This window comes from Monodelphis domestica, chromosome 2, assembly GCF_027887165.1.
Source record: "Monodelphis domestica isolate mMonDom1 chromosome 2, mMonDom1.pri, whole genome shotgun sequence".
NCBI lineage: Eukaryota > Metazoa > Chordata > Mammalia > Didelphimorphia > Didelphidae > Monodelphis > Monodelphis domestica.
The window spans coordinates 204,352,400-204,424,336 of record NC_077228.1 but is presented as its reverse complement, the minus strand read 5'-3'; the positions used below and the strand labels follow the sequence as shown (position 1 = coordinate 204,424,336).

Here is a 71,937-nt window from a genome sequence, read left to right as displayed (position 1 = left end):
CTCGGAAAGAGGAGTCTTCCTGAGTTCAAGGGAGGCTCTCTATCCACCGTGTCAACTAGGTACCCAACAATCAGTAGACTGTTGCAGTAGACCAAATGAGAGGTGATGGGGACTTGAAGTAGGATAAAGGAGCTAATGTTGAGAAGGGAGGGGTTATGAGACAGAACTTGTAAGTCGCAAACCTGAGATTTTGAACCCAGTTTCTTCCTCCAAATCTAGTCTTCTTCCCATTATATTGCCATATCTTTTAAGGAGTGGACTAGGACTCAAACTCGGCTCTAATACTCCAGTCCAGGGCTGTGTCTCCTGTATCACACCATGACCTGCCCTCGTTCCCTGCTTTTAAGAGAAGGGCTAAGTCCCTGTTACTAGTGCACACATTCACCGTGATTAAAGTAGAAAAAGAAAAAAAAAACACTTTCCTAGGGTACAAAGGCTCATCTGTGCCAGGCCATCATCTAACAAGCTGATTGTCATAGTAGCTTTCAATATACCCCTGGATAATGATGCTGAAACTTGGAGAAAAATGACTGGGTCCCCTGGGACCAGCAATATCAGCAACTGGGGCTTCCTCCAAGCACTGGCTTGTAATCACTAACGCTATCTCTTTCTCTTGCCAAATGAGAAAGCAGTCATGGGTATCCTTGGGTCTAAGAAGCAATATCTTAATAATGACATCATCATTATGCAACCAGACCTTGAAGCAATATCTGTCACTTCTCCACTGGATAACCTTGGGCAAGTCCTAGGCAAACCCTAGGTCTCAGTTTCCACCTCTGTCAAATGAGAGGGTTTTTATGTGGCACAAGGGATAGTGAGCCAGGCTGGCCTTGGGAGGACCTGGGTTCAAATTTGGCCTCAGACACCTCTGGGAAAATCACTTAACCCTGACCTGTTTGCCTAGTTCTTGCCCTTCTGTCTTTTTTTTTTCCCACCCCTTTCCTTCTGTCTTAGAATTAACACCAAGTATTGGTTCCAAGGCAGAAGAACAATAAGGGAGAGGCAATTGGAGTTAAATGACTTGCCCAGGGTCACACAGCTAGGAAGAGTCTGAGACCAGGTTTGAAGCTAGAACTTTCTGTCTCCAGGTCTGGCTGGAGTCCACCAAGTCACCTAGCTGTCCTTTCTCTATCAAAGAATGTTACTAAGACAGAAAATAAGGGTTTAAAATAAAGTAAAATAAAATGAGCGGGTTGGACCAGATTCTCTTTAAAGGTCCCTCCTGGCTCTGGCATTTTATTTTATTTTATTTTTTTAACTTTACCTTCCTTCTTAGAATCAATGCTATGCGTTTCGGAAGAGCAGCAAGAGCTAGGCAAAGGGGGTTAAGTGACTTACCCTTATCTTCCATCTTAGAATTAATACTATGTATTGGTTCCAAGGCAGAAGAGTGGTAAGAGCCAGGCAATGGGAATTAAATGACTTGCCCAAGGTCACAAAGCATTCTGAGACTAAATTTGAACCCAGGACCTCCCATCTCTAATCCTGGCTCTCAATCCATTGAGCTACCCAACTGACCCCTAATATTAAAAAATTGTTTTGAGTTCCATATTCTCTTCCTCTTTCTTTCCCTTCCCCCTTCCTTGAGAAGTCAATTTGATATAGATTATACATGTGCCCCAGATAACTTTCTAAAACTATTAATCTGTTCTCCATTGATGGGGAGAACTCCATTTCCAGCTCATTTTACAGGTGAGAAAACTGAGGCCAACAGAGTGAAATGACTTATCCAGTGTCACATAGCTAGTAATTATTTAAAGCCAAATTTGAACTTGGGAAGATGAGACTTCCTGACTCCAGGCTCGGCAAGAGATCCACTATGCCACCTAACTACCCTTCAAAAGGAATTTTGTTGTTTCGTTGTCAAGGTCATGTCTGACTCTTCATGACCCCTTTTGGGATTTTCTTGGCAAAGATATTGGAGTGATTGGACGTTTCCTTCTCTAGCTCATTTTTCAGAAACTGGGGGTGACAAAGATTAAGTGACTTGCCCAGGGTTATAGAGGCTAGATTGGAACTCAAGTCTTTCTGACTCTAGGTCTTGTATTCTATCCATTGCACTTCCAAACTGCCCAGTGTAATCACTGGTCTGAATAACAACAAAAAATTCACTACCACCCAAAAGCATTCACCACCATTTGAAAATTGAGGTCTCTTCTAACTAATTTTGGCAGCCAGGAGAAATTCACCAACTCTCCATACCAGGACCTGCCATTCGCACAACTATGAAATTAGTCCTGTTCCCCTTAATTTTCATTTCTCCCCTTTCCTGAAAACTGTCCCTCCCCTCTAAATGTCTGGATAGCTTCCTGCTGCCCCATGTCTGTTCCATCAAAAAAAAAGAATGCTCTAAAGTCATCCTGTGGGTAAATATGCCTATTCAGCTGCTGAGGGAAACTGACACAGAACCAATTGATCAGGAAGGAATCTCAAACCTAATGTGTTCTGGGTTTTTGTTTGTTTCTTTTAACTCCAAGTTCTTTTCAAGATACTATACTCCCTCCCAAAGTATTTGTATCTTTAGAGAAGGCTACAGGGAGAGGCCAGTGCATGAAGCTCTAGTGATATCATTTCAGGCACTGTGATACCCATATGGATTCAATCAATCAGTAAGCACTTATTAAGCACCTACTCTTTGTCAGACCCTGTACTAGGTTCTGGGAATAAAAAGAAAGCAAAAGATAGTCCTTTCCCTTAAGGTTACAATTTAATGGCGGAGACATCATATAAATATATACAGAGCATACTATGCACAAGATAAATAGAAAATTAATAGAGGGAAGGCACTGGAATTAAGAGGAGTTAGGGAGGGCTTCTGATACAAGGAAGGAATTTTATCTTTTTTTCCTTTTTTTATTTAGAATATTTTTTCATGGTTCCATGATTCATTATTCCCACCCTTTCCCCTTTTACCCAGCTTCCCCCAGATGACAAGCAGTTCCACTGGGTTTTACATGTATCATTGTTCAAAACCTGTTTTCATGTTATTCATATCTACATTAGAGTGATCTTTTCACATTAAAACCCCAATCACATGAGTCCCTCAGAATTATCCTTGATCATTGCATTGCTGCTAGTAGAGAAGTCCATTACGTTCTCTTGTACCACAGTGTATCAGTCTCTGTGTATGTTTTCCTGGTTCTGCTTCTCTCACTCTGCATCACTTCCTGGAGGTTGTTCCAGTTCACATGGAATTCCTCCAGTTCATTATTCCTTTGACCACAATAGTATTCCATCACCAACAGATACCACAATTTGTTCAGCCATTCCCCAATTGAAGGGCATCCCCTCATTTTTCAATTTTTTGCCACCAGAAAGAACAGGGCTACAAATATTTTTTAAATGCCACATTTGTTTTTATTTTATTTTTCTTTTATTTGCCTGAGTTCAAATCTAATTTAATTAATTAATTTAGAATATTTTTCCATGGTTACATGATTTATATTCTTTCCCTCCCCTTCTCCCTCCCCCCTCCCATAATGGCTATGAATATTTTTGTACACTTTTTTCCCCTTATTATCTCTTTGGGGTACAAACCCAGCAATGCTATGGCTGGGTCAAAGGGCAGACAGTCTTTTATCGCCCTTTGGGCATAGCTCCAAATTGCCCTCCAGAATGGATGGATCAATTCACAACTTCACCAGCAGTATATTGGTGTCCCAATTTTAACACATCCCCTCCAGCATTCATTACTTTCCTTTGCCTCCATATTGGCCAGTTTTTGTTGAGTCAGGGAGGTCAGTGGTCAGAACAGAGGAGGGACAATGTTCCGGGCATGAGGGACAGCCAAAGAGAGTGCCTGAATCTTCAAGATGAAGTATCTTGTTCAAGGAACAGTCAGGAGACCAATATCATTGGATCAAAAAGTTTATACTAGAGAATAAGGTGTAAGAAGGCTGGAAAGGTGGGAGCAGCAAGATGGCTCAGTGGATAGAGAGCCAGGCCCAGAGATGAGAGGTCTTAGGTTCAAATATGAACTCAGATACTTCCTAGATAAATGACCTTGGGACCTTGGGAAAGTCACTTAACCCATTTGCCTAGCCCTTGCCCTTACCCTTCTGTCTTAGACTTATTAATAAGACAGCAGAGTGGGCAGTATTACTTTAAACGTTTGTCTTAGAATTAATATTGGTTCTAAGGCAGAAAAGGGCGTAAGGACTAAGGCAATAAGGATTAAGTGACGTGTCCAGGGTCACACAGCTAAGAAGTGTCTGAGACCATATTCTAACCCAGGACCTCTCATCTCTAGGCCTGGCTCTCAGTTCACTGAGCCATCTTGCTGCCTCCAAGAATGGGCTATAATTGAGTGCCCAGTACAGTGCCTGGCAGGAGTAGGAGCTAAGTTATCCTTATTTCCACTAATGAAGAGAGCTCTATGCAAATGTTCCAGGCTGGAAACCTTGTTTATTGATTGATTGACCTGCTTGACCCAACTTCCATCATCTCTGGAATGCAATATTGCTGCTTGCAATAATAGCAGCCTACTCTGATTGGTTTCTAGATAGTCATGCCCAAGGGCCTGGAACAGTGTGCCTCTGGAATCTGGGGAAAGAGTACATTTGCAGACATCTGGGAAACTTTTCTAGCTCAACAGGGTGTGAGCAACATCACAAGCCCTGTGGGAGAGCCATCCAGGAATGGCCATATGCAGATGACTGTGTCCTCCAAGTGTGCATGACAGCTAGCAATCAGTCCTGAGAGGCTTTGGGCATCAATAAAGAACATACAGGGAGACTGAGGGAGGCTCTGTACTGGGCTGTCCTAGGGAGAAACTGCTCAGACTGACGTTTTCTTGGGTAACACTGGCCTGAAAGTTGTCAGACAGCAGAGCAACACCCACTGGCCAATGGAATGCTGACTGAGAAGGGAGGGAGGGAAAGAGGAAAGAAGAAAGAAAAGGAGGCAGGGTGGGGGAAAGAAAGGAAAGATTTATTATTATGTGGGGCAGCTAGGTAGCACAATGGCTAGAGCACCAGGCCTGGAGACAAGAGGTCCTAGAATAAAATCCAACCTCAGAAACTTTCTAGCTGTGTGACCTTGGGCAAGTCACTTAACTCCATTTGCTTAGCCCTTGGCCTTTTGTCTTAGAGTGGCTACTAGGACAAAAAGTAAGAGGTTTTTTTAAGGGTGTATTATGTACCAGAAACTATGCTAAGCACTTTACAGGTATTATCTTGTTTGATCCTCTCATCAACCCTGACCAATAGAATTATTATTATCACCATTTTGCAGTTGAGGAAACTGAGGCAGTCAGAGGTCAAGTGACTTGCCCAGGGTCACATAGTTATTAAGTGTCTGAAGCTGGCCCTGGCAAATAAAAGTTACTATTATCTCCATTTTCAGTTGAGGAACCTGAAACTCTCAGTGTTCAAGTGACTTGCCCAGGGTCACATATCCAGTACTTACTGCATATCCCCACTTTACAGTTAAGTAAACTGAGGCAATCAGCAGTTAAGTGACTCACCCAGGGTTCTGCAGCTACTCAATGTCTGACAGGACTCACTCTGCCTAACTGCCTCTTAATAGAATGGCAAAACAGAATGGAGCTGAGGAGACTGATAAACAGAATGTGGGAGCAATATGTTGTTAAGTCCTAGATCAAATGAAAAGCCTCAAAATAAACTCACAATGGGTTTATCTGATGCATGGGGAAAGAGCGATGAAATCAGACTCAGAAGTCCTGGATTCACCCCTTCCTGCTGTACACTAGCTGGGTCCCTGAGCACCCTACTTAATCTCAGTGTCATCATCCACTGAATGAAGGGGGCAGTATCAGTGCTTCCCTTCTGAGCCTCACAGGATAGGGTGGTACTGCAAGATTATTACTATCCACTTTTTACAGAGGAGGAAACTGAGACTTGACCATTGTCACGAAGCTACTGAATGCCAGGGACAAGATTGGAACTGGGGTCTCTCTGATTCCAGCTCCAGCACTCTGTCTCTGATCAATAACAAACAGGAGCCTGTTACAGCAGAGATAATGAAACCTCCCATGAAGCTTTCAACCAGATTCTTGAGCATTCCCATCAATATCTCCTATGATCCCTAAAAATTATAGACTAGGGGGCATCTACATGCCAGCTCTGGAGATGGGAGGACCTGGGTTCAAATCGTGCTTCAGATACATCCTAACTGTGTTGTCCTGAGAAAGTGGCTTAATCCCAATTGCCTAACCCTTACTGGTCTTCTATCTTAAAACTGATGCTAAGAGAGGCAGCTAGGTGGCTCAGTGGATAGAGATCCAGGTATAGAGATGAGAGGTCCTGGGTTCAAATTTGGTCTTGGACACTTCCTAGCTCTTTGACCCTGGGCAAGTCACTTAGCCTGCCACTGCCTAATCCTTACTGGTCTTCTGTCTTGAAACTGATACTAAGAAAGGCATCTGGGTGGCTCAGTGGATAGAGATCCAGGCATAAAGATGGGAGGCCTGGGTTCAAATTTGGTCTTGGACACTTCCTAGCTCTTTGTTTGACCCTGCGCAAGTCACTTAACCCCAATTGCCTAGCCCTTGCTGCTCTTCTGTCTTAGAATTGATACTAGGGCAGGAAGTAGGGATTGAAGAAAAAAAAAAAGATTATGCTCTAGGTTCATAAGGCAAATTCCAAGGGTCAAAGAAGGAATTTTGCTCTGGAGACCATTTCCCCCAGCATTTAACAACTGTTGTTCTCTAAATGAATAATTAGGTGATCACCTTTACCCCTACACCACCTGGCATCTATCCAAATCATATCATATAGGGTGTCCCAAAAGTCTAGTACTTTTTAAAAACCCTTACCTTCCATCTTAGAATCAACACTGTGTAGTGGTTCCAAGGGAGAAGAAGGAAAGGGATAGGCCATGGGGGTTACATGACTTGCCCAGGGTCATACAGCTAGGAAGTGTCTGAGGGCACATTTGAACCCAGGACCTCCTGTCTTTAGATCTGGCTCTCAATCTCCTAAGCCATCTGGCTGCCTCTGTCTTAGTACATTTTTGAGCTTTGATAGCTTAATGATAGTGTGATTTTAAGCTCTACTAGCATAATACTCCACTAAAACTTTTGGGACATCCTATATTAAGGTGAAATTTATTAAACAAACATGAGTTATCTCAGCGATGAATTATAGCTGGAAAGGCCTCAGATGGACAGTGAGAGATGAGTGTATGAGATGCTTTGGACCCCTCAGGTACTGCCTCTTGAGGGCCTGTAAAGTATCTCCTGATGTAGCACCAGCCTTCTTCACAGGAATATGTTGTTGTTGTTCAGTTCTTTCAATCATATACAGATCTTCATGAATTCATTTGAGAATTTCTCAGCAAAGATATTGGAGAGGTTTGCCATTTCCTTCTCCAGATCAGGAAACTGAGGCCAATGGGATTAAGGGACTTGCCCAGGGTTACACACTTAATAATGTCTGAGACTAGATCTGAACTTACAAAGATGAGCTTTCCTGACTTCAAGCCTGGCACTCTATCCACGATGCCACCTCACTGCCCAGAAATAATATCTGAGGTCACATTTGAACTCTGGTCTTTATGGCTCCATGCTCAGGAATCTAAGCACTGTGCCACCTGTGTTGCTGTTCAGTTGTTTTAGTTGTGACTAATTCTTTGTGACCCCATTTGTGGTTTCTTGGCAAAGATACTGGAATAGAGGGGCAACTAAGTGGCTCAGTGACAAGACAGCTAGGCCTAGAGATGGGAGAGCTTGGGTTCAAATTTGACCTGGATATCTGACCCTGAACAAGTCATCTAACTCCAGTTGCTTAGCTCTTACCATTTTTCTGTACTGGATCATTACTTAGTATTGATTCTAAGATAGAAGCTAAGTGTTTAAAAAAGATATGGGAGTGTTTTGGCATTTTCTTCTCCAGTTCATTTTATTGATGAGGAAACTGAGGCAAACTGGGTTAAATGATTTGCCCAGGGTCATACAGCTAGTAAGTGTCTGAAGTCAGCTTTGAACTCCAGAAGATGTCTTCCTTACTCCAGTCCTGGAGCTCTAGCCACTGTGTCACCTAGATGCCCCTCATTGTGCTACTCAGCTAAATCTAATCTGCATTATTTACATTTATTCCTTCACTTTCTTAAGTCTAGACAATCAGCAAAACAATTGATTAAACCCTGAGTTGTAGTATTTGCAGATTTCTGAGGTGTAAATGAGTACATTGACAACTTAACAACTGGCTCTGGAAAGCCTGTTGGAATTGACTCCAGAATATTATGGGCAGAACAATCAAAATAAGGCACTCTCTGATGAAAAGAAAGGCCTCCCAGGACAGACCTTCCCTTCCCTCAACAAGTCAAGATCACCCACAACAAAATCTTCTTATGTCCTGAGCATACCAGCATTAATCAGGAGGGTCTGGGTTCTAATCCTGCCTCTTCCACTAACTCAGTGTGTATAGCCTTAGGCAATAGGTTTAATTCTTTAGGTTTAATTTTCCCTTCTCTGGAAAATGAGGAAGTTGAACTCTAAAGTGCTTTCCAGCTCTGACATTCTGTGATCTCCACATCTCATGAACTACATGGAATATGGAGTATTAAAAACAGTATGATGGGGGATAAGGGGGAGAAATCTGGGTGGATTGAGAGCCAAATCTAGAGACGGGAAGTCCTGGGTTCAAATCTGACCTCAGATACTTTCTAGTTGTGTGGCCCTGGGCAAGTCATTTAACCTCTATTGCCTAGCCCTTACCAGTCTTCTGCCTTAGAACCAATATATAGTATTGATTCTAAGATGGAAGGTGAGGGTTTAAAAAACAAAACAAAACAAAACAATATGGTGGAATGAAAAGAACAGTCAATTTGGAGTCTGAGGATCTGTGTTAGAATCCCAGTTCTATTGCCAACTTCCATGTCTGCTGGGAGCCATCAGGCCACAATGCCTTGACAGAGTCACACATGGTAGCTAAGGAGGCCACAGAGTGGCCCTTAACAAGATGTGATTGCCCACTCAGTCCCCCTTGCACGACCTCTCTCATCAATGTCCCTTACCTGTGGAATTGGCATGATTACTATTCCCCCTAGTCTCAGAAGGAGTAATGCAAGAGCAAAATACCTATACCCTAATTCTCTAAAACATCACCAAAAGATCAGACCCTCAAACCCTATCCCAAAAGACTATCATGGGTTAACTTTTACTTATATACATAATCCCCAGTAAAACCGCAGCTAGAGGCCAAGCCCAGAACTTTCCCACTTACAGAAACTTATTCTCATGAAAACAGCACACAAATCAGTCATAAAGGCCCATACAAAATGTACAGGTACACTAAGCTTCAACATGCCTCAGTGACTCGACTTCACATACCAGTAACTCACCAGTGGGAAACTCCCTAGTAAACCCTGAAAAATGATCAGTCTAATATTAAATCTGAGTTGTGTTCCCAGTACCCCTCAGCCTCAATGATATGATTGTTGAATTGTCTTTTAAGAACTTCTGATTAATTATTCCTTTTCATTAAAAGTAATAAGTAATTTTCCTTGATTGTTTGTAAGCTCAAAACTTCTCACAGGGTAATGAGAAAATTAAGCCACCTGTGATGAAATCATTTATCTTGTGTGAAACCTTTATGTTGTCAAGAATCTGTAATCTTATTTACAAGAATATAGCATGCTAATCAAGTGATTTGTTAAAAGTTAATGTATCACTTTTCCAATTATCTCCATTTAGACATGTATGTTGGGTAATGTATCTGTATGCCAAGAAAATGGGTATAAAAATAAACACCAGGCCTGTGGATGGCGGAGCAGCTATCAGATGCAAAGCATGCCCATGGCCATAAAGATACAGCTGTCTTCCATTTGTTATTTTCTTGACTGATAGTTCACCACCTGTCAGGAATCTCTGGAGTCTTGAGTGAAGCTGGACCTTGCCCATGGCACATGTCTGGGCTTCCCTTTCCTCCTCCCTAAATGGCTGGACTAGATGGTCTCAAAGGCCCTTCTCTAGCCAGCTCTGCCGATCTGCTTTTGTGGATAACTACAACATAATATAGTTGACTGAGTACATGTAAAGGATGGATAGCTTCTGAATGCTCAAACTGTTGGTATACAGCAAACCAATGTGGTCACTGTTAGCAGAAAAACAGATGTTCTTTAAGAAGTCACTGGCTCAAATTTAGCAATGCAGAGGGCCTAAGACCCAAGAGTAATGGATGGAACAGCCTGGATTGCAGTCCTAAGCTTTGTTCTGAGTATAGTTCCTAAACGGATTCCTACTCCCCAGCTCTCCAAGTTGACTAGTCCCCAGGCAACAGTCCCCAGAGGTTCAAAGAGCTCAAGGGCTCCAGATCCCTAAAATCATCATTCAGAAGTCCCTACCAATGAATTTAGCTTTACTAGTTAGCCAAAATACATAATTAGTTCAAAACAAAAAGGTATTTAATAGAATGGTGTTAGTAAAAAAAAATAGCAACAAGATATTCCCCCCATTTTCCTAGATTAAGCTCTTCTACAATTACATGCAGCATAAGTGAGAGAAATGGACACAGGTAGGGAACACGTGCAACACCCACGTGTAGGAAGCATTTGTGAATAGAATACACACACACACACACACACACACACAACCCCATTTACCTAACCCCTGCCCTTCTGTCACAGGTATTACTAAGGCAGAGAGTAAGGGCTTTTAAAAAGTATATAATAAATTTTATGCATTACTTTTTAAATTGTCTTGCTTGTTTATATTTCCTTCCAAACTTCCATCTGTTCTCTTCTGTGCATTTTTTAAAATGTCACAATATTCCATGATTGTTGCTATCACTATTGCTAAGCATCTCTCCTCTGTCCCCTCAACTCCAATTAAAAACAAGGAAAGGAAAGGGAGGAAAAAACCTGAGAAATCAGTCCAGTCAAGCAAGATAGATCCACAAAGTGCCAATGGACACGAAGTTTCTGATGCTCCATTGGACATGGGTTTCCATCAGACAATCTCTGCTCTGGGGAATGCTTCCCTGCTTCCAGTGTCTGGCTCAGCTGAAATCCTTGACTAGCTCTTCCTCTAGGAAAGAGCAGATGCAACCAGGATCGGTCAGCTTAAAGCCAGAGGATTCCCCCTACCCAGATCTCCCCCCAATCCTATCCCCAACATTCCCCACCCCTCATCCCTTCTCTTAGAAAAGGCAGAAAATTCGTGCCCTAAGACTGCACAAAGTATTCCCTGGTGTGCTCCCTGAGAGTGTTGGCTACTAAGGGCCTTCACATCTGAGTAAGATTCTTAGCCCCCACTCTCACTTGCCAAGTTCTTTAAAATAAAGTGCAGGGTCACTCCTGTCTTAGTTTTGTTCAGTCATTCATTCATGTCTGACTCTTCATGACTCTATTTGGGGTTTTCTTGGCAAAGATTCTGAAACAGTTAGCTATTTTTTCTCCAGTTCATGTTCCAAATGAGGAAACCGAGGCAAGCAGGACTAAGTGATTTGCCTAGGGTCACACAGCTAGGAAGTATCTAAATTCAGATTTAAACTCAGGAAGATGAGTTTCCGATTCCAGGCCCATTGCCTTGCCTACTGTGCCATTTAGCTGCCTCTTTCCCATCTAAGTAATGCTTTTCATATTATTCTTTTTTTTTTTATTTCCATTCCTGGTTCAGAGCTATGGGACCCTGTCTCAAAGACCTTATCCCAACTTATGGTGAGTATTTCACAGACCTTCCAATTTCCAGTCTCTGAAGATAATCAGCCTGGTAATGATTACTTATTTAATAACTACTGAACAGGGGGAAACTGGGTAGTTCAGTAGATTGAGAGCCAGACCTAGAGATGGGAGGTCCTGGGTTCAAATGTGGCCTCAGACACTTCCTAGCTGTGTGACCCTGGGCAAGTCACTTAACCCCCATTGCCCAGTCCTTACCACTCTTCTGCCTTGCACCAATACATAGTATTGATTCTAAGGTGGAAGGTAAGAGTTTAAAAAAAAAAACAACTACTGAACAACTTTGGGGGATATCATTCCTGTTTTTAAACTCTAAGTCTAAGAAATTGAGGAGATGCTCATCAATTGGAGAATGTGATTATGATTGGAATACTATTTTGCCATAAGAAATAGTAAGCAGGTTAATTTTAGGGAAAAGATGGAAAAAATTTCCTATCGGTGAGATCCTGGGCAAGTCTTTAACTCCAGTTGCCCAGTCCTTACCACTCTTCTTCCTTGGAACCAATAATTCATATTGATTCTAAAATGGAAAGTAAGGATTTAAGAAAAGGAAAAACATGGAAATACCTATAAGAAATTATGAAGAGTGAAGCTAGCAGAACCAAGAGAACATAAGTCACAGAAAAGTGACTTGTGCACATTCACCACCAGAAAAAGAACTGATACATAGCAACAAGCAAGACACAGTTTCTATATATTTCTTTATGTCACATGATGCCTTTTCTAGTGCAAGGAGGGGAAGAAGGGTGGGAGCTACAGATGCCTGGGAATTTTAATGTAACCAACTGATCCACCATTCTGGAGGGCAATTTGGAACTATACTCAAAGGGCTATAAAATTGAGCAGACCCTTTGATCCTGTGATACCACTATTGGGTTTGTATTCCAAAGAAATCATAAAAAAAGTGGGAAAGGACCTACTTGTACACAAATATTTATAGCAGCTCCTTTTGTGGTAGCAAATAATTGGAAAATGGGGGGGGGGGAGGGAGGTGTCCAAACCAAACACATTGTGGTACATTTTGGTGATGGAATACTATTTCGTTGTAAGAAATGATAAGCAGATGGATTTCAGAAAAAGGTGGAAAGACCTACATGAACTGATACGGAGTGAAATAATCAGAAACAGAACATTATACACAGAAATAGCAATATTGTACCATGATCAACTATGAGAACTTGAATACTCTCAGCAATGCAATGATCTGGGACAATCCTGAAAGACTTATGATGGGGAAAACTATCCAGCTCCAGAGAAAGAACTGTTGGAGTCATCATTCACATCAGTGTATCTTTGGTTTTATTTTGAGCTTTTGGTTATATATGAGTTTGCTCTTACAACAATGACTAATATGGAAGTGTGTTTTGCATGACAATAAAATAAAATGTAATATTAAAAAAATAACTCCAGGTCTCTTTTATTTTCCAATGTAAATTCTTCTTATTACTTTATCTCCCCTCCCTCTCCTCCTTCCCCCCATCACATACTCTGCAAACCAGTGACACTGGCCTCCTTACTATTCCTCAAACATGATATTCAATCTCTCCACTCTAGGTATTTTTCATTATCTGTCCCCAAAGCCTAGAATGCTCTCCCTCCTCATCCCTTTAAGTCCTTTTGGCTTCCTTTAAGTCCCAGCTAAAAGGCCACCTTCTACAAAAAAGCTTTCCTTTCCTGATCCTTCTTTATTACTTTTTTAAACCCTTACCTTCTATCTTAGCATCAATTCCAAGAGCAATAAGAGCCAGGCAATTGGGGTTAAGTGACTTACCCAGGGTCACACAACTAGAAAGTGACAGAGGCTAGATTTGAACTTAGAACCTCCCAACTCCAGGCCTGGCTCTCTCTTTGCTCAGTCACCTAGCTTCCCCTCCCAATTTGTCTCAATTTGAACACCTTCCTTCTGTTGATTACTTCCAATTTGCCCCTCAAATTAAAGTATAAGCTCCTAGAGGGCAAGGACTATCTTTTATTTTTCTTCGTTTCTTCAGTCCTAAACATGGTGCTTGGCACATAATAGGCACTTTAATAAATATCTTTTAATTGGCTGTCTGAAACAGGTACAGAAATGAGCTAAGCTTTCCCAGAGGTGGACAAGGTTGTTGTTTCTGTTACCAGCCTGATTCTGTTCTAGCCCTTTCATATACAGATGTGAAAGGGGATCAGAAAGGGACTCAATGCACCCTTTATATCAACAATAGCTAAACTTCTTCTTGGGTCTGGGAGCCAGTCTTATGATAACAGGTGCCTGGGAGGCGCCAAGGTGAGACTTTACATATATTGCACATAGAATAGGCTGCTAGTCCTAAAATTGACCTTTATAGATAAACTGTTCTTTTCCATTTGAATATTGTGATAAGGAAAGGACTGTTGATGTTTTAGTTGCTTTTCAGTCATGTCCAACAATTCATGATCCCATTTGGGGTTTTCTTGGCAAAAATACTAGAGTGGTTTGCCATTTCCTTCTCCAGCTCATTTTACAGATGAGGAAACTGAAGTGAACAGGCTGAAGTGACTTGTTCAAGGTCACATAGCGAGTAAGGCTTTGAGGTTGGATTTGAACTCAGGTGTTCCTAACTCCAGGCCCAGCACTTTATACATTGTATCACCCAGTTGCCCCTAAGGAATGGATAAGCAGGTGGAATGTAAGGAACCCTAAATTGAGAATCTCAAGAGTCAGGAAGCCTAAGGTTCAGTCACCACTGTCACAAAACCATTATATGACCTTGAAAGAAAGAATTACCTCATTCTTTGTAAAGCACTTAGTAGGTACTTAATAAAAATTTTTGTTGATTGTTCTTCATTTGGAAAATAAAATAATAAGAACTAGAGCTCTCAGGTCCATTCTACGTCTAAAATGATATAACTTAAGACAGTGCTACTGTGCTAAAGGGAAAAGTCCTCATCCCTCTGGCGCAGTATTGAATTTAGAATCAAAAGACCCACATTTGAATTTTAGCTCTGTCATTAGCTGCGTCTGATGCCAGAATCTAAGGGGTATTCGGGAAGGACTAGTACTTCTGCTATGAGGGTTTTCAGAGCACTTCTCAGAGCCACTCATCCACTGTTAATGTCCATTTCTCACCCAGCTCTCACGGGTGGCACCAAGAAGCTGTAGCATTGCAGTGGTTGTGTTGATAAGACCTCTGTAGATGGGCTAAACCAGGTTGAGAGTAATTGACAGGCCTCAAACCTGTCAGTGAGTTAGAGGGTATGTCAACTCCAGGCATATGAAGACTTCCCCTGGTTGAATAGGATTTTTTTTTTTTTAGTGAGACTTTTAAAATGGGGGAGGGAGGTTGGGAGTTGCAGACTTGGCATATCTACTGCTTCTACTGATAATAAAGCTCCAGGTTCATTCTGTCATGGATCTCAGTTACCTAGGGGAAAATGAACCTTGAAGATTGTGTAACATTTCTCCAGGACAATCTTGTTTCAATGGACGCCTGTTTGAGCTACAATTAGTTTCTTCAGATCTTCTACTGTGTCATCTGTGTTGCACTTCACACAGATCTTTTGAATGAGAACAATTTGTTCCAACAACCTGTGGAGGCAGCTGAAGCTCTGTGGAGCTCATAGAGCTTGGTCAGTCATCAGAGATGCCAAGGCCATCTACTGAATCCTAGGCCATCACAAGTCATCCTGACTTGTCTTGCCGCCAGACTTGGGTGACTCTGGAAGAGAGAAAGAGGTTAATGACTTTGTGTACCTCTGCCCCGCCCCACCCTGATTATCTCTAATGATGATAATTTTAGGCCAAGCATAAGACTGGGAAGGCAACAACTCAAGATATTTGTGGGCAGAGAACTGGGGGGGGGGGGGGAATGCCACAACTGACACACTCCCTTTCTCTTCTGATGAACCCCTAGTCTGCTGAGAGTCTTGACTCATATAGAGGGATTGAGAATGTGGGACATAGAATCTAAATTCTATGACCTTGAGATAATCCACTCACAGGTAATTCAGAGCAGTGTTGGCCTCTAGGAATCACTGCTGGTAGACCATAATTGCTACTGATAAGGAGTTGAACCCTTTAAATTTATAATAGTCAAAGACCAGTTTCCTAGTATCCCTTCTATGTCTATTCGCCATACCGAAATGATTTCCTAAATATGCAACAATTTTCTCTTTTAAAAAATTGCTTCACCATTCCCCAATTGATAAATGGGCAAGGGGCATGAATAGGCAATTTTCAGATAAAGAAATCAAAACTATCAATAAACATATTAAAAAGTATTGAGGGTTTTTTTTGTGGTTTCAAAAAAGTGTTCTAAATCTCTTATAATCAGAGAAATGCAAATCAAAACAACTCTGAGGTACCACTTCACACTGAGCAGATTGGCTAACATGACAGCAAAGGAAAGTAATAAATGTTGGAGGGAATGTGGCAAAGTTGGGACACTAATACATTGTTGATGGAGTTGTGGATTAGTCCAACCATTCTGGATGGCAACTTAGAATTATGCCCAAAGGGCTTTAAAAGATTATCTGCCCTTTGAACCAACCATAGCACTGCTGGATTTGTACCCCAAAGAAATAATAGGGAAAAAGACTTGTACAAAAATATTCATAGTTGTGCTCTTTCTGGTGGCAAAAAATTGGAAAATGAGGGGATGCCCTTCAATTGGGGAAATGGCTGAACAAATTATGGTATATGTTGGTGATGGAATACTCTTGTGCCCAAAGGAATAATAAACTAGAGGAATTCCATGTGAACTGGAACAACTTCCAGGAATTGATGCAGAGTGAAAGGAGCAGAACCAGGAGAACATTATACAGAGAGACTGATACACTGTGGTATAATGGAATGGAATGACTTCTCCATTAGTGACAATGCAATGATCCTGAACAACTTGGAGGGATCTATGAGGAAGAAGCTATCCACATTCAGAGGGAAAACTGTGGGAGTAAAAACACAGAAGAAAAAATACTGCTTGATCACATGGGTCAATGGGGATATAACTGGGGATGTAGACTCTAAACGATCACCCTAGTGCAAATATCAATAATATGGAAATAGGTCTTGATCAATGACTCATGTAAAACCCAATGGAATTGAGCATCAGCTATAGGAGGGAGTTGGGGGTAGGGGAGGGAAAAAAGATGAATCTTGTAACCATAGAAAAATATTCTAAATTAATTAATTAAATAAAAATTACCAAAACTTGAAAAATAAAAAATTGCTTCAGGGGGCACCTAGGTGGCTCAGTGGATTGAGAGCCAGGTCTAGAGACAGGAGGTTCAAATCTGACCTCAGATACTTCCCCAGCTGTGTGACCCTGGGCAAGTTACTTAACCCCCAATGCATAGCCCTTAACACTCTTCTGCCTTGGAACCAATACACAGTACAGTGATTCCTCACCTATTGTGGGAGTTATGTTTCAAAGACTCCCACAAAAGGTGAAAATCTGAAAAGTAGCAATGTTATATTTCTTTTATCATTTATACATATTTTAAGGCTTTATAAACCCTTCCCATTCTCTCCTATAAACCTTTTCCACATTCTTATAAATACTTTGTATGCTCTTAAACACTTTCTACATTCTTAAACCTGTGTAATTTTAACAACATATAAAATTCTATATGGATACTCACTCACCAGTGAAATACTATACCACAACTTGAATGAAAATCCTGCAAAATAGAGAAAACTCCGCAATACAGAATTAGGCTTTTTTAAACCTGCGATGCAATGAATGAGTGAAACATGATATAGCAAGGAACAACTGTATTGATTCTGAGGTGGAAGGTAAGGTTTTTTTTTAATTAAAAATTTAGAAATTGCTGCATCTTCCTTTTTTCACAAGCCAATTTGTGTAAATTTCTTAGTTTATATTCCATTCCAAAAAGATTAATAATTTATGATCATTTCTATAATAATTCATAAATCTTAAATGTACTGTAAAGTTATATAATATATATATTGATAAAATCCTGTATGATTTTCCTAATTATAACTTGAACAAATAGTAAATGTAACAATCATACTACCAATACTGTAACTTGTTTGGGAGCACAAAGCTTTTCAAAATGTGGTTACATTGAGGGTATTTATACTTTTAATTCTTTTTCAGTTACTAATTAAGACTGTTTGCTTGACTTCATGACATAGCAGAAAAAAACTTTTTCATTACAATAGCATATTGTGAATAATAGAAAAACTTACATTCCTTTGTTTGATAAATTAGAATTTTATTTATTTATCTTAATGAGTACAATTAGGAGAACCCACCTGATTACCTGTACTGGGATCCCTGCCCACACATGCCTTATGGATGTTCTCAGTAAGATTTTCAGGTTCAAATACTTATTTCAATGTTCTGTCACAAGATGAGTACTGTATACTAACCATTCTTCAGCTGAAATAGGGACAAATGCATCCCATTTGTCAAATGAATTTCTTATCATATTTAGAAATATGTAGGCTTTTATAATAAAATGTGAACCATTTCTCTATACCTTTCAAATGATTAATAAGCAGATCTTCATTTTATTCCATTTAAATAATATTATTTATTGCAAAAGGTTAAAATTTTATTTTTTATTAATTTATTATCCACAGTTCTAACTTTTCCCACAAATTAAATCACTTTATCTTTTCAAATAAAGTATAAATTTGGGAGTCTTACATTCATTTATTTAGAATACCCAGTTTTTATAAAACATAGCAAATATATGTTTCAGAAGGAAATGTTTGTATAATCAATCAATTTCCTTTATCGTTCTTATCATATGTAACAATTTCTTCTTTTAGCTTAAACATCCTTTGATGTACTCTGGCATGAGAAAGCCATTGAATTCTCAATAATCCAGTAGTCCCTTATGCTTTGTTCCAGTCATTCAGTGGAGTCCAATTCTTCACAACCACATACTGTCCATGTTTTCTTGGCAAAGGTACTGGGGTGGTCTGCCATTTCCTTCTATAGTGGATTAAGGCAAATAAGCATGAAATGATTTGCCCAGGATCACATAGCTAAATCAGTGTGTAAGGCTGAATTTGAACTCAGATCTCCCTGACTGTTGGCCCAGTACTGTATTCTCTAAGCCACCTAATTGCCTCTTTGTCCTTAAATCATCACACATTTTTTCAAAATGCTTTCCCTTTAATGAATTGTTTTTATAAAGTTGATTTTTCTTGTAATAACTTGAAAAACTGTGTACCTCCTCCCTCATATTTCTCAGTACAAGTGATTGCCTACATAGCTCTACATTTAAAATTTGTGCTTGTAGACTCTTTTGTTCTGACATTGTACAGTTCGATATAATTCTCCTACATTATGCATTTTTCATTAAAATTCAATTCAATTGAAAATTTATATTGGTATGGCAGTACCATCAATAGGTTTGCAGAGTGATCAATCTCTGTTAGGATCAATTTCAACAATATAGCTCATATGTAGCTAAATGAGCACTTTTATTAACTAGAATCATTTCTTCTACTTCAACACAAAATAGGAAGATTTCAGTTTCTCAAATAAATGATTCAAATATATGACCAATTCTGCTTCCCACCATATTATCTGAAAGTGAAACCATCAAATTTCTTTTCATATGATTCTTCAAACCTTGTTTAGACCATCTTGATAACTGTAAGTCATATCATTGTTTTTTTCCTTCAAATGACATTTTAAGCTTAGCAATTCTTTAATTAATGTTATATCAGGAAGTAGGCAAGATACCAAAGATATCTCTCCCCTCAAGTTACTTTGCTATACATTTAGACATCCCAACCTAGGAGTTATCCAGGATTCTTCATTCTCTCTCTCTCTCTCTCTCTCTCTCTCTCTCTCTCTCTCTCTCTCTCTCTCTCTCTCTCTCTCTCTCTCTCTCTCTCTCTCTCTCTCTCTCTCTTTCTCTCTCTCTCTCTCTCTCTCTCTCTCTCTCTCTCTCTCTCTCTCTCTCTCTCTCTCTCTCTCTCTCTCTCTCCCTTTACCTTCCATCTTGGAATCAATACTGTGTATTGGTTCCAAAGCAGAAGAGTGGTAAAGGCTAGGCAATGGGGGTTAAGTGACTTTCCCAGGGTCATACAGCTAGGAAATGTCTGAGGTCAGATTTGAACCTAGGACCTCTCATCTCCAGGCCTGGCTCTCAATCCACTGAGTCACCCAGCTGCCTCTTTCCCACTTCTTTCCAAGGAAAACTGTGATTCCTGCCTTGACCTGAGTGTATAACTTTTTACATTAATATTTCTTGTAAGGGGGCATAATTTTTAGATTAAAAAAACTACTTTCTTGGCCTTAATCGTTTAAGGGGGAAGATACCTCCTGCTTAAACACACTCTCCCACCAAATGCCTGTAACATAAAAGACAATTTACAACTAGGGAATAAGTCCATTTCTTATGTTAGCATATAGCAAGTAGAAATCAGAGAAGTGATATAAATTAGAACATATCAGAAAATACACACAAGTGAATGAACTCTTTAGATGATAGTAAGATCTTGTTCAACCAAGAAAGAAAGGCCTCTTTCTCATCTAAGTGGAAATTCCTGTCTCCAGGAAGGAAAGCTAGAAATTGGAGATTTGAGGAGCTAACTGTGTTGCGGAGCTAACTTTGCCTACATGTCTGCCTTCCAAAGTCTTCTTTTTTTTTTTTTAGCTCATTCTTTTTTTTGGAGTTGTTCCTGAAGAGAGTGTGGAACTACAAATGCCCTCTCTTAAAGCAAGACTGAAAAATGTCTCTCCTCTTCAAATCTACCTCTCACCCAAGTTATCATTTTCTTCACCAGTTAGAAAAGTATTATGCAAAATGCTACAAGACTTGATTGGAAACCAGAATAACATTCAGGCAATTAAATTCAAATTTAATTGTTGAAAATTTCAAATGTAGTAGAAGGAAAAGAGAGGATCATGACTTCTATTTTCCTCCTTCCCATTTGATGTTTGCAAAGCACTTTACAGATATTATCTCATTTGATCCTTACCACCGCCTTTTTGGGGGTAAGTGTTATTAGTATTCCCATTTTACAAATGAGGGAACTGAGTTAAAAAAGAGGTTGGTCAACTAGTCCAGGGTCACACAGCTAATAAGTAGCTGGGGTCAAATTTGAATTCAGATCTTTCTGACTCCAGGGGTAATGCTAGGTCACCTAGATGTCTTATAAAATCCTAATACAAGTGTAAAGATATTTGTCCTTCTAGCTTGATGGAATTAGAAGGAAGCCAGATATTGACTGGCCAAAGCTCTGACACACTTTAAAAAATAGGGATAATGCTCTCTAGGGAGGTGGAAAGACTCCAGGCAGGAGGCAGCCTTGAATGTGATTCCCAGAAGCAGAAAAGAGAGCTACCTATGGATTCAAGAGGCAATTAGCCTGGCAGTCTGGTGTTGAACTAAGGGAGAAGGGCATGCCCTAAGAGCCCAGGAGACCAGAGAGCCCAGCTGAGATGCTCTATGTACTCAGGGATCTGAGTAACCCTCAGGCAGAGAAAGTACATAAGGGCCCTGCCAGTGTGTCTCTCAGTATTTTCTTATACTAATTATGTACCTATTGTTTGTTGTGGGAGGATGAGTTCCAGTTTATTGGGGGGAAGAGCACAGGATATTTTGTAGCTATTATTCATAGTGTGCCATCTCAGTAAATACCTTTTGAATAATTGTGTCTACTGGCTATTTAAAAAACAACAACACTCTAGTGACTGGGAGGCTCCTAAACTGAGGTTTTAGAAGTTTGGATCCATAGAGTACCCTGAATCCAAGGTAGGCAACCACCTGAGCACCCAACTGGCATTATAAGAAAAGTAGGAGGAGAAGGGATATTGGGGAGCCACACAGACAATATTTTTTAAGAGTGGGAAAACCAAATTATTATACTTTCAAAATTAATATCTTGAGAAATTCAACGGATTTTTAAAGTATTTTCACCTTCCACACAAAGATTTAATTTCAAGTTTACACACACACTCCTTATTCCAATGCAGCAAGCAGGTTAAGGACATCATTCCTCTGTGTCCTGAGTCTGCCTGAAGTGCTAGAGACAGTGGCCCATCTCCTATGCCTTGAGATTCTACCCAGGCTCCAATCTCTACTCAGAGGTGTCCTCATTGTGCTTGAGCCGAACTAAATAATTGCATTGCGGTATTCACTATCATTCGAGGCCTGTTTTACTTTTGTTGACTTTGATTTGAACTTTGTATTCTTTTTCTTTTTAAGTGGCTACAGTTATTCAGGAGCTACACTAGAGAACATTCAGCATTTTTGGTTATTGCTTCGAGCTCCAGGGACTTTCCTCACAGTTTCAAAAATTTTGCATCATTTTCCTCTATACTTTACCCCTGTCTTTATCATCTTTCAGAAACTACATCTCCCAACATTTTTTTTAAAAAAAGGCAAGTTTTGCGCATGTGCAGAGGAAGAGTGGAACGGATGGGGAAGGGGAAAACGAAGTGACTGTGGCTTTAAGGACTCTTCTCCCATTGGTCCGAAACTACCCAATCAGAGTCCTGAAAGGCAGCCAATGAGAAGGGCGAAAGCACTAACTCCGGCTGGTTTGAAAGAACTGGCGGAGAGAGGAAGAGGCTGTTGGCGCCAGGGGCGGGGTGGGGGGCCGGAAGTTAGAGCTTGGGCACTAGTTAGCGGGTTGGTGGGGGGCAGGGAGGGCAAAGGACAAGTTTCGCTGTCCGAGGACGAGAGGGCCTGGGGCGGCGGAGTTAACCACGGCGTGGGACAGACCAAGGGTAAGCAAATCCTGACCTACCTCGTAGGCCCCGAGCCCACCCATGAGTCTCTTGGAGAAGTGACAGATCCAGCCATTCCCCGCCCCTACCCTGAAATCTAGTGGGAGGAGGAGGTGGGGATGGGACGGGTACTCAGGGCACTTCTGGATAAGGGACCATACCCCCCCTCCCCGCCATGGTTCTGGAATTAGAACATGTGGGTTCAGATCCTGCTGTGTGTCCTTAGGGAAGTCTCCATAACTTCCCTGGACCTCAATTTCTTCACCTGTAAAATGATGGCTAATTGGTCTCTTGTGGACCCTCCCAGCCCCTTGTTTAATCAGTCATGATCTGGATGAAGGTGGTTGGAACTACATCTTACTAATAGAACTCTTGATGTGAAGGTGAAACTGGCCTTCCCAAGAGAAACAGATGTATACGGCCAGATCTGTTTTGGGAGAGGGATGTAATCCCAAAATCAACCAGAATTTATTAAGCATCTAATGTATTCCAGGGCTTGGGGGTACAGAGACAAAAATGAAACAATCCCTGCTCTAAGGAAGTTTGCATTCCTGTGTGAGGATAGGAACTTATAAAAGAGTATACAAAATACAAATCCCACTTTTTACAGGAAACCTTTCTCAGTCCCCTTATTGCTAGTGTCTGCACTGCATCAATTATTTCCAGTTTGTTGTATAATAAACTTGTTGATACAGAGTTGTTTACTTATTGCCTCCTATTAGACTGAGTTCCTTAAGGACTGGGAACTGTTTTTTGCTTTTCTTTGTATCCAAACCTTAATACAGTGCTGGACACATAGTAGCTTCTTAGTAAATTTTTTATTGGTTTCTTTTAAATCCTTACCTTCTGTCTTTGTATCAATTCTAAGACAGAAGAGTAATAATGGCTAGGCTGGTAATGAACCTTTTAGAGACTCAGTGCCCAAGCTGCAACTCTCCCATGTATATGAGTGCCCCCCCACCCCAGACAGGGGAGGGAGGAAGCACTCCCATTGGGCTGCTAGGCAGATGGGGTGGGTGATGGGAAAAATTCCCTCAGACATGGTGTAGAAGGGAGGAGAGCAGTCTCCTCCAGCACAAGTGCCATAGGTTCGCCAACATGGGACTAGGCAATTGAGGTAAAGTGACTTGCCCAGGGTCACATAGCCAGGATGGGTCAGAGGTTGGATTTGAACCCAAGTCCTTCCTATTCCAGGCCTGGTGCTCTGTCCACTGTGTTCGCTAACTGCCTCAGTAAATGTTTATTGCCTGATTAATGGAGAGAGAAAGAATCAATCAGCAAGCATTTATCAAGCACCTACTATGTACAACTATTGTGCTAATCACTGAGAATACAAACACAAAGAATGAAACTACTCTCAAGTAGCTTATATCCTAATAGGAGAAATAGTAAGTGTGAATATAAATATGTACAGAGTAAATATAAATATATATGAAGTAATTAAGGAAAAAGTAGGAGGGAGGGCATTATTAGTTGAGGGGGATCAAGAAAGGCTTCATATAGAAGATGATGCTTGAGCTGAACTTTGAAGGAATTCTAAGAAGAGACAGGGAGGGAATATGCTTAGCTTTGAGGGATAGCTAGTACAAAAACATGGAGAAGAGTATAATATGTGAAGGACAAGGACAATTTAACTGGTCTGTAGAATACATTAAGTAGAGTAATGTTTAATAAAGCTTCAAAGATAAGAGCCAGATTGTAAGAGACCTTAAATGCCAAACAGAGGAGTTTGTACTAGATCCTAGAAGCAACTGTGAGCCATTAGAGTTTCTTGAGTAGGGTAGTGACATAGACTGTCCTCATTTAGGAATAACAATTTGGCCACTGTGTGGAAGATGAATTAGGGAGGGAAGAAATTGTAGAAATTGGGGGGGGGGGCAGGACAGAAAGGCAACAACCTGGAAGCTATTACAATAGCCAGATGAAAGGAGATGAAAGCCTGATGGCTGAGGATGGTTCTAAGACATGTTACTGAGGTAGATTTCACAAGATGTCAATTGATGGGATTTTGGGAGTGAGGAGTTAAAGATAATTTTAAGGACTCTTACCTGGATGACTAGAAGTTAGATAAGGCCAGACTAAGGAAGATATGAGATAATGTACATAAAGTGATTTGCAAACTTAAAAGCAGCATTGACAAACCTTTTAGAGATCACATGCCCAAACTGCCCCAAAGAGTAGAGGGAGGAAGTGTTCACTTTGGTCTGCTGAGCAGAGGAGCAGGGCATGCAAAAAATGACCTCAGGCACAGTGGAGAGGGGGGAAAGAGCTATCCTCTCCAGCACACTGAGGCATGTGTGTCATACCTTTGCCAACATGGCTTTAAAGTGTTCTTATAAAGTAGGTCCTGGGGAAAGTTTGTACACCTTTTTCTACCTAACTTTAAAGGTACTGGGGAGCAAAGTGCAAGGTGCTTGATCCTTCTTTGTCGCAGTTCTCTTCCCTTGACCCCTTTGTTTTCCTTTTCCTTTCATAGTATCTCTATTAACAGAAGTACATCAAGTTGAGGGGGGTGGTTGTCAGATTGCTAAAGTTCATAGAGTTGAAAGATTTGAGTGGAAACCATCTCAGAAACCTAGTCCAAACCCCTCATTTTTCAGAAGAAACTTGGACCCAGAGGAGGGAAAGTGACTTGTCCAAGGTCACACAAATAGCAAATATTATCTGGTACTTTCCCCACTGCTATATGACTGTTTGATTCTAACTTGTTAAGAAAAGGAATAAACTTTTCTTTTAACCCTTATCTTTTGTCTTAGAATCAATACTGTGTATTGGTACCAAGGCAAAATAGTGGTAAGGTCAAGGCAATGGGGAAAAAGTGAATTGCCTAGGGTCAGACAGCTAGGAAGTGTCTTAGGCCTGGCTCTCAATCTACTGAGCCACCCAGATGACCCCCAAGGAATAAACTTTTGTACTAATTGGAGGGTTGGCAGAGATCATGATCCTGAAAATGACATGAATCTCTGGCTTTCCTTTCCTTTCCCTGCAGCTCACTGGCCACCAGATTTTAATGAATGTTCTGGGTTAGAAATGAGAAAGAAATATCTGTAGCATCTTCCTAGTATTTTGGACTCAGATATTCTTTTCCAACTTTAAATCAAAGCAGTCTTGGCAAATATGCTCTCATTAATCTTTACAGTCCCCTTGGGAAAAGAGGGAAGAGCAGCTGTTCTCTCTGACTTGGGAAGAGGAAAACTGATGTCCCAAAGTGAGGTAGCTTGTCAGGATACCCCCACTTCCACCCCTCAGTTAGATATTGATTAGGGATGAAGACCTAGGCATCCTGGCTACAGCAATACAAATTGTCACACTCACAGCTCCGTCCCAGGGAGAACAAAAATATCTCATTAGGCAAGCAGACAATTTCCTAACCCTTCAGGAGGCAGTAAGGGAAGGCCAGGGATTATAAAGGTTACCTACACTCAGTTACTATGCCCATTTTAATTCCTTGAACATGAGATTTGGTGGCAGTGTGGCACCTTTTTAGCTATGATATGACACGTGGGTAGCTGAGATGGGCATAGCCCATCCCATCCCCAGTGAGCATATCCTCAGTTGTTCTTAGGCTATTTGAGCCAGACACATCTTTCCCAGTATATCAGGAACTATATGGGTGAAAGAACATTGTTAATTAAGATACATAGAAGGAATGTGATATTTCAAGGGTGAAAGGCTTAGCATATTATAACCTATCTGCTAGGTAGGAAATTTAACTATACAAAAGGGTTGCTGTTGCTAGGTATTGCCACCTTCATTTAGGGGAGGAGATATTTAAAATCAGGACCTGATTCTCTCACAGCCATATTTAAGACAAGGAAGAAAAATATGAGATGGGAGGAACATGTCCCAAAGAAGGCAATCCAGATGGAAAAGAGTCAAAGGAACTAGGGATGTTTAGCTTAGAAAAGAGATGGATTATTAGAAGCAGTTTCTAGCTAAGTTCAAATATATGAAGGGCTGACAAATGGTCTAGGGGTTAGATTTATTCTGTTTAACCCCAGAGGGTACAATCAGGAACAATGGGTAAAATGATGCAGAGATGCATACTTATGCTCATGTCTCAGGAGATAACGAGGTTCCCCTAACTGGAAATAGAAAAATAGATACTGGCCCACCTTCATGGGGATTATTGCAAAGGAGATTCTTGGCAGCCTCAGAAGTCCCTTCCAACTTTATGAGCCATAGTCTCTAGACTTTAACAGGTGAGCTCAAGGAGGTATAATGTCACTGTGGAAGGGGCTAGATGGCTTAGTGGATAGAAAGCTAGGCTTTGAGATGGGAAGTCTTAGGTTCAAATCTGGCCTCAGATACTTCCTAGCTGTGTAACCTTGGGCAAATCATTTAACTCCAGTTGCTTAGCCCTTACCACTCCTCTGCCTTGGAACTAATCTTTAGTATCAATTTTAAGACAAAAGCTAAGAATTTTTTTTAATGCCAGTATGTCTAAATCTGAGAGATCTTGAATGACTATAATCCCATAATCCAGGCTTTCTATTTCTTTTGTTGTTCAATTGTTTCAATTATGTCCAACTCTTCCTGACACCATTTGAGGTGTTGTTTTTTTTGCAAAGATATTGTTTATCATTTTTTTCTTTAGCTCATGTGACAGATGAGGAAACAGAGGTATACAGGGTTAAGTGACTTGCCCAAGGTAACATAGCTAGGAAGTATCTGATGCCAGATTTTAACTCAGAAAGATAGTCTTCCTGACTCCAAACCTGCTCCTCTATCTATTTCACCACCTAACTGTCCTTTCTATCTCTCTACACAATAAAAATGTCATAACACCTTAAAGCCAAAACATCTTAGAATCTATCATCTTCAATTTAAAGATAAAGAAACTGAGGCCAAGAGAAGTTAAGCAACAAGTCACACAGCTAATTAGCAGAGCTGAGACTAGAATCTTTTTTTTCCTTTTTTTTTTTAAGAACCCTTACCTGCCATCTTGGAGTCAATATATTGGCTCCAAGGCAGAAGAGTGGTAAGGGTTAGGCAATGGGGGTCAAGTGACTTTCCCAGGGTCACACAGCTTGGAAGTGTCTAAGACCAGATTTGAACCTAGGACCTCCCGTCTCTAGGCCTGACTCTCAATCCACTGAGCTACCCAGCTGCCCCCTGAGACTAGAATCTTGACCATCCCTACCCCTACCCCCAAAGTCCTATAAATTTTCTATTCTATAATACTATTTTATTGCCTTACAACTATTTCACTGAGGCATTGAACCCCCTGGAACATCCACCCATTCTGTCTGTATGTCTGTCTCCCCCTCTCTCTCTTTGTCTCCCCTCCCCCTTCCTTTCCTCCCTTCCCTCCTTTCTTTCTTAGCATTTTAGGACAGAAGAGTGTCAAGGGCTAAATAATTGGGGTTAAGTCACACAGCTAGGAAGTGACTGAGCTCAGATTTGAACCCAGGTCCTCCTGACTCCAGGCCTGGTACTCTAACCACAGTGTTACTGATTGGAGCTGGGACCCCTGAGTCAGGCACCAAATGACAACAGACTAGGCCCCAGTTCCAAGGCCAAGAGCACTTATGTGGTCTAGAACCCCTAAGCATCAAATGATATCCGACTGAGCCCTAGTCCAAGGACAGCCATCAAGGGAAATTCCACAAGGTACAACCTGCCTGTTTAGAGTTACCCAAGGGCACCTTTCCATCTCCTCAAGGTCAGCCTCAGGAAGGGCACAGAGGAACCTTGCCTTTTTTCTCTATAAAATCCCATCCCCCACTACTCTGGGGGAAGGTGACTACCACCAAAAAGAAAAGGACTCCACTTCCTCCAGCCCAGGTCATTTCTCCCTACTAACTCCAATAAAAGCTTTGTCTGAGATGAACAAAGCTTGAGTGACAAATTCTTTTGAAGTGAGACCAAACCCTGAACACAACATTACCTAGCTATCCCCTCTTTTTCCCCTTCCCATTCTCTCTTCTACCCATCCCAGGCAGAGCTATATTCTTTGAGTTAAGTCCTAGCTTCTCCCTGAAGCTCATATATTGCCATCCATGCTCTCCAGGAGAGATTGAAAGGCCAGGGAGAGAAGAACATGAGGAAACAAAGATAAAGGGAATTGAGTGTAAATATATGTTCTTGAAGGACTTCTCGTCACACTAAGTCATATGTTCCCCTAAAAGGGGGAAGGACCATTTTCCATTTTGTTTTTCTATCTAAATCTAGCACAGTGCTTTTCATGTAGCAGGAATTTAAATGCTTGTTGAAGTAAACTAGATATTTAAAGCAATGTTTTCTTTAGCATTCTCAGTATAGAGATGCTTAATGGGTATTGTGGATGTGAGAAATATAGAGAAAAAGAACGCATATTTCTTGTACTTCAAGGAGCTAACAATCTATCTGTGCCCTACTTAAGGAATTTGGGGGTGAGGAAGAAGACAGGAATTCTTCCAGGGATCTGTTCCTGAGTAACAAAAATGGATAATGAAGACAAAGTGGTTGGATAATGTACAAAAAACAGAAGACTGCTAATTGGAGTTCTCATCTCAGTTCTGCAGTCAATGACTGTGTGACCCAGACAGTACATACACAAAATTATTTAAGAATAGCCCAAACTAACATACCAACAAGTGTAAAATCATATAGTACAAAGTGAATATTGAGTGCTAAACAGCTGCAGGGTAAATGATTGATCTGAGCAGGTTGAATTAATCGAAAGAATTTTTCCTTGAGGAGGCAGGTTTGTAGCCAGATTCTGAAGAGAGAAAGGTTCACCATGAGGAAAGGAAAGGGCAATCACTCTTGAGGAATGACATATAGAGGCATAATGGGGGAAATAAATAATCTATGTATGATGAATTGCAAACACATTGGCTTGGCCAGGGTCAGAGGGCCAGGTTAAAGTATCACAGAGCCAAAACTGAAAAAGTCAACAATTGAGAGAAAGATGGGGGTCCCTGAAGGGTAAGCCCTTCAAGAAGGTGGGGGGGGAGGGAGAAGAGCATTTTCTTGGTTCATACCTGATTATATAATTTAATTATAGGATTATAGATTTGGAGCTAGAAGAGACCTAATCTTTATCTCTATCCTATTTTTAGGCATTGTCATGGTGATGTCAGAAGAGGACTGCACAGTGAGGGTAGTGGTTCGAGTGAGGCCTCCTACCCCAAAGGAATTGGAGATCCATCGAAGGCCTGTGGTTCAGGTGGTAGATGAGAGAATGCTGGTGTTTGACCCAGAGGAGCCCGATGGAGGTTTCCCTGGTCTAAAATGGGGAGGCAGTATCCATGATGGTCCAAAGAAAAAGGGCAAAGATTTGAAATTTGTCTTTGATCACGTTTTTGCTGAGACAGCCACACAGCAGGAGGTATTCAGGCATACCACCCATAGCATCCTGGATGGAGTCCTTCAGGGGTATAACTGCTCAGGTGAGTAGTTAGCCAAATAACATTGAGAATAAAACTTGATAGTAAGTTGAAGAGGAGGGAGAAATACAGTAGAAGTAAACATAAAATGTACTATATTAATTATATTTTTCCATTTCTTGAGGAGAGAGGATTATTTCTGACCCTTAGAGCAATGGTCTTTAAAATAGGGGTTATGACATGAACCCAAGATGGGATGTAGATTCACCAGTCAGGGCCCAGAGGACTCTCAAAAGTCTTCTCTAAATGAGTTAACTTCTGGTTGCCAAGATGGCAGAATAAGAAGCCCACTGACCACCCTCCAAATGACTACGGAAGGCAAATGGCCCAAAATGAATTCTAGAGTGGCAGAACCAACAGATGAAGGAGTGAAGTAGTGCTCCAGCCCAGAATAACATGGAAAGGCATCAAGGAGGATTCATCTCACTGTTGTATGATGAGAGAATGCTGAATAAGCCTCAATGTAACTCAAACTAGATATGACAGGAAAGAGCACAGCTGGCTTCATCTAGCCTCAGCAGCCTAAGAGCAGAAACCAATGTAATACAGAACAATACAGTAGTGGGAAGAAAGCATAATCCAACTGTAATAGAGCCTGGGTGCAACCCTGCATGGGCAGCAGTGGAAGGAATTCAATCCAACAAGGTCTACCCTTAGCAGGATTAGGCAGAACCCAACTTGACCTGGCACAAAAGGCATCTGAACTGAATAGCTGCATACCTCCATACTGCAAGCCAACTAGGGTGCCTCTGTGAAGTGCTCAATCTGGGCCCAAGAAAGCTGAGCCCATCCCAGGCACAGTATAAGCCCAGGAAAATACTCCCTCCACCCTGGGAACAGAGCGAAACTTCAGCATATAGACAAAATCAAGGGGGGAAAAATAAGCTCAAAATGAGCAAAAGACAGAGAAAAAGTACAATATTAGAAAAATATTTCAGCAACAGTGCTGACCAAAATGCAAGCTCAGAAGAGGACAATAATACAAAAATGAATATGTGTGAAGCCTCAAGGGAAAATGTAAAAGAATATAAGGCCCAAAATGAACTAAAAATGAAAAAGGCTCAAAAAACAAATAAGAAACTGAGAAGAAAAATTAGAAAATAAAATTATAGAAAAAAATCAACAGTTTAGAACAAATACAGAAGAAAACAGTTCCCTAAAAAAAAGAAACATAGTACCTCAAACAGGAAAATAACTAAGAAATGAATACAAAGTCTCAAAGCCATCTCCCTCTATATCCTGCAGTGTTTGCCTATGGGGCCACAGGAGCAGGGAAGACACACACCATGCTGGGAGGAGAGAGAGACCCTGGTATCATGTACCTGACCATGATGGAGCTTTATCAGCGTCTAGAGGCCCGCCGACAGGAAAAACACTATGAGATTCTCATCAGCTACCAGGAGGTAACCATAGCTCCACTCTGTTACTCCCCAATCTTTTAAGAGGAATGCTAGAGTCCTCACCAGTCCTCTTTCTAATCTTCCAAAATCAAGCCTTCCCCATCCCTCTCTGCAAGCTTTCCTGACTCACAACCAACTCTCGGTCTATAGTATCTGAGACCAGATTTGAACCGAGGTCATCCCAACTCCAAATCTGGCTCTATCCACTGAACCATCTGGCTTTTCCATATTCCACCCTTAAATCCAGCATTGTAGACATTTAGCCAATTCCACTTAAGCAATCCCACTGCCCTTTATTCTGTCCTAGGTACCAAGATAAATCCTGTTGTCTTTAAACAAGGATATGGACATTTCTCCTCTCCTTTAATCACAAGGAGGCCAACTAAGGGAGGCAGAAAACTGGAATTTAGTTTCCATTTTTGTCACTGATTTTCTAGAAGACCTAAGCCAGGCCTCTTTTCCTCCTCTGGACTTCAACCTCAGTTTTCCCCACTGTCTAGTAGTAACATTTATTATTTATTTGCCCATTTATTACCCTCCATCTTCCCCTAGCCTTTCTCTATAAGACCCAAAACCACACAAAGATGAACTTAATATCTGTAAAGTACTCTACCTAGAGCTGGCTAAAGTGATCCTTTTTAGATCATTCTTAATCCTCACTCTTTCTAACAACTTGGGCAGAGATCCCTCTTGGTTCTATCTACTTGGTTTTACTTGTGCATCCTATACCCCTAATTTCCCACCCACTTTTCTGGTCCTCTTCTCTTTTCAGGTCTACAATGAGCAGATCCATGATCTCCTAGACCCCAAGGGCGCCCTAGCTATCCGAGAGGACCCAGACAAGGGGGTTGTGGTTCAGGGACTCTCCTTCCATAAGGTTTGTATTACTGGGCGGATGGGAGAGGTAGGTTCCATTTCTCTTGAGAAATCTGAACTTTTGCTGCTGTTTCTTTTTAACTCTTTCCTGCTAAGACCTACTATCTCAGGAATAGCCCAAGTCTCACAAAGGGAAATGGGCCCAAGGGATGCTCCCATGCTGGTCAGGAAGAAACCTAGGGCCTAGTGAACTTGTTAGATATTCAGTTGGAGACAAGGGACCTGGTTTTGTCAATACTGCAAACCCTATCTGAGTACCATTTGTTTCCATAGCCAGCCTCAGCTGAACAGCTTCTGGAGATGCTGACTAGAGGGAACCGAAACCGTACACAGCATCCCACTGATGCTAACGCTACATCCTCTCGCTCTCATGCAGTCTTTCAGGTGAGGGGCATGGGACTTTGAGCAAGTCTCTGGCATCCTTCTTTGCCTCCCTGGTTATTCCACCTATGTCTTGCCTTGTTGATTCCTCCAGATCTATGTGAAGCAGCAGGACTGTGTGCCAGGACTGACCCAGACCCTGCAGGTTGCCAAGATGAGCCTGATTGATCTGGCAGGCTCAGAGAGGGCATCAAGTACCCATGCCAAGGGAGAACGGCTTCGGGAGGGTGCCAACATCAACCGCTCACTGCTGGCACTCATCAATGTCCTTAATGCCTTGGCAGATGCAAAGGTAATAGCCTGCACACCATGTTCTCCTAAGTTAAATATGTTCTCAGATTTCTGCTTCTGGGCTTATGTTAAGTGCTTTATCTACCAACACTAGAAAGCTAATTACTGGTATGTAGTCTTGGCAAAATTATTATTACTCTTGGTCTACCTCACAACTTCCAATACAAATGTTATTGTTAATAGTAATGCTTTTTTAAAAATTATGTTGTCCATGACCAAAAAAAGAGAGCTGAATGTGGGAGGGCTAGAGCAGTTCAGAAAGAGATAGGAAAAAAGCTGGTATCTGACTATTACAAGCAAACTTACCTTTCTTGGCTGGTGTTTGGGGCTTAGATGGGCAAGGGAAGAAGCTTCAACTTTCTTATAGTCTAGGCCTAAGCATTGGTATTTCCTGGATTCTGCTTCTTGCCTAAAGTGAGGAAGTTTGGTTTGTACACATATGTTCCCTCCTCCTTCCTCCAAGGGCCGGAAGACCCATGTGCCATACCGAGACAGCAAGCTGACCCGTTTGCTTAAGGACTCTATAGGAGGTAATTGCCGGACAGTGATGATTGCTGCTGTCAGCCCTTCAGCCCTGGCCTATGAGGACACCTACAACACCCTCAAGTATGCTGACCGTGCCAAGGAGATCAAGCTCTCGGTGGGTACCTGTCTACCAAATGATGCAGGCAGTGGTCATTGTAGAGAGATCATGTGAGTGAGGGTCCCTGCTTAAGAATGTCAGTGTGAGGTAAGGGCAAAAAAGGAAGAGCTTAAAACCTCATTAAGAAAACAGTCTTTGCTCTCATGGAGATCCTGGTGTAATGGGAAGTAAAGTACACACCCAAGTCATGATGATGGAGACAGAAAGGCAAAATAACTGAACTGTGAGGTGACTTGGAATGGGGGGAGGGACAAGACGGGTGGCTATTCTCTGGTTTGTAACTGCAGCTTCCCTCTTCCTAGCTCAAGAGCAACGTGATCAGCTTGAACTGTCACATCAGCCAGTATGCCACTATCTGCCAACAGCTTCAGGCTGAGGTAAAGATCTGAGGGCTTCAGGGCTCCTAGATCTGGTGGGAAGGAGAGGAAATCTTTATGAAACTGAAGACCTGCTTTCCTTGGCCCCTCCCTCAATCTTCTTCCCTGCTAGACTTATGTTTCCCAGCTGGATCCAGGGCTTTGATGGGTAAGGGTACTTTTGTTCTAGGTGACCGCCCTTCGGGAAAAGCTCCAAATCTATGAAGCAGGAGCAAGGACTACCCCACTAGAGCTGCCCAAGCCATCTCTCTGCATTAGCCCTCTGCAATCAGGGTAAGCATCCTCCCTCTCCAGTCCCTATCCAAGGTGGAAAGAGAAATTCAGCCGTATTTCAAGTCCTCCTCCTTTTCCTGCTATCAGTACAAGAGGACATGCTGGCAAAGGTAGTTCGAGAACTAGAATTCTGTTCTTAGTTAAGGTTGCAGCCCAGTTCTTAGCTCACTTAAACAGGTTTCTGGCAAATACTGAACTTCAGAGAATTTGGGATTTCAGTGTTCTTTGAATAAGAAAATCGTCATCGTCTTTATACAGAACCATGGCTAATGCCCATTGGCTGATCAAGCTTTGTCACTGGTTATTGTATGCTACCCTGGTGCTGCCAGGGTAGCTAAATATTCTTATCAGCTAAATTAGCAAAATATCCTTTAAAATCTGCTGTTATTTGTTCTCTATTCTCTCTACTTTCCTCCTTTCTCATTTTAGCCTTTGTTTCCCCCTTCAGCCCCAGCCTTCCTGACTCACCCTCACTGTCCCATCATCCAAGCCAGTCCTGCTCTCCAGAGCTCTACTCAAGCCCTGAAACTCCCCAAGAGGAAAAGGTAGAAACCCAAGTGGAGGCTAAAGAAGTGATGAAACCCTTCCTCATTTCTCAAGCCCAGGAACCAATGAAAGAGAGGAATGAAAACGCCATAAAGGAGGTATATAAGAAGCTGAGCTGGAAAAATTGAGTGGCAGGTCAATTGACAAGTTTCTTTGACACTGGGAGAGATTCTTCCATCCCCTTCTGTTTTCCAGGTGTTAAAAGGATCCCTTAGGTCTAAAGCCCCTTTAACAAGGTTGACTTAGGACCATCTTAGGTTATTTTTTATTTTTTTAAATAAACTCTGTCTTGGATTTGATATGGAGTATTGATACTGAGTTTCAATTCCAAGGCAGAAGAAGTTAAGGGCTAGACTTAAGTGATTAAATTGAATTAAGTGACTTGCCCAGGGAGAAAGCTAGGAAGTGTATGAGGCCACATTTGAACCCAGGACCTCCAATCTCTAGGTCTGGCTCTCTATCCACTGAGCCAACTAGTTGCCCCAATCTTAGGTTATTTAAGAGCATCTGGGTCCCTTTATAGGATATAGGAACAATGCAAGGCTTTAGGTCTCATTTTCCTGTCTTGGGGCAAATAGTGGTCAGCATGTTCACTAAAACTTCCCTGAAGGGCCTAAACCCTGGGTACAAATTGAGACCAAAACTTTTTAGACATGGCCAATGTAGGAATTGTTTTGCTTGACTAAGCAAATTTCTTACAAAAGATTTTTTTTGTTTATTTGTTTGTTTTTGTTTAGGGGACTAACTTTTTAACGATGGAAGGGAGAAACGAGATTTTTTTTCCTAATTTGAAATTTTTAATTAAATATAAAAGAAAGAAAAGAGATTTCAAAGACCCAAGTCCCTGCCCTGTAGGGTTTCTCAGTCAAAGGAGACACTAATACAGTCCTGTGCAAAGGACTGACATAAATCAAAGCCAGGCTGCTATATTTACATTGTCTATAGATCAAGAATAAATATATACTGGGGTAGAGAGAAGAATAAGGAACCGAGACAAATTAAAAAATAATCTATAGTTGTGTGACCCTTACTACTCTTCTGCCTTGGAACCAAAACAGTATTGATTCTAAGACGGAAGATAAGGATTTAAAAAATAGTAATACTGTGGGGGTAGCCAGAGAGCCAGCTAAAGATGGGAGGTCCTGGGTTCAAATATGGTCCCAGACACTTCTTAGCTAGCTGTATGACCCTGGGCAAGTCACTTAACACCAATTGCCCCCTCCTTACTGCTTTTCTACCTTGGAACCAATTTTTTCAAAAATCTACCTCAAATTTGAGATTAGGCTTTGATCAATGTAGGGAGGCTTCTTAGGGGCAAAGGGGGTTTGAGAGTGGTGGTAGTTTCATCAGTTGTGTGGTTATTGGGTAAGAGACAGCTTGAAAGGGAAAAAGTGTTAATAATAGGCTCTTTGTGTCTTTATAACTCTTTCCCTTATATCAGGTGCCACAGTCTCCTGTTCCAGCCATAGGGCCCAAGCCAGGATTGGACAGCTTCACATCAGCAGAAGTGGACAGAGACAAGGCCAAGAGGTAGATATCTTTTTTTTCTTTTTATCCTTACCTTCTGTCTTAGAATCAATATTTTATATTGAGGTTAAGTGGCTTGCCCAGGGTCACACAGCTAGGACATGTCTGAGGTCAGATTTGAATCCAGACATTGCTAGGCCTGGCTCTCTATTACTGAGACTCCTTGCTACCCCCAGGTAAGTATCTTTTTTTCATCTAACCTAAAATTTTAAATGAGAGGGAAAGGAAAGACTTTTTGCAGTTAATTTTTCCTGCTACATCCAACTCTAGGTTATCTACATTGTTCCTTCTCCTTTTTTTGTTGACATTATCACCTACTCTGTTTACGTCTCACCATCTTTGTTTATTTCACTCCTCATTGGAGCCTGTAGCCCAACCGGAGATGTCTCATGTGCTAGAAGGAGAGGGCTTCTGGGACCTAAACATTGCATTTTCTCTCTATCCTCTGGTAAGGTGGGGGCCAGAAAGATAGCAATTTAAGAGAAAGAACAGTTCTGCTTAGGCCAGTACTTAGCTTTTCAGGCTGGAGAATGATACTATATATCTTCAACATGAAGTTGAGAACAGAGATGGGGAGGCTGAGTGACTTTTTAGTTCCTCCTGTTTGATTTGGGCCTTTACTCTATGGCTTCATCATTGGATTGAAATGGACTTTGGAGTCCCTAAACATGGACAATCCCAAATCAAAGAAGAATTTGAGTTTTTGGTGCCAAGATTCTCTTTTGTGAGGATCATGGATATGTGAATGTACTATTATTACTATTACTATTTCTCTTCTGGCCTCTAGTGCATCAGTTCTGTGCCACTTCGCTTCCTTGCTGCCAACCCCTCCCAACATGCTTCACGCTTGATAGTGTATTTAAAGCTTCCGGACAGAAGGGCCTGTTTAATTTTATTTCTTGTTGGGGAGTGTCTGTTTCCAAGTCAGCAAAAAACACTGCAGTCTGAATAATCAGTGGCTCATTATCTGTCTCCTGCTGTCAGCTCTGCAGGGTCTCAGGAGAGGGAGGGACAAGTTGGCAGAATGCCTCCCTTGGCATTCTCTTTCTGAGCCCCCCACCATACCCAGAGAGGCCCAAGTACTCGCCAATAGGAGAGTTGACCTGATTGGGGTATCTTAGTAGAAAGAACTCGGGATTCTAATTCTGACTCAGCAACAAAGTTGCTGAGTGAACTTCAGACAAGTCATTTCCTGTCTCTGGGTCTCTCCCAGAATGCATCCGTTTTCTCATCTATAGTATAGAGAGAATAATCCCTGTCATAGCTATCTCCCAAAGCTATTTAAGATGATGAAATGCAATGACAGGTATAAAAGCCCTTGGAAAGTAAAAGTTCTAAATGAAGGGAAGAGGTTATTATTACAGTTTTTCAGTCAGGCAGTCAACAAGCACTTGTTAAGCACTTCCTATATCCCAGGCAGCCCCTGTCTTCAAGGGACTTACTTTCGAATGGGGAAGCTGACATGCGCAAATCAGGAGAGAGGGAATACCTGAAGAAGTTTTAACTTTTAAAAAATTCAGTCATTTTGTTTTTAGAATCTAAAATTGTAGCATTTCAGAGGTAGAGAAGACCTTAAAAGGTCATTTATTTAATCCTTTTCTCTTATAGATGTAGAAACTAAGATTCAGAAATAGAACATTACTTGCTCAAGGTCACACAGCTGATAAGTAACAAGACCCAGACTACCATCCTTTCCCCATAATCTTCCCACAATACTACACTGTCAAACTCATGATTTGTTCTAAACGTTCTATAGCTTAATAATCACAAAGAATTTTTGTGGCTCCAAAGACTCATCTCCCAGTGGCCATCCTAAGGATAAGCACCTCCAAACTCAGCTACCCTGGCCCTTAGACACTAAACATAGAGAACCTATTCCAACCTCACACCTGTTTGTGTTTGTTTTAAAACATTTTTACCTTCACAGTGATGTTTTGTTCAGGCTGACCCTGAGCCATTCAGTGTCAAAGGTGGTGTTTCAAAAGAGTACAATGGAAGAAATAGAATCATCTTTAGAAAAAATATTTGAGATGGATAAGACCCCACACAGAAAATTGAGAAGTCATAGTACAAGTATGGCTATGCATCACTTTAAGGAAACTTGGCAGCTAATAGTATTTTTATAAAATCAATAATCCATCAATTCTCTTTTTAAAAAACTAATTAAAGTAATTATTTAATTTAAATTAAATTTATTTGATTATTTAATTTAAATTAAATTTCTTCACATTTTAATTTTCTTTAAACAACTAAATCCTTTAATGCATTTATAGGATTTGCCACAAGTCTGCTTTTATAGGACTATACCTGTTAGCTATTTCATAAAGTGAGCTATACCTGTATCCTTATCATGTAAAATCCTTGCCATGAGCAGAACCTAAGAAAGAGCAGTAGAAGTTACTGCATTCCCATTGAGTTCATAGACATCCAAGACAAAAGGAAAAACTGAGGTATTGTAAGGAAGGAACTGAGATCATTTAGCAAGGCAATGATCAAAATAGTGGTCAGACTAGTAGACCAACACATGCAGTCTTTTTGGTCTCACTTTCGGATTCATGACTAGAAAGCAGAAAACAGTCCAATGAGGCAGGTCTGTGGGCACAATATAACCCTTTCTTTCACCCCCAGGCTAGCCCTAGTAGTGTTGCACCTGGCCCAGCGGCAGTACTCTCTTCTCAAAGAAGCCAACCTCCTGACACCAGACATGGTTTTGGAGTTTGAAGCAGTGCAACAGCTGGTTCAGGGTGAGAATACAGTGCCATGTGGGAAGGTTGGAAAGGTTGCTGATACTCCTAGCCCAGCCAGAGGGGTACCTCTGTCCCAGGATCTATCCCCAGAGTCAAGTAAGTATCACAGGAGAAGCCCAGCCTCTGTCTCACCTGGTTTGATGGGGACAATGCTGATTGGGTCTCATCCAAAGAATTGATTGATGGCTCAAACTGACTCCATTTTGAGGAAACAAACTTTATTATAAGAGAATATAGTTACAGAGTAGCTAGTATAGTAAATTAGTAATTAAGGTAAGGAAAGGAGATGTGGTAAGTAAAAGGAGAGAGTAAGAGGGTGGGTAGGGGTTATCAGGAATGCTTTTATGTTGCTCAGTCACTAAGGAAGGGGTCTTTTATTTGGGCAGTTGTCACCCTGCCATTTCTAGGGAACCAATGTCATTTTACTCATGGTCCACTTTGGGCTCTGTGGCTTTACCCATGGTTCATTCTGTTTGCCCACTATGGGACTAGAGCAAATTGCAATGTAAATGCTAATGATATATTAAATACCCTGGGGCAGTTTTAGGTCAAGTTTTGATCTTTTCTGAGTAGACTCTAAGAAAGGTAGTGAGTATAGAAATTGATCATTGTTTGAACTTTGTCCTGTGTGACTGGGAAACTAAACCACCTGAACAAAATTCTCTGCTGTTCAGAGAACCCCCAACCAATGATCTAGGCCATGTCTAAAGATTGATGTGAGACATTTTCTCATAATTGTGAATCTAAGCAATTCATATGTCTTATGTGTAAGGTGGCCCCATTCTAATCAAATAGTTATTGTTTCCACGTTCTTTTGATTGTGTACAACTAGTTGGCAGGGTTTGTGGGACTTTTTAGCCTACATCAGGTTGTGTCTCTATAAAGAAGGGTTGTATGCCTTTATATGTGACCAAAGTAGCAAGAGCACCATGAAAATTCTGGGGTAGAAGGCTGAGCCCTGAGTTGAGGGAAATTAAAAATGTGGTCATGGGTTTATCTGTGGTCAGATGAAAGGATTTTGAAAACATCTCCCAACCAGGACTAGAAGACTCTTAAGGACTGGTATTGGAGAGGTGAAACATTTGCATTTTTGCATTGCTCTTTGGTCTCAGTTGTGTTCCTCTCCTTGTCTTCCAGACCTTTTCTTCCCCTCCTGGATCTCAGGTTCTGCTCTGACTCTGAACGTCTCTCTTTTCTGTCTAGCACCTCCAACATATTCTGGCCCCACAACACGAACCATGGCAAGACGTCTGAGTGGACTTTTGCCCATCCTGGGTCTCCCACCACCTTTTTCAACCCTCTCTCCCCAAAGCTCTCAGGCTCCAAGGAAGAAGAAGAGGAGGATGTCAGAGGAGTCAAGCCCACCCAAGCTGAATAGCTCCTCTTCCTCTAAATTGAGGGCCAAACGACAAAGGAAGTCCTTGCCCAACACAGAGAAAAGTTCTGTGCCCCAGGCCTGGCCTTCCACAGGACTCAACACCCCTAAGATGGAGGTCACATCCACTGACCCCTTTCCCCACCTTTGCTCAGCCACTGTTATCAAAAGCCGGGTGCCCCTGGGCCCATCTTCTATGCAGAACTGCTCTACTCCTCTCAGCCTACCTACCCACAACCTCAATGCCACCTTTGACCTGTCTGAGGGCCCCCTCTTGAAGCCTACTGCCTCTGAATTCCTTACTTGGGAGAATGTCCCTGCTGCCTTCAACAAGATGGATAAACCCTTCATTCCTAGGTAGGCCTCTCTTCTTCATCTCCTTTTTGACCACTTATGCCAAAAGCACAAGGATTAGGTTCCTTTAATGGAAAAAAGAAAAAAAGAAAGATCTGAGCTCAAGGTACTAGGCCCAGAAGAAATTCATCCTAGGGCACTGATAGACCCAGGTTTGTTAAGCCATAATCAGTGAATTTTGAGAGAATATGGAGGACAGGAAGGAGTTCTAGGAGACTAGAGAGAACAAATGTAATTTTTGAAAGAAAAGAAAAGCCTACAAACCGAATATAGATCAGCAAACTTTTTTTTTAAACCCTTGCCTTCTATCTTAGAATCAGTACTAAGTATCAGTTCCAAGGCAGAAGAGCAGTAAGAGCTAGGCAATTGGGGTTAAGTGACATCTAGGAAACTTCTGAGGCCACATTTGAACCCAGGACCTCTTGTCTCTAGGTCTGGCTCTATCCACTGAACCACCTAGCTGCCCCAAAACTAGCAAATTTGATGCCACTCCCTAGCAATATTCTAGAATTTATAAACATTTAGGAAAGGAATCAACAATCATAAGGAGCTTTCATCAAGAACAGAATAACTATTTCTGTTTTGAACAGGGTTTCTAGGAATTAGAAGTGGGAAATTCTTTAGGTATTGTTTAAGGTTAGAGAATAGTGCAGTTGGGAGTATTTAGAATTGATTGAAAAACTGCAAGCAAAGAGAGGGCATTAATGATCTGATGCTTTAACTTGGACGGAGGTATCTAGTAGAGTGCTCCAAGGATCTCCAATTGGCCATGAGCCATTTAACATATTTCTCCACCCTTTGGATAAAGACATAGATGTCATGCTTATTATATTTGCAGATACCACCAACCTTGGAGGGATAGCTCGCCCTCTGGAAGACAGTCAGGATCCCAAAAGATCTCCACAGGGTAGAACACTAGGCCAAAGGCACTAGGAGAAAATTTAACATAAGACTAAGTATAAAATATTGTACACTTGGTTTCAAGAAATCAACTTTACAGGATGTAGCACAATCAGAATTCATTGGGAACAGAGCTCGGGGTTTACAGGCTCAATAGGAATCAACATTGTGCTAAGAAAAGCTACTATGATTCTAGTGTACATTCATCCTAGGGCATCAAAAGCCCAGGCAGATGGGTTTGTGATCCATGCTTAGTGATCTTTGAGAGATCATGGAGGATAGGAAGGAGCTCCAGAAGACTAGTGTCAGGACTAATCAAGTGACAGCAAGGCTGTTCCCAGCCCCAAGAAGGCCACAGCCAGAGTGTTCTGTTCCATTCTGGGTGTTCTATCATAGGAAAACATGTAAAGAAACTGGAGAGTGTCTGGAAGAAAGAGGAGGCAAGATAGGCAGTAGCCTTGAGATCATGTCTTCTGATAGAGCAATTGATGATGGAACAGTTTAGCCTGAAAAATAGAACACTTAGAGTAGACATGATAATTATGTTCATGTATATAAAGGGTTGTCATGTGAAAGGCAGAATTCTACTTGTTCTGTCACTTCTGACCTTAAAGTACAAATCTAGGAACAGTAAGTAGGAATTGGATTTCAATTTGATGTAAGGGAGGAAATTCTCTAATAATAAAAAAAATGAAATATCCAATAATATCCAAATCTAATAATATTCAAAAAATGAAATGGTCCATCTTGGGTAGATCCCATTTAAGGTCCTCCTGAAAAGGATGGGGTGGTGATCTTGGCAGGCATGAGATAGAATTAGTCAGCTACACATTGGTCAAGGTACCATCTAGGATTATATCCAACTCTAAGATTCTCCAATTCTACAACTGGAAGTAAAGAAGCTTATTTTGGAAGCTTGCTAGCAAGTTTCCCTTTCATCCCAGTCTTTTCTGCTCCCCAGTGTCAGGACATCAGGGTATACTGAAGAGACTGGTCTCCTTGGGGGCCTCTTTTCTTTCAAAGAAGAAGGCCATTACTACCAGTATCTCAGAGCCCTCAGCCAAGGACTAGCTTCTGATTATCCCCATGGGTGACTTATGGAGCCTCAACTTCAGAAGTGGGGTAGAGGAGGAGGAGGAGGAGAAATCTGGAAGAAGAGCCAAGGAAACCAACCTGGCCCTTTTAGCAGACTTCCCTTGGAACCAGGCTGGCACCTTCCATCAAGTCTTCCTGTTTTCACTCTTGCCAGGGATAGTTCACATTCTTGGGCCACTTCAAGGTTTCCAAGGTGCTTTTCTTACAGCTCTTTGAGATAAATGATGCAACCATAATTACCCACCTTTTATAGATAAAGGAACTGAAGTCTGCTTAAGCATTTTCTCTGGGGTCACAAAGCTAGAAAGTATTGGTGTAAGTCCTGAATTCAAACCTTCAGGCACTCTTCCCAATATACCACACTCTTTCTCTCTCACAGCACTGCCACAGCAGCTGTTTCTGTTTTCTACTTCGTTTCCTACTTATACAAGCAGGGTGAGGGGAATTTCACACTATCCAGCAAAGGTTATTCAGCTGATTTTCTTTCAATGGGACTGAAAGGGACTCCCTCCCCCACTAACACTCAAACAAATGTTAACCAAAGTCTGGTTAACCACTCAACAGCACCTAGACCAGACTGGTTCCTGAGACATCCTCAGATTGTTAAGTCTAGTGGAAAGTGACAGGATAATTTGGGTCCCTCAAACATCCGACAAGATTTTATCCTGCCTCAGCACCCCAACCCCCAACTCTAGCACTAACTCCATCAGAAACTAACCTTGGAAATGGGCAAGTGGAAAGGTTTTTTGAACTCCAGTTCCCAGGACATGTCAGAAACTGACATCTGGATGTTCTCCCAGAATGGGCCTGTCACTCAGCTGTCAGTACTGGGAGTGAAGAAGAAAAAAGGAATCACAGCATCTTAGTTGAAAGGGACCTTAGAGGTCATCAAATCCCATCTCCCACCCAATGAAAGGTAGGGCCAGGGTGTGGACAGGAAGTGAAAAACTGCTTAGTCCTTTATTCCCTTTCTGATCTGGGAACCTTCATCTTCCTTCATTCCTTCAGGGGGCCCATGCCACTATTCACCATGAAGGGTCCCAAGTCAACATCTTCCCTGCGTGGTGGCTCTGCCCGAAAGAAGAAACGCCCTTTGAGGTAAGAAGCAGTTGGAATCAGGATTTCAGAAACATTATGCCCCACTGGCTCTGATATCTGAACTAAATTATAATTGAACTCTACCCCCTGGAGCACCTTGTTTGGCAGCCAGCCAAGTTCCTATATGCAGATGAGATCTCAGAGCAAGTTATCTATGTCCATTACTTGTTCAGGCTTTCCCCTGCTATTTGATGTTCAAACAAGAGCAGATTGCTAGGCATTAATATTCTTCTGACTGATTAGTGACTCTCTTTATGGGTAAGACATTCCATTTGAATCATAACTGACTGAATCCAGTGACTAGACAATGGTACTCCTCACTGATTCTGGGAAGCTTCTGGTAATACCCAATTACACCCTCCCCAGGGCTCATTGTTAAGTTGGGCTAATGTCTTCTGGGGATTTTTAATCCTCACTTTGATGGGGAAAGAATGATGTCTGTGACCGCTGCATTTCCTTTTTTCCATCAGGTCCTCAGCTTCCTGTTCATTGGCTGCTCCCCAGGGTCGGAGTCGAATTGCCAGACTCCACAGCAGCACTATGAAAAAAACAGGAGGTCCCCTTGCTGTCCGAGGTAACTGGCAGGAGAAGGGGAGGAGAGGTTTAACCAAGGCCAAGAAAATACCAGGTGAAGAGTGGAAAAAGTCAGTGCAGGGCCTGCCTTTCATCTCTCATATACTTAAAAGGATCCTAGGAAGAGAAGCCGATAGGTAAAAATGGGAAGGGAGGAGCAAGATGGAGCCCTGGATCAGAGGTTTTCTCTTTTCCTTCCTCTTCAGAACTTTCCTCCAGCCCCCGATGGACAGGCAGCCAGAGGAGCAGGAAGGACTCCGCAGGGCTTGGAGGAGCTCCACAGGCTGGTATCCAGCCCAGCAGAGGCAAATCCATGATCAAGGGGTCCTGAGAATGGGATATGTCTTCTCTTCTTATCATCTTGGCTTCTTCTACTGTCCCATGCTTGTCCTGGCATTCTGTTAACAATGAACAGATCCTCTAGTACACCTTCCATTATAAACTCCACCCAATTTCCCTGACACTGCCTTCCCTTCCTCTCCTGCGCTCTTATTGAAATCAGTGCACTTATATTCACATACATGAATTAAAGTGCCTGTCATTCTTAAGTGTGTGTGTTCTAAAGTAGACAGTAAACTTTTTTCTAAAATATTTTATTTTTTTGTTAAATATTTCCAATTACATGCAAAAATATTTTTAACATTCATTTAAACAAATTTGTGAGTTCCAAATTTCCTTCCTTGAGAAGACAAACAATTTGATATCAATTATACATGTGAAGTCATGTGAAACAGATTTCTATATTAGTCATCTTGCATATGTAATAGTTAAAATTAGTTTCTCTCTGTCAAGGAGTATTATATTTTATGAGATTTATTAAAGGTTAAGGATTAAAAAAAATCCAGAATAAGAAAGCACATGTCTAGGCCCAGAGAGGCCCATTCAATTTCACTTACATCATGAGAGACATGTCTGCTGGGAAGTGGAAGTAGGAAAGAGCCTCAGTAGGTGGAGAACTCCTTTAAATAATAATTTGTGATCTCACCCAGGTGAGAATTCAGTGTGATTACAAAGCATTCTGGGAAGTGAGCAAGGACTTCTGGGGACTGGAGTTCTGGGTTCAAGTCTCCATTTTTCACACATAGACAAAAAAGTCAAGTTTTTAAAAGTATGCTTGTCTGCATTCAGAGTTCCTCAGTTCTCTGGAGGTGGATAGTGTTCTTTCATCAGGAGTTCTTTGGAATTGTCTTGGGCCATTGCCTTGCTCAGAGTAGCCAAGTCTTTCACAGTTGATCATCCTTACAATATTGTTGTTACTGGGTACAACATTCTCCTGATTCTGCTAGCTTATAAGACTTCCCAGGTTTTTCTAAAACCATCTGCTTGCACATCATTTCTTTCTTTTTTTTTAATTGATTGTTTTTTTGAGAATTTTATTTAATTAGCCAATTTAGAATATTTTTCTTTGGTTATAAGAGTCATGTTCTTTCCCTCCTCTCCCTCCCAACCCATCCCATAGCTGACGATCAATTCCTCTGGGTTTTACATGTGTCCCTGATAAAAATCCATTTCCATGTTGTTGGTGTTTGCAATAGGGTGATCATTTAGAGTCTATATCCCCAATCATAGCCCCATTGACCTGAGAAAATATGTCCTTTAAAAGAGGTCTAACTAACTAAGTTAACTAGAAATGCTGGTGTGATACACTCCAAAGCCCATCGACAATTCGCCCCATAGGAACTTGAATACATACAGCGATGTTTCCCAAAATTTGGGGATAATGCCTTCAAATCTCAGAAGGAGCTTAAATGGGCATTCAGGATCTTTGATCTGGATTTCAAAGATATCAAGTTCCTATTGTCAGAACTGTTCAGCCCCCATGAACAGAGACACTTCCTAGAGAAGACTAGATCTGACAGCAATTTAACTAGCTGGCCAACTATAGAGCAAAGGGTGGATATGGACTTTGCTAATCCCACCTGCATGTCCTACCTTAGAAGATACAGGGAGGACTTGCTACAGGCCATAAAACTATGCTATTCAAAACCTAATGCCTGGGCTAAGTTTGACAAGATCATGCAGGATAAAGGGGAACATCCTGCCACATACATAGACTGTCAGAGATGGCAGATTCCATCTTGGGTCTAGTGGCCGATACTGAAGAGTCAGCGAGCCATGTCCACAGGCAATTTCTAAGGGGTTTCTCACCTAATTTGAAAGTATTTTTCAAACACCATTTCCCCAAATATGACTTTCTCTGATTGAATTGAGAGAGTCAGCAAGTTACCTATAATTCAGAACAAGGTAAACAAGTACAGGACTTGAAAGACAAGTTAGAACTGACTGAGAAAAATTTAAAACAAAAGGAGATTGATGAAATCAAAAGATTGAACACAGTTAGGACTTATACAACATCTACTCACAAGATACCTAGTTACAAGGAGAAGCCAGTGCAAAAAGAAACTAGGGAATGTTTCTTCTGTCACAGGAAAGAGCACTTAATTAGAAATTGTTTTTTAAAGAAGAAATATGAGGTCAATGACAATAAGAACACACAAAAAACACAAACTAGGTACAAGAAGTCCACTTGTTCACACTGCAAATTAAAGTCCTCAAAGCAAGCTGATGATTTGCAAGAGATGTAAAAGGCAATTAACTGGAGCTAAGCCTAAGTACTCTGATATGTTTAGAAAAGAGTTACGAATCCAGGCCCATAGGATATATAGTGTGACTAATGGAGATAATCTACCACAATCAGAAATAGTTTCCACAGATCATCCATTTATTACACTAAGAATATTCTTGTACAGGTCTTTTTTCTTACTATCTCTTTGGGATATAAACTCAGCAGTCACACATCATTTCTTAAAGTACAATAGTATTCCATCACAGTCATGTACCCCAATTCGTTTAGCCATTCCCCAATCAATGGATGTCCCCTCCATTTCCAATTCTTTGCCACCACAAAAGGAGCTGCTATAAATATTTGGTGGACTTTTAAACAGCTCCCCCCAGTGTGTCTACCCAGCATGGCACTATAACCACTCCATGTGTTTTCATTAAGCAATGGAATAAAGGATAAGGGTCAACTTAAAGGACAGATGGTCTTTCAAGCCCCAACTAAATTGAGAGCTTGTTTAGGGGAAGAACAGATTCTCTTATTTCCAGCAGTTTGCATATAGAAAATATTCGATCAATGCTTGACAATTTTTTAAAAAGCTAGAATCATGGTTAGAAATCTAGTACCTTAAAATCCAAAAAACAAGGGCCCCAATTCTGCCTCTGCCACACAATAATTGTGTTACTATGGGAAAGTCACAACCTTAATGCTCAGGAAAACTAAGCTCGTGAATCAGAAAGAACAGTTGTAGATATGCATAGAGTCGAGGAAGTTTCAATTCCATGTCTTTCCTACACCGGTTAAAGGGTAATATGGGGAAATTTAGTAACAAAAACAACTTTTAAAATTAGTTTTAAAAGACTTTTTAATCATCTGTTTGCTACTTAAGTTCCTTTCCCTGGACCTATTTCCTCATCTAAAATAAAGTGAATTATTAAATTTTGTGGGGTGAAGGTAGCTGGGTGGCTCAGTGGACAGAGATCCAGACTTAGAAACAGGAGGTCTTGGGTTCAAATATGACCCCAGACACTTCCTATCTGGATGACCCTGAGCAAGTCACTTCACCCCTATTGCCTAGCCCTCACCACTCTTCTGCCTTAGAATCAATTGATTCTAAGCTGGAAGGTAAGGGTTTAAAAAAAAAATTAAGCAATCACTGAGTGCCTGTCTACTCTAGGCTTCAGTAACCTTCAAGGCTGTGTTTGCTAAGAATTTTAGACTTAATAGTAGGGTGTCCCAGCAATAAACTGAACTGCAAGCTAGAAACAAAGTCAGCTGTGGCTAATTCAGTTTAGTTAATTCAGTTAGTTAGTCAGTCACTCATTTGGACTTAACTGATTGAAAATTTGTGGTCATTCAGTCAGGCCTGGGATGGAAGTTCACCTTTGTTTTTTAATGGGCAAAGGGCTCATTTAGCAAATTCATGGTGCAAGCAAAATTCCAAAAGGTATATTTAACCTATTTAATGAAACTAAAAGGATTTCCCAGAACACTGTTAGTATGCAAATAATGCTATTTCAAATGAGTTATTTATTTGGGCTCTTCTCCACTTGGCAGCTTTTTGTTAGCCATTAGTTCCAGTTATTGTTTGTACTCAAAAAACAATAAAATTCAGGGCAGCTAGGTGGCTCAGTGGATTGAGAGCCAGTTTGAGAGCCAGGTCTAGAGACAGGAAGTCCTGGGTTAAAATCTGGTCTCAGACACTTCCTACCTTTGTAACCCTGGGCAAGTCACTTCACCCCAGTTGCCTACTCCTTACTGCTCTTCTGCCTTGGAACCAATTCTTAGTAGTTTATTTTTTTATTTGTAAAACAAATATAATTATAATCACTAAACCAGGAAAAGATATGGCATAAAAAGGGAACTACAGAATATTATCAATTAATATGAATGCAAAAAGATTAAATAAAAAACACTGGCAAGTTCAATAATAAACAGTATATTTTTTAAATCAATAAAATAGTATTTTTAAAAATAAAGTAATAACATTTCATTTCTTTTTTTTAAGTGCTTTTCTTCTTCCCTTAGTCCATTAATCTTTTTTTTTTAACCTTTACCTTCCATCTTAGAATCAATACTGTATTGTTTCCAAGACAGAAGAGCAATAAAAACTAGGTAATAGAGTTTAGTGTCTTGCCCAGGATCGCACAGCTAGGAATTATGTGAGGTCAAATTTGAACCCAGGACCTCCTGCATCTAAGCCCAGCTCTCTGAACATCTGACCAGAAATTAGAATCAATGGAACTGTCAGTGGGTGGTAGGAGGTGGGAGGGAGACATGGTTGGCTGGGCTGGAATGGAGAATGTTAGAATCCTGAAAGACTAGCTAGCTTTGTGATACAGGTTTGCTCTTGGTGATCAAAAAATGTTAAGACTTTACAAATGAACTTTGTGTGTGTGTGCTTTGACTTCAATGCTAGGGCTTTTTCCACTGTTCCTCTGCCTCTCAATGTACTTGGTGAGGGGTACAAACTGGTGCCATGAAGTCTGGCTATTTGAAGAGCCTTACAGAGCTAGGGCCAAGGGGAACAGTGCAAAGCAGGCATTGTGTTGACAGCAGGGTTCCAGCAGTGACATCTGTGGGTGGCTCTGGGGCTCCAACATTGGATTATTCTCACATAAAATGAGTCATCTGTGAGATCTGTTGATCGATCCGTCACTCCATTCACCCGGTGCCCCAGATGGATTAACTTGCCTTGTTTCATCCCACATCTCCATCTAATCTTTCTGCCTCCTACCTCGGAGTTTTTGTAGAGATCATCCCCTACATCACAGCACAATCACCCCTTCTCTGACTAACTGTTCCTTTTCTTCCTTTTTCCTTCCTGCCATAAATTCCTTTCAGGAGTCAGTTTTCCAACCCATCCTTCCTAACTTTCCTCTTTCTGTGGAGGGTACCACCACCCTTCCAGGCAGCCAAGCTGACAACCTCAGGCTCTTTCCTTTTCTTTATTTCTCATATCCAATCTGTTGCCAAGACTTGTCATGCTAGCCCACAATGTATTTCCCATCTGTCCCCTCATAAAGCCCCAGCTCTAGTCCAGGCCTATATCACCTCTTGCCTAGGTTATTTTAGTGTCTTCCTAATTGTTCTGTCTGACTCCAGTCTCTTCCCTTCTCCAGTTCACCCTCCACATAGTTGACAGATTGACATTCTCATACCAAAGGTCTACCAGTCTCTTCCCTACTCAGCAAATTTCTATGACTTCTTGCCTCTAGGAGAGTTAATATCCTCTCTTCCCCCAACCCTGGGGGGATGGGGGGGGGGGGTGGAGGAAGGACTTTGTATCTACTTTTCTGTGTCTATATTGTATCCCTTCTTCTTTCAGACTTGTCCAATTCTTGGAGTTTTCTTGGCAAAGATGCTGGAGTGCTTCGCCATTTCCTTCTCTGGTTCATTTGACAAATGAGGAAACTGAGGCAAACAGGGTTAGCTTGTTAGAACCACTGACTTCTCCACTCAGCCTTTGCGCTCTCTCTCTCCTGACACCTCTGGTGAAAAGGAGGTACTCTCCCCAGATCTTCTCCAACTTAACCTGACCACCTAAAGGAGTCATCTGTTGGTTCAAATGACTCTCCCAAGGTGGGGAAAGTCCTCTTCCCATCATTCCTCTTTGAGATTCCACTCTCACTTAAAGAACCCCAACTCGTTCCACTCTCTCTTATCCACCTATTCCCAATCTATCAAGAAATGTTATTGCTTACCTAATTACCAAACAACCTACTACAAGAGTTACACAGCCAGTAAGTGTCTGAGGCTGCATTTGAACACAGGAAGATGAGTTTATCTGATTCCAAGCCCAGTGCTCTACCCACTGTACCACCTAGCTGCCCCCACTTGCAGTAGAAACTCCTCAAGGGCAGGAACTGCTTCGTTTTTGGCTTTTGTATCTCCAAGTCCCAGCACAAAGCCTAAAACATAGTTGGCACTTAAGCTTGTCAAATGAATGATCTTTTATTATGATTCCTCCCAGGAGGCACCCATTGGGGAGGGGCAGGGACGGGAGAGCATTAGATTGGCAGTCAGGAGATTCCCGGGGTCTTCTTTCCCTGTTCTGCCCCTCCCTTCCTCTGGGTCTCAGCTTCCTTTTCTGAAAAACGAGTGGCCTGGACTAGGTGATCCCATAAGAATCCTTTCTCGAACCTATTCAGCATGGGGCTCTGCTCTCACTGAAGGGGGTATAAAGGGGATTATGGGAGGTCTACTTGATGGACAAGCTCAGGAGTCCTGACTGCAGTCTTCGCTCACCTCCACCCCTTCATCCAGGGCATCCCGTTCCTCGGGGAATCCTCCATATGATACCTCTCCCCCTTTCCGTGGTACTCTGAAGCTGCTAGTTTAGGAGGTGCTAAATCTTTGCATCTGCCCCTCTGTCGACTGGGAAAGAGGCAAGAGTGAGCGTCAGGGCAAGGGGGAAGGAACGGGGTGGAAGAACCAGGCTGGCGTGCCAAGGCTTCAGAGAGAGAGGCCTCCTAGGAAGCCAAGTTTACCCCTAGGGCGGGAGGAGTGCGGGAGTGTCTCTGAGAAGATGTACAGTAGCTCTTTTCCAGTTCTCCCCGGAGCTCTCCCTCCCTTGCTCAGCCCCTGGCACTAACTTCCCCGCTCGCTCCTTCCTGTTAATTTGGAGAGCCGCTGGATTGGAAATAACACGGAGGCTGCTGCGGCTGTTCTCCCGCCAGTCGCACATCTGGCCCACGCACCACTCCCCCTCTCTAGTGGAGGGAGGGGGGCATTGGGCTGGAAAGGGCGGGGGAGGGGTGAAGCAATTTAAAAACTGAGAACAGGGTCAGAGGCTTTGCTGGAGAGGGTGGGCGATGATGGAGAAAAGTCACCGAGCTTATTAACCCCTCGATGGCTCCTGTGCCCCCCAGCCTGGCTCCCCGCAGCCAAGTGCTGCCCCTGAGGGACTACGAAGTGAGGGAGCCGAGTTCTCTACCGGGCTCCCGGAGAGTGGGAGAGAGGGGATGAGAAAGACTTGTTTACAGTTCCCCCTTGCGAGACCACCGGGACCAGGTGCCTTTGAAAAACGACAAACAAGAACGAAGGTGGGGGGGGGGGTGTTCTGGGGGGAGAGGACCCGGTCCCATCACCAGCAAGCCCTGTACTTTGAGAACCCCGGGCTGAGGTCTGAGGGAGCTTCCAGGGTAGGGTGGCAAAGAGTCTCTCTACCCTGGGAGAGCTCCCAGTAGCAGACCCAGCGCTTGCTCTCAGGGAGCCTCCTACAAGTATCTGGGAAAGCCGCCACTTCTACCCTCCCAAGTTGAGCGAATCCCTGACCTCTGGGAGCTCCCGGTCTATTAGAGGAGACAGAACACGCGCATGAGAACAGTAGCCCAAAGTGTCCTAGCCTCGTGAGGCTCTGGACTTCGGGTCTTGGGTGAGGAAAGGCAGAAAAAGGCAAGATGAGGAGAATGGGAAAAGGCTTCCAGGAGGAGGGAAATGTGAAGATGGAAGGAGGGAAAGGATAAAGTGAGACCAGAAGAACACCACCCACCAAGTACACATAGATTTCAGCCAGGCGTTTGGCTGAATCTCCCAAGGTATCTATCTGCATAGACAAGGCAGAGAAATGTGGGACAGATGAAAATGCAATTAAAGGAATTCAGAACTGCTTTAAGATAGGACTTGAGGGGTGAATCACTGATGGATGACAGCCAGGAAAGAGAGATGAATGAGCTCAAGGGACCAGCCCTTGGTGCTGCTCTTCAGCATTTTTCCTGGGGACTTGTATGAAGATAGAAAAGGCCCGTGCATCCAATTCTTAAATGCTGCAATTCAGTGCAACACATGTATTAAGTGCCTATGATGTTCAAGACATTGGAGAAACAAAGACAAAATAATCCTTTTCCTCAAGAACTTATGGTCCTTAAAAAATAATAAGAGGATATATCTATATAATATATTTCTGCATGAATGTATAAATATATACATACATGTAGATATACATACACAAACACATGTGTGTATATATGTGTGTGCACGTGCTTGTACACACGTGTGTGTGTGTGTGTGTGTGTGTGTGTGTGTGTGTGTGTGTGTGTATACACAAAGTCATGCACCAAAGCCCAGTAGATAGGGGGCAGCTGGGAGGTTTAGTGGATTGAAAGCCACATCTAGAGACTTCAAATCTGGCCTCAGACACTTCCTAGCTGTGTGACCCTGGGCAAGTCATTTAACCCCCTTTGTCTAGCCCTTACTGCTCTTCTGCCTTGGAACCAATACACAGTATTAATTCTAAGTTGGAAGGTAAGGGTAAAAATTTTTTTAAAATCATAATAAAATTATAATTTTTAAAAGCCATGTAGAGAGAGAGCAGTAGATAGAGTAGATCTACTGGTGGCCCAGTAGATACAGCACGGGAAACCAAACTCAAATACATTCTCAGATACTTATTCCTTATGTGATCTTGAACTTATTTCTCTCTGTTTTTCCTCAACTGTAAAATGGCCATGGGATAACGATAGCACCTACTCTTCAAAGATGATAAGGGGAAGGAGATAATATTTGTAAAGTTCTTATAATAGTGCCTGGCACATAGTAGTCACTAGAGCTAGCTACTAGTATAATACATATTTATACATACATATACACATGTATGTAATATATGATAGACTTTGATCAACATGAGAATTCTGACCTCCATTTCTTTTTTCTTTTAATAACAAATTTTTACATAAGGTTTCCAAAGTTATATGATTCATGCTGTCTCCTTTCCTTCTTTCCTCCCCTCTCCCAGAGCTGATAAGCAATTCAATCTAGGTTGTACATGTATTATCACCAAAACCCAATTCTATATTATTCATTTTTGTAAGTGAATACTCTTATAAAACCAAAGCCCCAAAACATATACCCAAATAAACAAGTGATAAATCATATGTTTTCATCTCCATTCCTACTCCAACTTTTCTTTCTGTGGAGGTGGATAACATTCTTTTTCATAAGTCCTGTAAAGACTAAAATTTAGGGGAGACAGGGAGACTGAGGCAGGTAGAAATTAGTTTCTCTCTGCAAGGAGTATTATATATATTTTTAGAGGTTTATTGAAGATTAAGGATTAAAGAAAATACAGGATAAGAAACACGTGTCCAGGCCATAGAGTGGCCTAGACACAACTTCACCTACATTATGAAAAAAAGCCACATCTGCCCCAAACGGAAGTCCAAACCCGAGAGACCCCTCAAAAGCCTTTGAATCAGCTTAAATACCTTCTCGATCTCGGCCCAGGTGAGATTACAAGGCATTCTGGGGAAGTGGAGCAATGGCTCATGGGGATTGTAGTCCTGTATTCGAGTCTACTTTTTACAGTCCCTCAGAATTGTCCTGGATCATTTATTGCTGTTGTTAGCAAAGTTTATTATATTACATTTGATCATCCCACAATATTTCAGTTACTGTGTGTCATGATCTCCTGGTTCTGCCTATTTCACTCTGCATCAATTCACGTAGGTCTTTCCAGCTCTTTCTAAAATCATCCTGTTATGAAAAAGAACGCTATCCACATCCAGAGGAAGAACTGTGGGAAAAGAAACACAGAAGAAAAACAACTACTTGATCACATGGGTCGGTGGGGCAATGACTAGGAATGTAGATTCTAAAAGACCACCCTACTGCAAATATTAATAATAAGGAAATGGGTCTTGATCAATGAATGGCACATGTTAAACCCAGTGGAATTGCACGTCATATATGGGAGGGGGGAAGGAACATGAGTTGTGTAACCATGGAAAATTATCTAAATCATATAATTAAATAAAAAATTTTTAAATTAAAAAAATAAAATAAATCATGCTGTTCATTGTTCCTTATAACAATATAATAATAGTATTTCATCACTATCATATACAACAATTTGTTTAGTTATTCCCCAATTGATGGCATCTCTTTAGTTTCCAATTCTTTGCTACCACAAAAAGTGCAGCTATAAATATTTTTATGCAAACAAGTCCTTTCCGATTTTTTTTTTATCTCTTTGGGATACTAACCCAGTAGTGGTATTATTGGATCAAAGGATATACATTCTTTTATAGCCCTTTGGGCACAATTCCAAATTGCCCTCCAGAATGGGATTTCCATTTCTAAGCTTAGGCAACCTAGCAAGCCTACTTCCCGAAGCTCAACATATCTATGTCAGTCTTTGAAACCTTGACCTCAGAACTCTTCAGTTCAAGAGATGCTTGAGTCTCAACCTCCCTGATAACTGGGATTATGGACACTCAGTTGCCTCTGCCTCTCTGATTAAATATCTGGAGAGGGAGTAAAGTTTAAAAAGTCCTCCTGAAGTCCCCATTTAAAGAGAGCTCAGAAAGCCAACCAGCTCTTCATTTCTTGAAAGCTATACTGCTTGGTTTCAACTCTACCATCATGGTGCCTCCACAGAATTATCTTCTCTCTATGCCCCACCCAGCTTTTCAGCAACCTTTTATATATTATCTTCCCCATTAAACTGTAAGCTCCTTGAGGGCAGAAAACTGTTTTCTTCCTCCCTTCCTCCCTCCTTCCCTCCTTCTCTCTCTATCTTTACCTCTTTCTTTCCTTACTTATTTTTCACTTTCCTCCTTTCACTCTCTTTCCTCCTTTCTCTTTCTTTCATTTCTTTTTTTCCTCATTCCTCTCTTTCCTTCTTTCTCTTTCTCTCTTTCTCTGTCTCTCTCTGTCTCTCTCTGTCTCTCTCTGTCTCTGTCTCTCTGTCTCTGTCTCTCTGTCTCTCTTTCTCTCTCTCTCTCTCTCTCTCTCTCTCTCTCTCTCTGTCTCTCTCTCTCTCTCTCTCTCTTTCTCTCTCTCTCTCCTCAGCACTTAGCACAGTGCTCTCATATATAGTAGAAACTTAATAAGCTCTCATATATAGTAGAAACTTAATAATATACAAGAATATGCCACAATTCAGGAAGGCACTCTGTCCTGTATATAAGTCATTATTGCACAAGAAAAACTTGATATGGGAGAGAATGCTAACCACAGGGAAGGCTTTACATGAGAAATGGCACCTGATTGTGCCATTTAAAGGAAGAGAGGGATTCTTCGAGGCAAAGATGAGGGGATATTGCATTCTAGGCATAGGGATGGCTGGGCAAATAGATGGGAGCTAGAAGTAGAAGCTGAATGGACATTTGGAGAACAGCTAGTAGACCAGGTTGGCTTGAACAAAGAATACGTAAAAGGGAATAGTAAAAAATAATGTTGGAAAGGTGGGGTGGGAGGAATCAGAATAAAGAGGGCCTTCAAATGCTGGCCTATGGCATTTCTCTCTTATCCTATAGACAGAGACAATTCACTGAGGTTTTTGAGCAAGAGAATATATCAATCAGTCGACTAGCATTGATTGGTCAGTCCTGGGCTTTAAGGATCAATCATTTTGACAGTTGTGGAGAGGATGAATTGGAGACAAGAGAAATTTGAACAAAGAAAACCAATTAGGATACTATTGTAATAGTCCAGGGAAAGGGAGTGTCAAAACTGAATCAGGGGTGGTGCTTGTTTGAATGAAGAAAAGGTAATGGGGGCATCTAGGTAGCAGAGTGGCTAGAGTACCAGGCTTGGAGGCCAGAGGAACTGAGTTCAAATTTGACCCCAGATACTTCCTACTTGTGTGACCCTGAGCAAGTCACTTTAACCCTGCTTGCCTAGCCCTTGCAGCTTTTCTATCTTAGAATTAATACTAAGACAGAAGGCAAGGGAGTGGGGAGAGAGACAGACAGAGCGAGATAGAGAGACAGAGAGACTCAGAGACACAGAGATAGACAAAGTCAGAGAGACAGAAAGAAGGTAATGGATTTGAAGATGTTATGGGAAAGAATTGACAAGATCTGGCAACTGAAATAAAGCAGAGAAGGCATCAATCACGAGGCATTTCTTAAATGTCTACTATGTGGAAATCACTGTACAAAGACAAGCAAAATAGTTCTTGTCCTCCAAGAGCTCATAATCTAATGGAAGAGCTCAGGATGGGGGGGAGGGGACAGCAGCTAGGTAGCTCAATGGATAGAGAGCCAAGTCTGAAGACAGGAGGTCCTGGAGGTCCTGGATTTGGATGTGGTCTCAGACACTTCCCTTAGTTGTTTGATCTTAGGCAAGTCATTTAACACCCATTGTCTAGCCCTTGTCATTCTTCTGCTTTAGGAATACTACATAGTGTTGATTCTAAGATGGAAGATAAGGGTTTAGAAAAAAATAAATAAAGAGTTCAGGATGATTCTGAAAGTTACAAATTTGAATGATTGGAAAGATGAGAGAAAGTTTAAAATAACGAACTGTCTTATGTGTAGTTCACAGAGGAACCAGAATGGATGCATACATCTCTAATATCTCTCATCCCCCACCAACCATCCTCCCTCCCACCACCACCTTCTACAAGGAAGGCTTTAATTCCTACCAGGAGAAGCTACAGGGGGAAAGTCGAGGTTTTGCTCTCCTCATAGAGGGGAGTACTGGGCTAAAATTACACCTGTCTGCTTCCTCTAATATTACTATTCTGGGGCATGTAATTTTCAGGTTCAAGCTAAACTCCTGATTATTATTTCTTAATGGGAAAGGAGGACCCTAAGATTTACATGGAAAGCTTGACTCTTTTCCCATCAGATGCCAATTCCATAATGAACACACAAAAGAAATGACAAAGAAACTAATGTATCCAATTCAATACTAAAACAGAAATAAGAGATAATGTATATATGAAAATACATGTCAAACAATACAGGTCTTGGGAGCTCTCCCACTGAGTGAGGTAACTCAATTCAATCAAAAGAGAAGGTCCCAAATCTGGCTGAAGGGAAAAATTCCTCCAAGTCTCTAGTGTAACAAACTGAGAACAAGTAGAATAAGGATTCAAATTCTACATGTTAGCTTCTTTCCAGAGTCTTTATCCCTTCATGGTCTTGAAGAGAGGTTTGAATCCCTTGAGTTTTTTCTCTGGATTCTGGTGGCTAGAAGAGACCAGAGAATCCTGAGATCTTGAAGAAACTTCTTCCCAATTCTGCTCTCAACAACTCCATCCACTTTTCCCCATCCCATTACGGCACTGATCTCCACCAAAGAAGAAAGCATCCCATACCAATGGGCCTTGGGGCTCAAATCATAAAAGGAACAGGTTTAAGTGGGAAGGTAAGTTCCATTGTGGATATGTCAAATTTGAATTCTCTTGGACATCTGGGAGAGGTGACATATGGCAGGCCAATGATAATGACTGGAATTGAGAAAGATGAAGGTTGAATCTGTAGCTGTGGGAGTCATCTGCATAGTCATCTGCATGATCCTCAAACCCATGGAAATTGATTAGATCTTCAAAGGAGTCTAGAGAGAGAGACTAAGAAGGTTCAGGAAAGAGCCCCTGAACTAAGGGGGAAAGAGATGAATGATGATCTAAGTAATGAGGTGGACAAGAAAGGGTCAGACAGTCAGGAAGAGAACCAGGAGAATGTTAGAGTAGCCAAAGGAGGAAAGAGAATCCAGGAGGAGCAGGTGATCAACAGTAATCAAAAACTGCAGAAAGGTCAAGGAGGATAAAATCTAGGTAAAGATTTCTAAAGGCTCATTGTAAATCTGACCTCAGACACTTCCTTAGCTGTGTGATTGTGGGCAAGTCATTTAACCCCCATTGCCTAGCCCTTACCACTCTTCTGTCTTGGTACCAATACACAGTATTAATTCTAGATGGAAGCAAGGGTTTAAAAAAAGAGATCGTTGTTGACCTCAGAAAAACAATTTCAGTTGAATCATAGGTGTGGAAAGCAATGCAACGAACTAAGAAATGAGTGGGTGATGAAGAGAAATGGAGGTAGGAAATGTAGACATTTTTTCCCTAGGATTTTAATTAATGGGAGGAAAGCCAGAGGGGATAGCAAAGTTGAATGATTCCTTTCTTTTTTTAAAGCATAGCCTAGACCTAAACATATTTGTAGGTATTGAAGAAAGCTAGGGAGATAGAAGATGAAAGAGATATAGAGCAGGGTTCTGGAGGAGATAGGAAGGGATAGACTCAAAAGCACAAGGTTGTCCTTGGCAAAGAGAAAATCCAATTCTTCCTCACAAATTGGATTTAAAAGTAAAAGATTGGTAAAGAATTTTGAGAACAGAGTAGGGGAGAAGATGAAATTCAAGACAAATGGCCTCAAATTTCTTGGTAAAGAAGGGCATCTACTGGGGCGGGAGGTGAGATTATATTGGATCTTGAGATCTAAGATATGAATGTCCCTGGGGCCTATTGAGGTAAAGGGAAACTAAAGGTTGTTGGAATTGATGAGGTTGGTGAAATAGGAAGCCAGGATTTTGAAAGAATAGGGTTTTGGACAGAGATTGAGTAGGAGAGAAAAATCATGAGCCAAGTACTGAATTCTTTGAGCAAGGAATAAGTAGAAGGCCCTGGAGGGCAGTAGATCATAGCAACAAGAATCTGTAAGATTATATAGCCAGATGGAGTGAACCTCAAAGGAGAAGTGATAATGGCAGAAGAAAAGTCTAGAGTTGGTATTGAGAAGCTTTTTCTTTCTCAGGGACCAGTATGTGTTAGGTTTATAGAGATCCAAATGGGGGAACAAAAGGAGTAACCAGAATTGGGTAGTATGGCCAGTAATTCAGTATCTTCTAAAAAGAGGTAGGTTTCCAAGGACTCAAGATATAAAGAATATGAAAAGAAGAAAGAAAACTAGAAGGAGTAGCAAAACCATTTGAATACAGAATTGAGATCCAATAAGAGTATGATGGACTAAAATGATGGCTCAATTCTAATAAGATGAAATTGAATATGAATAAATACAAAGCCACATTTGGGTTCATTCAGCTGCATAAATATAGGATAAAGGGAGCCATGCCACAATAACAGTTCACATTCATGAGTTAGTCAAGTTGTTCTGGTCTAGAGCACTGACCCTGGAGTCAGGAAGAACTGAGTTCAAAAATAGTCTTGGACACTTACCATTTTGTCACCTGGGCAAATTACTTAACATTTGTTTGCCTCTGTTTCCTCATCTGTAAGACAGAAACAATGGCATCTACTTCCCTAGGCTGTGATGAAAATCAAATGAGATAATAATAAATCACTTTGTAAACCTTAAAGTACAATATAAATGCTACCAATTATTATTTTTAAAAATTTCCCATCTTGAATGTGAATATCAAAAATGAGTATTTGAATATACAATGGTTCTCAAACCTTTTGATCTCAGGACCCCTTTATATGTTTAAAAATTGTCAAGGACCCTGCTTATATTTATCAGATGAGAAATTAAAATGCCTCAGTATTATAAAAAGAGTTTTGACCTCACAGACTAAAAGGATCTTAGGGCAAAAGCCAGGATAGAGGAATAGCAGCCACCCAACTTAACTCTCCCACATTCCCCTACAAATGACTTTCAAATCACTCCTCAAATCAAAATTTGGAGTTCTAAAGCCAATAAAAGGTCAGAGTGAGACATTTTTCCAGACTAAGAAAACTTCACATTAGGAGTTTTCAACAATGAAGTGGAGGCCTATCTAGAATCTACTTCAAGAGTCATCAGCCCAGACACATTCCAGGTCACAGTTCCAGGATAAAGATGCGTGCTAATGGTCTGTGTCTGTCACAAAGGATCTGGTTCCTGAGTCACAGTTAAAAAGCAAAGAGAGGGTTAGTGCTTCTAGCTAAAGGAAACCTTTGTCTGTATGAAGACCAGAGCACAGACCAAGACAGCAGTGACCATACCTCTCCTATGTGAAAATAGAATTACCCTCCTTTTGTCTTTTAATGTAATTTGATCAGTCAGGAACTTGGAATTCCCCTCCTTTTTAACTTAATCATTCAGAAACTTGAAGATCCTTTTGATAAAAGTTCACACCCTCAGAGACAAGAGATGGACCCCACAGGCACTGCCTCCTGAGCAGTGCCAGAAACTATGATTGGTTCCTGAGATGTTGAAAGCTGATGGGTAGAGAAAACTGCATATAAGTAGAAGCCAGGGACCCCTCCCTCTTTGGTGGGATGCTCTCTTGGGCGTGAGACTCTCTTTGGTGGCTCAGTCTTTACAACTCACACCCTTTTTTGGTTGGTTACACACTTGGCTGGAGATAATCTCATGGGCTGGTGACATTCTCTCAGGCTGGTGAGATTCATATTTGGATTCACACTCATGCTCTGGAGGCACACGGATTTGGACTACTAACAGCCTCATAATTTAATATTTAATTATTATAATCAGTGACCACAACCTTTTTAACTATTAAACCTAGGATCACACCACATTAAAGGCACCAAAAAAAAAATAATAAAAAAACCAGAACTAGCACTGAAAACAGCAACAGAAGCAAACCTGGAGCTTGGCATAGTCTCCACATCTCCAGAGGAGCAAAGCCCAACTTTTAACATAAAGTTAAAAGTCAAGAAATGGGCTGGGGAAAAAATTAGCTAACAACAACAACAAAAAAAGAAATTGACAAAAAAAATTTACTATGTCAGTGAAGACCAACATATAAACTCAGGAAAAGAACAATGTGAAAAAAGAAAAATGCTAATACAACCCAAACCCAACAAGAATTTTAAGAAGTTAAAAAAAGAAATGAATGATAGAAGAAAAGTTGGTAAAAGAAATGAGAGTGATGGATGAAAATTATGGAAAGAAAATTAACAGCTTGCTAAAAGAGGCCTAAAAAATACTGAAGAAAATTACACCTTTAGAAAACAGAATTGACCAAATGGTAAAATAGGAACAAAAATCCACTTCAGTGAAGAATTTCTTAAATGGAAAAGGATGTACAAAAACCAAAACTGACCAAATAAAAAAGAGTACAAAATCTCACTAAAGAAAATTATTCCTTAAAAATTAGAATTAGAAAAGTGAAAGTTAATGATTCCATAAAGATATCAAGAAATAATAAAAACAAAGTCAAAAGAATGGGAAAAAATAGAAGAAAATGTGAAATATCTCATGGGGAAAACTACTGACCTGGAAAATCAATTGAGGAGAAATACTTTAAGAATTCTTGGACTACCTGAAAGTCATGGTCAAAGGTAAATAGCCTAGACATTATATTTCAAGAAATTATCAAGAAAAATTCTCTTATATCATAGATCCCCAGGGTAAAATATAAACTGAAAGAATCCATTGATATCCTCCTGAAAGAGATCCAAAAATGAAAACTCCCAGAATAGTATAGCCAAATTTCAGAGTTTCTTGGTGAAGGAGAAAATATTGCAAGTAGCCAAAAAGAACCAATTCAGTTATCATAGAGCCAGAGTTAGAAAACACAGGATTTAGCAACATCTATACTAAAGGATCTTGAGACTAGGAATATAATATCCCAGAGGGCAAAGGAGTTAGAATTACAGCCAAGAATCACTTACCTAGCAAACCTAAGAATAGTTCTTGAAGGGAAAAATGGATATTTAATGAAATAAAGGTTTCTTAAGCATTCCTGATGAAAAGATCAGAGTGGAATAGAAAATTTGACATCCAAACACAAAATTCAAGAGAAGCATAAAAAGGTAAACAGGAAAGAGAAATCATAAGGGATACAAAAGAGTCCAGCTTTTTATATTCCTTTATGGGAAGATGCTACATTGTAATTCCAGGAAACTCATAATTTTTAGGGCAATTAGAAGGAGTCCGCATAGACAGAAGACACGAGTATGGTCATTTATGTTGTAATGATCTCCAAAATAAAAATGAAGGGGGGGAAATGAGGGATGCATTGGGAGGACAGAAAAGAGAGTAGGGAGAAATTTTCCTTACCTAATAGAGATACACTAGGGAGAATTTTTACAGTGGAGACGGAGAAGGGGCAGGGGGGAATGGCAGGCAATGCTTGAATCTCACTCTCATCAGAATTGGTTCAGAAGGAAGAATACATATACACACTCAGTTGTGTATAAAAATATATCTTACCCAATAGAGAAAAAGGAGAGAACAGGAATAAGAGAAAGGAGGAGCAAGGGAAGCTAGGTAGCTCAGTTGATTGAGTTCCATGCCTAGAGATGGAAGGTTCTAGATTAAAATCTGACCTCAGACAGGCCCCAAATGTGTGATCCTGGGGAAGTCATTTGACCCCCATTGCTCAGCCCTTACCTCTCTTCTGCCTTGGAACCAATATGCAGTATTGATTTTAAGACAAAGGTAAGGATTTTTAAAAATAAAGAGAAGGGGGAAATGTGGGCATCTAGGTAGTAGTAGAGTGCCAGGCATGAAGTCATAAGGACCTGGGTTCAAATCTAGCCTCTGATACTTCCTAGCTATGTGACACTGAACAAGTCACTTAACCCAGTCACCTAGTCCATGGCACTTTTCTGTCTTAAAATCCATACTAAGACTGAAGGTAAAGGTTTAAAGAGAGAAGGGGAAAAGGGGAAAGGGATGGCAAATAGGCAGGGTAGGTTAAAGGAGGCAGTGGTCATACAAAATAGAAAGGAGGGACAGAATAAAAAGAGAGAAGAAGAAATAGAAGAAAATGGGATGGAGGAGCATACAAAGTTACTAAACAAAACTATAAACATGAATGAGATGAATTCATCCATAAAATAGAAGCAGATAGCAAAATGGATGCAAAATTAGAATCCAACAATAATGTTATTTACAAAAGACACATTTCAAACAAAAAGACACAACAGAGTTAAAATAAAGGAATGAAGCAGAATCTAATGTGCTTCTGGTGGAAAAAAAACAAACAAACAAGGATAGCAATCATGATTACAGACAAAACAAAAGCAAAAATAGATCTAATTAAAAGAGACAATCAGGGGAAACTACATTTTGCTAAAAGATATCACAGACATTTAAAAAATACTTTTTATTTCACAGCAAGTTTCTCTAATATAGGTCTCATTTCTCAAAAATATAAAGAACTGAGTCAAAGTTATAAAAATAAAAGCCATTCCCCAATTGGTAAAGGGTCAAAGGATATGAACATGCAGTTTTCAGAGGAAGAAATCAAAGCTATTTATAGGCATAAGAAAAAATGCTCCACATCACTATTGATGAGAAAAATGCACATTAGAAAAAACTCTGAGGTACCACTTCACACCTATTAGAAATGAGAAATGCTGGAGGGAATGGGAGGAAATAGGTATGCTAGTATACCATTATTAGTTGAGTTGTGAATTGGTCCAGTCATTCTGGAGAATAATTTGGAACTATGCCCAAAGGGCAATAAAATTATCCATGCCCTTTGAGCAATGCCATGACTATAGATCAAAGACAAAGGGGGAAAAGGGACCTATAGGTTGAAAAATATTTATAGCTGCTCTTTTTGAGGTTACAAAGAATTAGAAATTGAGAGAATGCTCATTATTTGGAGAATGGCTGAACAAATTGTGGCATATGGCTGTGAAGTCCTATTGTGCTGTAGGAAATAACCAAGAGAGTGGTTTTAGAAAAACTCTTCAAAACATACATAAACAGATACAGCGGGAAGTGAGAAGAACCAGGAGATTACTGTGAACAGTAATGACAATGTTGTAATGATGATCAACTATGAAAAACTTGGCTACTCTTATCAATCCAATGATCCAAGATAATTCCAAAGGACTAATGATGAAACAAATGCTACCTAGCTCAGAGAGAGAACTGATGAACTCTGAGGGACAACTGAACTATAATTCTCTAACTTTTAAAATTGTCATTACTTTTTTATAATATGGTTAATGTGGAAATATTTTGCATGACTTCACATGTATAATTGATATCTTGCTTATTTTTCTCAGTGAGTTAGGGAAGAGATAAGAAAGAGGGAGAGGATTTGGAACTCAAAATTTAAAAAGAAAAGAATGCTAAAAATTTATGATAATCTTAAAATAAATACATAAATAAAATCTGGATCTCTGATTTCATAAGTATAGGGGATTCCTGACAAAACCTCTTCTACCAATCAATATTTGCAATCTTATGTCTTATTGCCTGGTTCCCTGAAAAGTTAAGTAATCTGTCTAGCATCACAGTCATAGTCAGAGGAAAGACTTAAACCAAGGTTATCCTGACTCCAAGCACATTATTTTCTTCTTCTTCTTTTTTTTACTTTTACTTGCTGTCTTAATAACAATTCTAAAACAGAAGGGCAAGGGCTAGGCAAATGAGGTTAAATGACTTGCCCAGGGTCACATAGCTAGGAAATGTCTGAGGCCACATTTGAAGCCAGGTCCTTGTGACTTCGGTCCTGGTGCTCTATCCACTGAGCAACCTAGCTACTCCAAAATTCTTTTCAGTACTCTCAGTGGTGGCAAATCCCCCTCCTCTGAGGGTAGACTGGATTTTTTAAAACAGAGACATTAGGTGGAGCTATGTTTGGTGATGAAGCTGAGGAGTAATCCTCTTCAGAGTCAGGTACAGAGGAATTACTAATAAAGGATAAAATAGTGTGTTTATTTTTTTTAAACCCCTACCTTCCGTCTTGGAGTCAATACTGTGTATTGGCTCCAAGGCAGAAGAATGGTAAGGGCTAGGCAATGGGGGTCAAGTGACTTGCCCAGGGTCACACAGTTGGGAAGTGTCTGAATTCAGATTTGAACCCAGGACCTCCCATCTCTTGGCTTGGCTCTCAATCCACTGAGCTACCCATCTGCCCCCTAAAATAGTGTGTTTAAAAACAACAACCTTATTTTCTGTCTTAGTAACAACTCTAAGACAGGAGAGTGAGGGCTAGGTAAACAGAATTTAATGACCTTCCCAGGGTCACACAGCTAGGAAGTATCTGAAGCCAGATTAAAATGGGTTTTATTTAAGGATACTATACTCTAAGCTAGAGTTCTGGCCTGGGCAGCTGGGCACTGCCATCTAGCTGCCAACCAGATACTTCACTCTCACTCAGTATCCAGCCAGGAGATTCTCCCTAGGGCCAGCCTCCAAAAGGGTTCAGCTCAACAGCTTCTGCACTTCCCTACTTATTCTGCTACTAACCAACATCTCTGGACTCTTTTTAGTCCTAGAGTCAGCTGAGCTTTGTAGGGTTCCCTGCCTCTCTAGGGGGGACAACTCACTTGGATCCTGGATCTAGAGCTGGAAGGACCCTCAGAGGCCATCTGGTCCAATTCCTGCATTTTACAGAAGAGGAAACTTTGGCCTGGGGAGATTGTGACTCATCCATGATCATAAAAGTAATATTTCATAGACAGGATTTGAATTTAGGTCCCTTGACTCCATGGCTAGGGATCTTTCCAATATACTGTGACAGTATCCCTAAGCCTTAGTTCTTTTTTTAAATGAGAGGGTTGAACAATAAATTAGTAAACTTAAGAAGCATTTATTAAATGCCACACTTGAGTTAGATGATCTCCAAGGTGCCTTCCAGCCCTAACATTCTATAAAAAATAATATAACCAAGGGTCCTGGGTCTGAGAGCCAACCCTTTGCTACTTGACTGACTCCTCAGCTAACCTCTGCCTTTCTCCATGTTCCTACCATCTACTGGCCTGATGTTCACGAGGCTGGCGTTCTCAGAGTGGGCAGAGTAAAGGGATAATATTGTCAGGAAAAGACCTGAGTTGGAAGGCAGAGGATAGTGAAAAGGGGGACTTGGCAGAGAGATAAAATGGCCCAATGAAGCTGAGGGCCCCTGCTAGTAGTTTGGGTACATCTTTTCTGCTGGGTGTATCTCAGAATCAAGTCTGTCTGGTTTTATGACTCTGCATAGAGGGTGGTAACAGGGTATAGGGATGGAGGCAGGAACAAGAACAGGGCTTCAGGGAGGGTTAGAGAGGAGGATGGGACAGAGTTAAGAGTTGGGCTGCTCTCAGAGCTGTCCTCTGGGTATGATGATGGGGCAGGCCACTGGCAGATGGGCAGTGATGCAGAAAGACAGCAAGTAGCAAAGGAGATTTCTCAAGGCTCATATATGTCACTAGTCCATCATGATCATTACCAAGGCAAAGGACTATGTAGCTTGTTTTTGTGATTTCTTATTCCCCTCCACTGACCTCCTTGCTATTTCTCAAACATGACACCCCATCTCCCAACTCTGAATTTCCACTGGATGTCTTTATGTCCTGATGTTCACCTCCTGGTCTCCTTGGATTCCTTCAAGTAAGCTAGAATTCCACTTTTCCAAGAAGTCTTTCCTATATCCCCTTGATGCTAATACCGTCCTTCTGAGATTATCTCCAATTTATCTCTCTGTGTCTATCTACCTGTCTATTTATCTCTGTCTGTGTGTGTGTTTCTGTTTGTCTATCCATCTATTTACCTATCCACCTATCCATCCATCCATCCATCCATCCATCTATCTATCTATCTAGCTATCTATCTGTCTGTCTGTCTGTATCTATCTATCTGTCTATCCATCTACCTATATATCTATTTACATGTGTATAGATATAAATACATGTTTGTATCTTGTCTGCCCTCCTTAAGGGCATGGGCCATCTTTTGCCATTCTTTGTATCCTAGAACTTAGCACAGTGCATGACACTATCGTGGGGGCTTAAATGCTTCTTGACTGAACTTGATAGCATCTTTTTGTTTTTATCTTTGCCTTCTGCTTTAGAATCAATACTGTGTATTGGTTCCAAGGCAGAAGAGTGGAAAGGTCTAGGCAATGGGGGTTAAGTGGCTGGCCTGGGGTCACACAACTCGGAATCAGATTTGTACGCAAGACTTCCTATCTCTGGGTCTGGTTCTCTATCCCCTGAGCCACCTTGCTACCCCAATTGATAGCATCTTTAAAGTTCACCAAAACTTTATTTTTCCTTGGATATAAATAGCAGGGTATTGGTAGGAAGAGTACACATAGTATAATCTGCTGTGGGCCCTGAACCCTAATGAAAATGTCCTTAGTTTCTCTCTAAAAAATGAAGATGAAAAATTCTAGACAGAGACACCCAGTCTTGCCTACCCCCTAATACCTTGCAGTTAGCTGTTGCCCTACCTGGGGGGAGCTCATGCCTTTCCTGAGTCCTGTCTCCAGGGCTCTCAAAGTGCTCCGGACCTAAACTGTGAACATCATCTTACTCTTCCTCACTACTGGGGCTCAGGGGTAATTGTTATGGGGTAGGCCAGCCTCCCACAGGGGATGGGGTCTTGGAGGTGGAACAGTGTCGGTGAAATAATGGATGGGACATAGCTTTTGCATTCAACCCACAGCACAAGTTTCACAGGATAAACTGCTCCACCTAGGTTGAAGCCTGGCTTTATTTTATACCCTCACAATTACACATATACTTGGCACATATATGTTTCTATAGAACCTACCAACAGACAGGAAACCTAGGGAGATAGTTAATGAAACATTGTTGCTAAGGGCAGGATCAGAGTGTAGAATCAACATGACCCAGATATAGGTTAGGGAATTCAGAGCATAGATTTGCTAGAAGTTTTTATGCCTAGACAAAAGGATCCTATCTAAGTGGGTATATAACAATCCTTAGCTTTAATTTTGTAAGTGGGCTCTCCTGGTAATATCCTAGGGGGACAGAGTAAGACATGTTGCTCTCATCTATTTTTCCTGGGACTAAGTAAGAATAATAATCATAGCAATTCCAAAAATAAGGGGATGTTAATAATGAAAGTCACTTAGGGGAACTTCCATCCTTCCTGGGGACTGCTTGACAATCCCTGGTTTCCACATGGACCGTGTCAAACAGCATGGTCTTTGATGGCTCCTGGCAGGCAATGCCCTGATCTAGCCCCAGATCTAGCCTCAGCCCAAGCTGGTGCCACAGATATGGCTAACTAGAGAATAAATTTTAATTAGAAACAATGCCCTGTGATAGGGACTCAAGGGTTTCCCAGAGAAACTGGAGGAGGGAGACTCAAGCTGGCTTTGTGAAAAAGTTGGGGAGTGGGCAGCAGCCACAAGCTGGGGCCTTCTCTTTTAGCTTTTGGTCTACTCCCCCCCCCCATTTCTTCTCCCCTTCCCTAGCCCACTGCATGACTCACCTTGGCACAGACACAATGGCTCCAGGGTGGGCACAGAGCCCACTGACTACTGTTCATCAGCCTGACTCTGCTTCTTTCCGAGAAACCCATTGAGCTGAGAGCTTGGGCAGCACCCTGGTTTGGCAGACTTGCAGCCCTGGGATAAAAGCAGCATCGCCTCTTGGGGGAGGACCTTTTTCTCCTCCCAAAACCCTCAGAACAAGACTCTTTTCAGTAAGTGCCCAAGCAAGTGGAAATCAGCAGCCCGAGAATAATTGGGGGTGCAAGGGGTAGGGGGTAAGAGAGGATGCCCAGGGACTAGAGTTTGAACTCTGTGTTATCAAGGCAAGAACACTAAGATCTGGAGACAGGACAGGAATAAGGGTTTCCAAGGGGAAGAGGACTCGGGCATCAGAACTCCCAGTCTGAAGTTTATCTTGAAGGATAACTTCTTGTTCACAGACATTTCCCCCTCCTCATCTCCTTATTTCCCAGAGTATCAGTCCCTAGTTTCTCTTCCTGAGAACCTGTGTGGGAACTCAAAGGATATAAATCTTCAGTGAAATTTTAGTGGGCAAAAAGAGGGGATGGAGAGCTGGGGAAGGGACCCTGGGAACTCTCCCTGGGAGACAGCTCAGCACAGCCCAGCTGCCCCAGCCATCTGTAATGGCTTTGTGGAGCTGTCCAGTCCTGGACTCTGGTGAGGGGACTTAGTCAGAGGAGGCTTATGGGCCAAGGCAGGGTGGCATGGTCGGGCAAGCCAAGGGAATCCTATGTCTTCCCCTCTCTCATCCTAAAGCTCCTCCACCTCCACTTCCCCCAAAGTCATCATTCCCCTCTTTTTTCGAGAAGGAAGACCAAGTCTCAAGAGCATGAGATCATGGAAAGAGTACTAGAATATAAGATAAGAGGCCTGAGTTCTAAGCCTATTTTTGCCACTAGCTACCTAAGTGAACTTGGACATAATTGAGGACCTCTCTAGACCTCTGTTTCCTCCTCTGTAAAATGAGATGGTTGGGTTAAAAGGTCTTGAAGGTCTCTTCCTGCTTTGAGATTCTAGGAGCCAGGTTTCTGGACTAGTAGCTCCTGGCCAAACCCCAAGTCCAAAAAGCTCTTGATAGAGTGGGAAACAAGGAGAGAAAGAATTTTGGGGAATAGCAGAGTCCTGGCCCCTGTTCAGAGAAGAGAATGCCCCAAAGAAGCCCTTTGTTCAGAGTGGGAAGAACTACTATGAGGTGGGTCATGGTAGAACAATTTATTCCAATTCCCTGGAGAATACAAAGGCCAGAAAAAATACAGGGAGGCCTTCTTTCTCTCCCTCCTCCCTTCAGCAGAGTGGTGAGATGAGAAGGGGGGAGTGGGAGAGGAGGGCTCCCCTCCAGGGGGCTTTCTTTGGGCAGCGCCAAATCCCTTTCTAAGGGACAGTGCCAAAACAAACATGGGCAGTGCCAAGCACCAACAGCTCAGGGTAGTGGAGCTGGGTGTGCCTCTCTATAAAGCCCCTTTGGAGCCCCCGCTCCAGCCAGAGCCAAGATGGACAGACGGCGCATCACCTCCTCTGCCCGCCGCTCCTATGCCTCTGAGGTTGTGGTGCGTTTCCCTGGTGCTCGCCGCCTGGCTCCAGCCGCCCGGCTCTCCCCGAGCAGAATGCCACCTCCACTTCCTACCCGGGTAGACTTCTCACTGGCTGAGGCACTGAATGCCAACTTCAAAGAAACACGGTCCAGCGAACGGGCCGAGATGATGGAGCTCAATGACCGCTTTGCCAGCTACATCGAGAAGGTCCGTTTTCTGGAACAACAAAACAAGGTCCTGGCAGGGGAGCTCAACCAGCTTCGGGGCAAAGAGCCGACCAAGTTGGCTGATGTCTACCAGGCTGAGCTGCATCGACTCCGGCTTGAGCTGGATCAGCTGAATGCAAGCAGTGCCCGGCTAGAGATCGAGAGGGATAACCTGGCTGAAGATCTGACCACGCTGAGGCAAAAGTGAGTAGATGGTTGTCTGAAGGGAAAATGGGAGAGGAGAGGGTTCAGTGTGATTCCGAATAGGTTGGGTTCCCTCTATAGAGCGTGGTACAGTAGTAAAGTGCTGGATTTGGAGTCCCAGGGCATGGGATCAAATCCTGGCTCTGCTGCATAACTTTGGCTCTCACCACCTGTCTGGACTTCCATTTCCTCATTGGCAAAATGAAGGAGTTGGTGGGGGCAGCTGGGTAGCTCAGTGGATAGAGAGCCAGACCCAGAGATGGGAGGTCCTGGGTTCAAATCTAACCTCAGACACTTCCTTAGCTGTGTGACCCTGGGCAAGTCATTTAACCCCCATTGCCTAGTCCTTACCACTCTTTGGCCTTGGAACAAATACACAGAATTGATTTTAAGGTAAGGTAAGGGTTTTGGGGGGGGTTGTTTGTTTGTTTTAATGCAGAGGTTAGATTAGATGATCTCTGAGGTGCCCTCTCTCTCTAAATCTGTGATGTAATGATGTTTTCCCTAACTTAATAAGAGTGATCCCTGCTTCTTGGGTCTGCCATGAGGGTGGGGAAAACAAGAGATAAAACTAAAAACATTCACAGAGTGGGGAGATGGAGGTCAGTTTGAGAAGGCTAAATAAAAGGTGTAGGTGGAGCAGATCTCAGGGCCAAATCTGGAAACTATGGAGGCTTTTCTTCCTATTCTCTCCCCTGGGGAAAATGTGTCTGATTCTTGGAGCAGTAGCTCACTCTGGTGTAGAACTCTGGGACAAGCCTCAGTGCCTGGCCTCTGGTGACTTTTGTCTGACAGGATTACTCTGGGTATCTTGCTTGCTCTCTCTGGGACCCAGGACTGTGAGGTAAATTGGGGAAATATGTGAGTGTTTGGGGCATGGGAAAGAGAGAGATCCTGGATGTAGATGAAACTGCTGTAAAATTGTTCTTTAGGGGGCAGCTGGGTGGCTCAGAAGATTGAGAGACAGCCTTAGAGATGGGAGGTCCTGGGTTCAAATACAGCCTCCAATACTTCCTAGCTGTGTGACCCTGGGCAAGTCACTTAACCCCCATTGCCTAGCCCTTACCACTCTTCTGTCTTAGAACCAATACATAGTATTGATTCCAAGATGGAAGGTAAGGGTTAAAAATATTTTTAAAAAAGAAAAAATGATATTAAGACAGGATTTTTAAAAAGTAAAATAACATGTGTATGTAATCCATTAATTAGCAACATGACCTTGGGCAAGTCACTCCCTGGGCCTCCATTTTCTGTCAAATGAGAGAAAGGGACAAAATGATGGCTGAGATCCCTTCCAGCCCCAAGAATCTATGATGAAGATTCTATCTGATGTGTGTTTGTAGGAGCCTGTGTATAGTGTCAGGGCCAAAGGTTTTGCCCTTCCCTAATTTCTCCTTTACCTCCAGGGACTATTGTGACTCTTTTCTCTGTAGCATTCAAATGTCTC

The 71,937-nt window shown here is 41.6% G+C and overlaps 2 protein-coding genes across 4 annotated transcripts in view; both read left to right on the top strand.

Moving 5' to 3' along the window:
- The first annotated feature begins 22,150 nt into the window (after positions 1-22,150).
- KIF18B (kinesin family member 18B) lies at positions 22,151-44,736 on the top strand. Of its 3 annotated transcripts, none has more exons than XM_056816979.1 (16): positions 22,151-22,316; positions 29,363-29,692; positions 30,935-31,092; positions 31,862-31,966; positions 32,239-32,349; positions 32,441-32,638; positions 33,101-33,277; positions 33,583-33,657; positions 33,827-33,930; positions 34,379-34,574; positions 35,918-36,006; positions 38,632-38,846; positions 39,888-40,482; positions 43,483-43,572; positions 44,043-44,200; positions 44,352-44,736. In XM_056816979.1, exons 2-16 carry the CDS (start codon positions 29,371-29,373, stop codon positions 44,474-44,476), a joined length of 2,718 nt encoding a protein of 905 aa, XP_056672957.1. In that variant the 5' UTR covers positions 22,151-22,316; positions 29,363-29,370; the 3' UTR covers positions 44,477-44,736. The 3 variants fall into 3 exon arrangements, with proteins under 3 accessions (XP_056672957.1, XP_056672958.1, XP_007482525.2); XM_056816980.1 differs by having other exon boundaries at positions 22,152-22,316; positions 44,043-44,146; XM_007482463.3 differs by having other exon boundaries at positions 22,153-22,316; positions 39,954-40,482.
- Positions 44,737-69,791: 25,055 nt separating this feature from the next.
- Positions 69,792-71,937, top strand: part of GFAP (glial fibrillary acidic protein) — a 16,428-nt gene continuing 14,282 nt past the window's right edge. Inside the window, exon 1 of the mRNA XM_001368231.4 lies at positions 69,792-70,490. Within this exon, the coding sequence (XP_001368268.2) occupies positions 70,039-70,490 (452 nt within the window). The 5' untranslated portion in view covers positions 69,792-70,038. The remainder of the gene's footprint in view (positions 70,491-71,937) is intronic.

Bases quoted from the DNA above. Each gene is read 5' to 3' on its own strand.
- KIF18B (XM_056816979.1), top strand. From the start codon at position 29,371: ATGGTGATGTCAGAAGAGGACTGCACAGTGAGGGTAGTGGTTCGAGTG. The intron at 34,575-35,917 runs GTATATAAGAAG...CCCTTATATCAG, and splicing joins ATGAAAACGCCATAAAGGAG to GTGCCACAGTCTCCTGTTCC. The intron at 36,007-38,631 runs GTAGATATCTTT...TTTCACCCCCAG, and splicing joins GACAGAGACAAGGCCAAGAG to GCTAGCCCTAGTAGTGTTGC.